General features: G+C 44.9%; 1 long non-coding RNA gene across 1 annotated transcript; it reads left to right on the top strand.

Annotated features, from left to right (window-relative positions):
* Nucleotides 1-20,508: 20,508 nt before the first annotated feature.
* LOC143813594 (uncharacterized) lies at nt 20,509-53,870 on the top strand. Its single transcript, XR_013223613.1, has 3 exons — nt 20,509-20,820; nt 37,050-37,196; nt 53,416-53,870. It is a non-coding gene; the product is annotated as an uncharacterized LOC143813594 (long non-coding RNA).
* Nucleotides 53,871-72,089: the final 18,219 nt, after the last annotated feature.

The raw sequence follows: 72,089 nt of genomic DNA on the forward strand, positions 1-72,089 counted from the left end.
CTGCGTATGATGCTACTACAATCTTACACATCATAAACATCTTTAAAAACTTACAGGGAGGGTAGCATGATCACCCTGTTAATATGATAATGGAGGAGTATGACACAAAAAAGATGACATCCAGAAGTGTATACCCATGTTTGTGTGATATGGGGTGCAATGGAATGGACCAGAAAAAAACAACAACTGGATTTGAGTTTATGTTCATTTGCTGTCATCTGGTGGTGTAGAGACGTCTGGCCTAATCCAGCCCTTGTTCATTATTGGAAGAGTCAGTCTGTCACCATTTTCAGTTGACAGGCAGATACGACTATTGGTTATAATACCCCCGGCAGCACTAAAAACTCACTCTAACAAAACACTAGCAGCAGGGCAGGTGATGACCTCCAAGTCATAGAGACTTGTCTAGCTTGTATATTCAACAGTTGTAAGGCACAGAGGAATCATGGAAGATGCTCACACGGTTGGCAAGATACTCCTTCAGCATCTTCCAAAATCTTTCCCTCCTTGCCAGACTACCCAGCATATCAAGAGTTGGGCACTGTGAGGGTCTGAGAAAACTGTCCCAGACCTTTGAGATTGTTCCCCTGCCTCTGCTGCATCTGCAATGTGTCTCCCTGGTCTCCACTCCTTGGTTGTCCAAGGATCTGTGACCTCTGCCACCAGCATTGCCGGATTGGAATTTTTAAATAATTTTTCAACTTTTGGTACTGCAACATTTTATTAGACCTCTCCACCACGGGAAGGAGAGATGCAAAGTTCTCTTTGTAGCATTGGTCTAAAAGAGTTACCAACCAGTAATTAGTGTTGGCCAAAATGTGTACAACGCCAGGGTCATGGGAAAAGCAGCAGAACATAAACTCAGCCATGTGTGCCAGACTGCCAACAGCCATGTTGTTCTTCTAGTCCTCTTCCTCATCCTCCTTCTTATCCTCCCTCTCTTCATCGTCTACAAACCGTCCATGCTGAACAAATGGGATGAAGGTCATGTGGGTTCTACCATCTCTAGTGCAGGCAATCAGCTCCTGTTCCTCCTCCTCCTCTTTGTCCTCCTCCTTCTCGTTATCACCCAATCCGTGCTGAGAAGATGAGATGAGGCTTAACATCTGCGTAAAATCACCCATTGCAGTTTCTTGCTCCATCTCAACATGCTTTATTTGCAAAGCCTCCTTTTTAATTGTGAGCAGTAAGCATTTCAGTAGACAGATAAGCGAGATGGTGACGCTGATTATGGCATCATCGCCACTCACCATCTTTGTTGAGTCCTCAAAGTTTTGAAGAACTGCACAGATGTCAAACATTAGTGCCAACTCGTTAGCTCTTATGTGCAGAGACTGAGTGGAAAACGATGTGCATGGTGTAGCTGGTATTCAACTACTACTCTCTGTTGCTCACAAAGTCTTGCCAAAATATGTACTGTTGAGTTTCAACATGTGGTGACATCGCACACCAGTCGGTGAGCTGAAAGTTGCAAACGCTGCTGCAGTTCTGCCAGGGCAGCAGCAGCTGTAGCTGACTTGCAGAAATGAGCACACATGCAGAGTACTTTCACAAGTAGCTCAGGCAGATCTAGGTAGGTTTTAAGAAACCGCTGAACCACTAAGTTGAGCACATGGGCCAGGCATGGTACGAGGTTGCCAAGCTTCAGAGCTGCCACCAGGTTATGGCCATTGTCCCCCCACCATGCCTGGTTGTAGGTTCAGGGGCAAGAGCCACAGATCAGTCTGATAGGCTAAACCTTTATCTAATGCTGGTGTCTCTGGATCCTCTTGCCTTAGCAAAGACGCTAACGCTCTCCCCGTCACAGCCCTGCACGTCCATCTCCTGCTGTCCCTATCATGTCTCGGGCATCTCTGCTCTCTGCCTCCTCTCCCCAGCGGAAATGCTGACATACTCACCGCCACGGTACAATGCTCTGTGCTCGTCTTCCTGCAGCTGCCTGGGATCTAAGCACCGCTTTCAGATCTCCGGGCATTGTGCTTAGGTCACACGCTCAGTCCTGGCATCTTAAATGGACAGTGTGCATCACCCCAAAGTGTCCCTAGTTAACCCCTTAAGCCCCGAGGGTGGTTTGCACGTTAATGACCGGGCCAATTTTTACAATTCTGACCACTGTCCCTTTATGAGGTTATAACTCTGGAATGCTTCAACGGATCTTGTTCATTCTGACATTGTTTTCTCGAGAGTTATTGTACTTCATGTTAGTGGTAAAATTTATTCGATATAACTTGTGTTTATTTGTGAAACAAAATGGAAATTTGGCAAAAATTTTGAAAATTTCACAATTTACCAACTTTTAATTTTTATGCCCTTAAATCACAGAGATATGTCACACAAAATACTTAATAAGTAATATTTCCCACATGTCTACTTTACATCAGCACAATTTTGGAACCAAAATTTTTTTTTGTTAGGGAGTTATAAGGGTTAAAATTTGACCAGCAATTTCTCATTTTTACAACACCATTTTTTTTTAGGGACCACATCTCATTTGAAGTCATTTTGAGGGGTCTATATGATAGAAAATAACCAAGTGTGACACCATTCTAAAAACTGCACCCCTCAAGGTGCTCAAAACCACATTCAAAAGTTTATTAACCCTTCAGGTGTTTCACAGGAATTTTTGGAATGTTTAAATAAAAATAAACATTTAACTTTTTTTCACACAAAATTTAGTTCAGCTCCAATTTGTTTTATTTTACTAAGGGTAACAGGAGAAAATGGACCCCAAAAGATGTTGTACAATTTGTCCTGAGTACGCTGATACCCCATATGTGGGGGTAAACCACTTTTTGGGCACATGACAGAGCTCGGAAGGGAAGGAGCGCCATTTGACTTTTCAATGCAAAATTGACTGGAATTGAGATGGGACGCCATGTTGCGTTTGGAGAGCCCCTGATATGCCTAAACATTGAAACCCCCACAAGTGACACCATTTTGGAAAGTAGACCCCTTAAGGAACTTATCTAGATGTGTGGTGAGCACTTTGACCCAACAAGTGCTTCACAGAAGTTTATAATGCAGAGCCGTAAAAATAAAAAATCATATTTTTTCACAAAAATGATCTTTTCACCCCCAATTTTTTATTTTCCCAAGGGTAAGAGAAGAAATTAGACCACAAAAGTTGTTGCTCAATTTGTCCTAAGTACAACGATACCCCATATGTGGGGGTAAACCACTGTTTGGGCGCATAGCAGAGCTCGGAAGGGAAGGAGCGCCATTTGACTTTTCAATGCAAAATTGACTGGAATTGAGATGGGACGCCATGTTGCGTTTGGAGAGCCCCTGATGTGCCTAAACATTGAAACCCCCCACAAGTGACACCATTTTTGAAAGTAGACCCCTTAAGGAACTTATCTAGATGTGTGGTGAGCACTTTGACCCAACAAGTGCTTCACAGAAGTTTATAATGCAGAGCCGTAAAAATAAAAAATCATATTTTTTCACAAAAATGATCTTTTCGCCCCCAATTTTTTATTTTCCCAAGGGTAAGAAAAGAAATTGCACCCCAAAAATTGTTGTCCAATTTGTCCTGAGTACGCTGATACCCCATATGTGGGGGGAACCACTGTTTGGGCGCATGGCAGAGCTCGGAAGGGAAGGAGCGCCATTTGGAATGCAGACTTAGATGGATTGGTCTGTAGGCGTCACGTTGCATGTGCAGAGCCCCTGATGTACCCAAACAGTACAACCCCCCCACAAGTGACCCCATATTGGAAACTAGACCTCCTGCGGAACTTTTCTAGATGTGTTTTGAGAGCTTTAAACCCCCAAGTGTTTCACTACAGTTTATAACGCAGGGCCGTGAAAATAATTTTTTTTTTTTTTCAGAAAAATGATTTTTTAGCCCCCAGTTTTATATTTTCACAAGGGTAACAGGATAAATTTGACCCCAAAAGTTGTTGTCCAATTTGTCCTGAGTACGCTGATACCCCATATGTGGGGGGGAACCACTGTTTGGGCGCATGGCAGAGCTCGGAAAGGAAGGAGCGCCATTTGGAATGCAGGTTTAGATGGATTGGTCTGCAGGCGTCATGTTGCATTTGCAGAGCCCCTGATGTACCCAAACAGTATAAACCCCCCATAAGTGACCCCATATTGGAAACTAGACCTCCCAAGGAACTTATCTAGATGTGTTGTGAGAACTTTGAACCCCCAAGTGTTTCACTACAGTTTACAACGCAGTGCTGTGAAAATAAAAAATCCTTTTTTTCCCACAAAAATGATTTTTAGCCCCCCAAATTTTTATTTTCCCAGAGATAACAAGAGAACTTGGAACCCAAAAGTTGTTGCCAATTTGTCCCGAGTACGCTGATGCCCCATATGTTGGGGTAAACCCCTGTTTGGGCGCACAGGAGAGCTCGGAAGGGAAGGAGCACTGTTTTACTTTTTCAACGCAGAATTGTCTGGAATTGAGATCGGATGCCATGTCGCGTTTGGAGAGCCCCTGATGTGCCTAAACAGTGGAAACTCCCCAATTCTACCTGAAACTAATCCAAACACACCCCTAGCCCTAATCCTAACTGTAACCCTAACCACACCCCTAACCCTGACACACCCCTAATTCTAATCTCAACCCTAATCCCAACCGTAAATGTAATCCAAACCCTAAGCCTAACTTTAGCCCCAACCCTAACTTTATCCCCAACCCTAACTTTAGCCCCAACCCTATCCCTAACTTTAGCCCCACCCTAACTTTAGCTCCAACCCTAGCCCCAACCCTAACCCTAGCCCTAACCCTAGCCCTAACCCTAGCCTTAACCCTAACCCTAGCCCTAGCCCTAACCCTAGCCCTAACCCTAGCCCTAACCCTAACCCTAGCCCTAACCCTAACCCTAGCCCTAACGGGAAAATGGAAATAAATACATTTTTTTAATTTTATTATTTTTCCCTAACTAAGGGGGTGATGAAGGGGGGTTTGATTTACTTTTGTAGCATTTTTTATATCGGATTTTTATGATTGGCAGCTGTCACACACTAAAAGACGCTTTTTATAGCAAAAAAGTTTTTGCATCTCCATATTTTGAGACCTATAATTTTTCCATATTTTGGTCCACAGAGTCATGTGAGGTCTTGTTTTTTGCGGGACGAGTTGATGTTTTTATTGGTATCATTTTCGGACATGTGACAGTTTTTGATCACATTTTATTCCGATTTTTGTGAGGCAGAATGACCAAAAACCAGCTATTCGTGAATTTCTTTTGGGGGAGGCGTTTATACCGTTCCACGTTTGGTAAAATTGATAAAGCAGTTTTATTCGTCGGGTCAGTACGATTACAGCGATACCTCATTTATATCATTTTTTTTATGTTTTGGCGCTTTTATACGATAAAAACAATTTTATAGAAAAAATAATTATTTTGGCATCGCTTTATTCTGAGGACTATAACTTTTTTACTTTTTGGTTATGATGCTATATTGCGGCTCGTTTTTTGCGGGACAAGATGACGTTTTCAGCGGTACCAAGGTTATTTATATCCATCTTTTTGATCGCGTGTTATTTCACTTTTTGTTCGGCGGTATGATAATAAAGCGTTTTTTGGCTCGTTTTTTTTTTTTTTTTCTTACGGTGTTCACTGAAGGGGTTAACTAGTGGGACAGTTTTATAGGTTGGGTCGTTATGGACACGGCGATACTAAATATGTGTACTTTTATTGTTTTTTTTGTTTTTTTTAGATAAAGAAATGTATTTATGGGAATAATATATATTTTTTCTTCTTTATTTAGGAATTTTTTTTTTATTTTTTTTTTTACACATGTGGAATTATTTTTTTAACTTTTTAACTTTGTCCCGGGGGGGACATCACAGATCGCCGATCTGATAGTGTGCACAGCACTCTATCAGATCGGCGCTCTCAGTCACATCGCTGCAGGCTGCAGCTTTCATCTGCAGCCTGCTCCGGACCCGGAAGTACTCCCTGCAGGACCCGGATGCAGCCCCGCAGCCATTTTGGATCCGGGGCCTGCAGGGAGGAGACGCTCGGTACAAGGTGAGTACGTTCCCTTGTACCGATCGTCTCAGGGAAGCCCGCAGGGAGCCCCCTCCCTTCGCAATGCTTCCCTGTACCTCCGGTACACCGCGATCATGTTTGATCGCGGTGTGCCGGGGGTTAATGTGCCGGGGGCGGTCCATGACCGCCCCTGGCACATAGTGCCGGATGTCAGCTGCGATAGGCAGCTGACACCCGGCCGCGATCGGCCGCGCTCCCCCCGTGAGCGCGGCCGATCGGCTATGACGTACTATCCCGTCACTGGGAATTAAGTCCCAGGTCACCTTGACGGGATAGTACGTCATATGGGAGTAAGGGGTTAATGGCTGGGGAACACTTATTTAATGCACCACCACCCTGTCCTATGGGAGGTGGATGTGCAATGTTGTTAGTTTGTTCCTAACACTCTTGTTAGTTCTCAGATCGCAGTGCTTGAATTCCTGTACACCTGCCTGCATGTCAGCCATGCCCGCCTGCCTGTCCATCAGCCATGCCAGCCCACCTGTCTATCAGTCGTGCCAGCCTGACTCCATCAACCAGTCCAGTCTGCACCTTCCAGTGCCCATCTGTACATCAGCCGGTCTCATCTGCACCTGTGGTTGTCATGTTCCCACAGCTGGGGAACTTCTTTCTGACCACCCCAGCTACCTGTTCCTAGTAGGTCAGTTGCCATTTACCCAAGGTCAGTCCTGGAGTAGTCTCTGGTCCATCTCCTTCATCCTTCCTTGGAACGTGGTATTGTATGCTGCTGTGCATCTGAGGATGAGTCTCCTAATTATGCCCCTCCAGGCCTTCTATGGGCCCCTTGATAGTGATTCTACCACCCTGCCTGCTACTACACTTTCATCAAATTTGCGGCAATGTGTGGTTTGTCACCTAAGCAGATTAGCTTCAGCTTGTTGCCGCTTCGCTGAGGCAGTGCTGCAGTGCTACCAGGCTGCGACTGATGTTGACATTTCTGAGATGGAGGGTGAGGAGGAGGTGCAGGAGCTGCTGTGGAAGGTGGGGGCCTCCCTGGTTGAACCAGAGCTCGCAATCCTCAGTGTCGCAGCATGTGTTCCATTCCCGGGTCCCACTGGATCCCAGCTTACTTAATGTTCACCCAGTGTACCGTTAGGGAAATGTAGCATCCCTGGCCACAAGCACTTGTCCAAGGTGTACGTGGTTAAGTGGCACTTTCCAGTCACAGTGTTGGTCAGGGCATGGCTGATGCTATGGGACAACATGCTTTTGTAAGGCAGGGATGGCACACAAGGAGAAATAGTGGCAGCTGGGGACCAAGTACCAAGGGACAGCCGCTGCCATGAGGTTACAGAAAAGTTCCATTTCCATAAGCCTAAATGGCAACATTTCTAAGGCAAGCTGTTGTGAAATTGGATTCTGGGCTCCCCCGGTGGCCACTTGTGGAATTGAACTTGTGTGCATCATCCCCTCTGTTCACCTGCTCCTATCAGGATGTGGGAGTCGCTATATAACCTTGCTCCTCTGTCAGTTTCTTGCCGGTCAACAATGTAATCAGAAGCCTTCTGTGCTTGTTCCTGCTACTAGACAACTCCCAGCTAAGTTGGACTTTTGTCCTTGTGTGTTTTTGCATTTTGTTCCTGTTCACAGCTGCTGTTTCGTTACTGTGTCTGGAAAGCTCTTGTGATCGGAAATTGCCACTCTGGTGTTATGAGTTAATGCTAGAGTCTTAAAGGAATTTCTGGATGGTGTTTTGATAGGGTTTTCTGCTGACCATGAAAGTGTCCTTTCTGTCTTCCTGCTATCTAGAAAGCGGACCTCGATTTTGCTAAACCTATTTTCATACTACGTTTGTCATTTCATCTAAAATCACCGCCAATATATGTGGGGGCCTCTGTCTGCCTTTTGGGAAAATTTCTCTAGAGGTGAGCCAGGACTGTCTTTTCCTCTGCTAGGATTAGGTAGTTCTCCGGCTGGCGCTGGGCATCTAGGGTTAAAAAACGTAGGCATGCTACCCGGCCACTTCTAGTTGTGCGGCAGGTTTAGTTCATGGTCAGTATAGTTTCCATCTTCCAAGAGCTAGTTCTCATATATGCTGGGCTATGTTCTCTCGCCATTGAGAATCATGACAGTTTGACCGGCCCAAAAAAGGGTTAAATTACTGGCTGAGAAGGAGAAAGTCTGCTACAATTTTTTTTTTTTTTTTTTCCTCTAGTTCTGAGTGTGCTCTTAATTGAATCACTTGCTAGTCTGCCTATACTGCAGCCTTCCTCTCTTTCTCTCCTTCTAATCCTTGAATGGCTCTGTGTTCACCTGTTTCAAATGGATCTTCAGAGTGTAGCTACAGGTTTGAATAATCTCGCCACAAAGGTACAAAATTTGCAAGATTTTGTTGTTCATGCACCTATGTCTGAGCCTAGAATTCCTTTGCCTGAATTCTTCTCGGGGAATAGATCTCACTTTCAAAATTTTAAAAATAATTGCAAATTGTTTTTGTCCCTGAAGTCTCGCTCTGCCGGAGACCCTGCACAGCAGGTCAGGATTGTAATTTCCTTGCTCCGGGGCGACCCTCAAGACTGGGCTTTTGCATTGGCACCAGGGGATCCTGCGTTGCTCAATGTGGATGCGTTTTTTCTGGCCTTGGGGTTGCTTTATGAGGAACCTCATTTAGAGCTTCAGGCGGAAAAGGCCTTGATGTCCTTGTCTCAGGGGCAAGATGAAGCTGAAATATACTGCCAAAAATTCCGCAAATGGTCTGTGCTTACTCAGTGGAATGAGTGCGCCCTGGCGGCGATTTTCAGAGAAGGTCTCTCTGATGCCATTAAGGATGTTATGGTGGGGTTCCCTGTGCCTGCGAGTCTGAATGAGTCCATGACGATGGCTATTCAGATCGATAGGCGTCTGCGGGAGCGCAAACCTGTGCACCATTTGGCGGTGTCTACTGAGAAAACGCCAGAAAATATGCAATGTGATAGAATTCTGTCCAGAAGCGAGCGGCAGAATTTTAGACGAAAAAATGGGTTGTGCTTCTATTGTGGTGATTCAACTCATGTTATATCAGCATGCTTTAAGCGTACTAAGAAGCCTGACAAGTCTGTTTCAATTAGCACTTTACAGTCTAAGTTTATTCTATCTGTGACCCTGATTTGTTCTTTGTCATCTATTACCGCGGACGCCTATGTCGACTCTGGCGCTGCTTTGAGTCTTATGGATTGGTCCTTTGCCAAACGCTGTGGGTATGATTTGGAGCCACTGGAGGCTCCGATACCTCTGAAAGGGATTGACTCCACCCCATTGGCTAGTAATAAACCACAATACTGGACACAAGTGACTATGCGTGTTAATCCGGATCACCAGGAGGTTATTCGCTTTCTGGTGCTGTATAATCTACATGATGTTTTGGTGCTGGGATTGCCATGGCTGCAATCTCATAACCCAGTCCTCGACTGGAGAGCTATGTCTGTGTTAAGCTGGGGATGTAAAGGAACTCATGGGGACGTACCTTTGGTTTCCATTTCATCATCTATTCCCTCTGAGATTCCTGAATTCTTGTCTGACTTTCGTGACGTTTTTGAAGAACCCAAGGTTGGTTCACTACCTCCGCACCGGGAGTGCGATTGTGCCATAGACTTGATTCCGGGTAGTAAATACCCTAAGGGTCGTTTATTTAATCTGTCTGTGCCTGAACACGCTGCTATGCGAGAATATATAAAGGAGTCCTTGGAAAAGGGACATATTCGTCCTTCGTCATCTCCCTTAGGAGCCGGTTTTTTATTTGTGTCTAAGAAAGACGGCTCTTTGAGGCCGTGTATTGATTATCGACTTTTGAATAAAATCACGGTTAAATATCAATATCCGTTACCACTGCTTACTGATTTGTTTGCTCGTATAAAGGGGGCCAAGTGGTTCTCTAAGATTGATCTCCGTGGGGCGTATAATTTGGTGCGAATCAAGCAGGGGGATGAGTGGAAAACCGCATTTAATACGCCCGAGGGCCATTTTGAGTATTTGGTGATGCCTTTTGGTCTTTCAAATGCCCCTTCAGTCTTCCAGTCCTTTATGCATGACATTTTCCGCGATTATTTGGATAAATTTATGATTGTGTATCTGGATGATATTCTGATTTTTTCGGATGACTGGGACTCTCATGTCCAGCAGGTCAGGAGGGTTTTTCAGGTTTTGCGGTCTAATTCCTTGTGTGTGAAGGGTTCTAAGTGTGTTTTTGGGGTTCAAAAGATTTCTTTCTTGGGATACATTTTTTCCCCCTCTTCCATCGAGATGGATCCTGTCAAGGTTCAGGCTATTGGTGATTGGACACAACCCTCTTCTCTTAAGAGTCTTCAGAAATTTTTGGGCTTTGCTAACTTTTATCGTCGATTTATTGCTGGTTTTTCTGATGTTGTAAAACCATTGACTGATTTGACTAAGAAGGGTGCTGATGTTGCTGATTGGTCCCCTGATGCTGTGGAGGCCTTTCGGGAGCTCAAGCGCCGCTTTTCTTCCGCCCCAGTGTTGCGTCAGCCTGATGTTGCTCTTCCTTTTCAGGTTGAGGTCGACGCTTCTGAAATCGGAGCTGGGGCGGTGTTGTCGCAGAGAAGTTCCGACTGCTCCGTGATGAGACCTTGTGCTTTTTTTTCCCGTAAATTTTCGCCCGCCGAGCGGAATTATGATATTGGGAATCGGGAGCTTTTGGCCATGAAGTGGGCTTTTGAGGAGTGGCGTCACTGGCTTGAGGGGGCCAGACATCAGGTGGTGGTATTGACTGACCACAAAAATTTAATTTACCTTGAGTCTGCCAGGCGCCTGAATCCTAGACAGGCGCGCTGGTCGTTGTTTTTCTCTCGGTTTAATTTTGTGGTGTCGTACCTACCGGGTTCTAAGAATGTTAAGGCAAGATTTCTAGGAGTTTTGAGCCTGACTCCCCTGGTAATTCTGAGCCCACAGGTATCCTTAAAGATGGAGTGATATTGTCTGCCGTTTCTCCAGACCTGCGGCGGGCCTTGCAGGAGTTTCAGGCGGATAGACCTGATCGTTGCCCACCTGGTAGACTGTTTGTTCCTGATGATTGGACCAGTAGAGTCATCTCTGAGGTTCATTCTTCTGCGTTGGCAGGTCATCCTGGAATCTTTGGTACCAGGGATTTGGTGGCAAGGTCCTTCTGGTGGCCTTCCCTGTCACGAGATGTGCGAGGCTTTGTGCAGTCTTGTGACGTTTGTGCTCGGGCCAAGCCTTGTTGTTCTCGGGCTAGTGGATTGTTGTTGCCCTTGCCTATCCCGAAGAGGCCTTGGACACACATCTCGATGGATTTTATTTCGGATCTGCCTGTTTCTCAGAAGATGTCTGTCATCTGGGTGGTGTGTGACCGTTTCTCTAAGATGGTCCATCTGGTTCCCTTGCCTAAGTTGCCTTCTTCTTCCGAGTTGGTTCCTCTGTTTTTTCAAAATGTTGTTCGTTTGCATGGTATTCCTGAGAATATCGTTTCTGACAGAGGGACCCAATTCGTGTCTAGATTTTGGCGGGCATTCTGTGCTAGGATGGGCATAGATTTGTCTTTTTCGTCTGCTTTCCATCCTCAGACTAATGGCCAGACCGAGCGGACTAATCAGACCTTGGAGACATATTTGAGGTGTTTTGTGTCTGCGGATCAGGATGATTGGGTTGCTTTTTTGCCTTTGGCGGAGTTCGCCCTCAATAATCGGGCCAGCTCTGCCACCTTGGTGTCCCCGTTTTTCTGTAATTTGGGGTTTCATCCTCGATTTTCCTCCGGTCAAGTGGAATCTTCGGATTGTCCTGGAGTGGATGCTGTGGTGGAGAGGTTGCATCAGATTTGGGGGCAGGTGGTGGACAATTTGAAGTTGTCCCAGGAGAAGACTCAGCTTTTTGCCAACCGCCGTCGTCGTGTTGGTCCTCGGCTTTGTGTTGGGGACTTGGTGTGGTTGTCTTCTCGTTTTGTCCCTATGAGGGTTTCTTCTCCTAAGTTTAAGCCTCGGTTCATCGGCCCGTATAAGATATTGGAGATTCTTAACCCTGTGTCCTTCCGTTTGGACCTCCCTGCATCCTTTTCGATTCATAATGTTTTTCATCGGTCATTGTTGCGCAGGTATGAGGTACCGGTTGTGCCTTCCGTTGAGCCTCCTGCTCCGGTGTTGGTTGAGGGTGAGTTGGAGTACGTTGTGGAAAAGATCTTAGACTCTCGTGTTTCCAGACGGAGACTCCAGTATCTGGTCAAATGGAAGGGATACGGTCAGGAGGATAATTCTTGGGTCACTGCCTCTGATGTTCATGCCTCCGATCTTGTCCGTGCCTTTCATAGGGCTCATCCTGATCGCCCTGGTGGTTCTGGTGAGGGTTCGGTGCCCCCTCCTTGAGGGGGGGGTACTGTTGTGAAATTGGATTCTGGGCTCCCCCGGTGGCCACTTGTGGAATTGAACTTGTGTGCATCATCCCCTCTGTTCACCTGCTCCTATCAGGATGTGGGAGTCGCTATATAACCTTGCTCCTCTGTCAGTTTCTTGCCGGTCAACAATGTAATCAGAAGCCTTCTGTGCTTGTTCCTGCTACTAGACAACTCCCAGCTAAGTTGGACTTTTGTCCTTGTGTGTTTTTGCATTTTGTTCCTGTTCACAGCTGCTGTTTCGTTACTGTGTCTGGAAAGCTCTTGTGATCGGAAATTGCCACTCTGGTGTTATGAGTTAATGCTAGAGTCTTAAAGGAATTTCTGGATGGTGTTTTGATAGGGTTTTCTGCTGACCATGAAAGTGTCCTTTCTGTCTTCCTGCTATCTAGAAAGCGGACCTCGATTTTGCTAAACCTATTTTCATACTACGTTTGTCATTTCATCTAAAATCACCGCCAATATATGTGGGGGCCTCTGTCTGCCTTTTGGGAAAATTTCTCTAGAGGTGAGCCAGGACTGTCTTTTCCTCTGCTAGGATTAGGTAGTTCTCCGGCTGGCGCTGGGCATCTAGGGTTAAAAAACGTAGGCATGCTACCCGGCCACTTCTAGTTGTGCGGCAGGTTTAGTTCATGGTCAGTATAGTTTCCATCTTCCAAGAGCTAGTTCTCATATATGCTGGGCTATGTTCTCTCGCCATTGAGAATCATGACAGCAAGCATTCTGGAAATGTGGCCATTTAGTATTAGTGTCTGTGGGTGGGTGGCTGTGTATTTGCACTTGCATTGCAAGGACAGGGGTAGGGACAACTGAACACTGTGCTGGGACAGGGACATGGATGTGGTTGCAAGTGTGCAATCACAGGCGCAGTGCGGGAGGCATCTTCGCCTACATCATGGACATGGGATTGACATGCATGTAGAACAGAGGAAGAGGCAGTGGTGTTACCCACAGCCATTGTTTCTGGACCCTAGCATTTGGCCCAAGTAGTCGGGTGCTTTGCTTGTGTGTGCCTGACCATGCTGGTGGTGGTCAGACTGGTAATTGTGCTGCCCCTGCTGATGCTGGCATGGTACATGCTGCAAATTTCCTTTTTTAGATTAACTGGACTGTCTTTAAAAAAGGGCCAGACTTGAGAATACCTAAACCTTGGCTTGGCAACTTCACCCTTGTTGGTGCTCTGGGGAACAGTTCCCTGCCTTGTGTATCTGGCCACTGCACTGCCTCTTCCTGCCTGTTTTGGTGCTGAAGATCCCCCCGTGTGCTGCAGTCCTTGCTCCAGGTTGGGTCAGTGACTTCATCATCCACCAACTCATCTTCCACTTCTGCACCCTGGATGTCCTTCTGACTTGCTGGCGTGACACCACCACTTGCTGGTAATTGAGTCTCATCGTCATCCAGCTCTTGCAACAGCAATTGCATTTTCCCACCATAGCTTTCTTGTTAGCGTAGCTGCTGAAATATTTGAGCATCACTCCATGCAATTTCCTTATGTCCCGATTGAAACGGGAAGGATGATAGGCCAAAATCTATAAATGGAATTGTGAACAGCTTTTCGGAGTGTCCAAGTGTGGGATTAGTGATGAGCGAATATACTCGTTACTCGAAATTTCCCGAGCATGCTCGGGTGTCCTCAGAGTATTTTTTAGTGCTCGGAGATTTAGTTTTCTTCGCTGCAGCTGGATGATTTCCAGCTACTAGCCTGCTTGATTACATGTGGTGATTCCCTAGCAACCAGGCAACCCCCACATGTAGTTAGCCTGGCTAATAGCTGTAAAACAGTCAGCTGAGGCGATGAAAACTAAATCTCTGAGCACTAAAAAATACTCAGAGGACACCTGAGTGTGCTCAGGAAATCTCAAGTAACGAGTATATTCGCTCATCACTATGTGGGATTACTTGTCTCTGGGCACTCAGCATGATAGGAGGAAGGAGAATCAGGGTGAGGATTATGTGGTCCAGAATCATGGCTACTGAGACTGGACCGTGTGTTAGACAGAGTGGTGCTGGCAAAATAAATAGAAGCATATCTGCTATCCATCCAACAATCTTTTAACACTGATCAGGTTTCAAGAGTGGTGTTCGGCTCCCCCCTACAAAGTGGGACAGAAAGCTAGATCGACATGATGTGTGTGTTTGTTGTGCTCACATGGCAGACACAGTTTCATTTTGCCCACATCCTCGGCCTCTAAGCTCACCATCAGCAACTTCCCCATCCCTTACCATGACCCTTGCCTATTTTAAATTATGTATAATGTATGCCAGTTGACAAAACATTGCAGACAGTATTACAATACCAGCAAAATTTGCCCACTACAGATGGACGTATAAGACTGCAGTGTCAATATAGCAATTCGGTTATTTTTAACAAACAATTTTTTGGGGGGTTTCAGGCCCAACTTTGGCAGGATAAGTGCCTTAAAAAATGACACTGCTGAAAAAATGCAGAATTACAATGCCTGAAAAATGTGACCACTTCAGATGGATGTATAAGACTGCAGCATCAATATATAAATGTTATTTGTAACTAGAGAATTTTTTGTGGGGGGTTTGAGACCCAACTATAGCATGATAAATGCAGTATAAAATGTTACTGCAGAAAAAAAATTGCAGGTCTAAAATGCCAGCAAAATGTAACCACTTTAGATGAACGTATAAGACTGCAGTATCAATATAGCAATGCTATTTGTAAAAGATTTTTTTGGGGGTTAAGACCCAACTCTAGCATGATAAATGCCATGTAAAATGATATTGCTGGAAAAAATTGCAGTATTACAATTTCAGCAAAATGTGCCCTCTTCCGATGGACGTATAAGACCGCAGTATCAATATAGCAATACAATTTTTATAACAAACTTTTTTTTGGGGGGAGGTTGAGTTTTGAGGCTCAATGTAGCACAATAAATGCTGTATAAAATTTTACAGCTAAAAAAATGCTGAATTACAATGCCTTGCAAATTTGCACACCTTAGATGGATGTATAAGACTGCACTATAAATATAGCACTTGAAATTTTTTAACAAAACATTTCTTTTTGGGGGGGTTGAGGCCCAATTGTAGCACAAAAATGCTGCATAAAATTTAGCTGCTCAAAAAAATTGCAATATTACAATACCAGCAAAATATTCCCAATTCAGATGGACATACAGGTATGTAACTGTAGTATAAATATAGCAAAGGAATTCATTTAGCAAATTATTTTTTGGGGGGGCTGAGGCCCAATTGTTGCAAGATAAATGCCGTATAAAATTTAACAGCTCAAAAAAAAAAATTCAATGTTACAATGCCAGACACATTTGCACACCTCAGATGGACATATAAGACTGCAGTATCAATATAACAATGCTATTGAGATCCAACCCAGTCTGGCTGTATGCTTTTGATTCACAACTGCCACAGTTCAAATGGTGTATAATATTTGCCTACTCAGAACAATTGGCAGGATTAGGAGCAAAAACAATATTATTAGCCCTGAGAATGGGTTTCGGTATGAGTTGCAGCCTGCAGCATAAAGGATATGCTATTCACCCTATTCTATCCTACACTATCCCTTCATCACAATCTCTCCCTAAGTGCTGCTAACAGGAGTATTACTATTGATTATCATTAGCCCTAAGAAGGGCTGTTGTTGTAATTCACATAACACAGTAACATAGTTATTAAGGTTGAAGGAAGACTTTAAGTCTATCTAGTTCAACCCAGAGCCTAACCTAACATGCCCTAACATGTTGATCCAGAGGAAGGCAAAAAAACCCATGTGGCAAAGAGTAAGCTCCACATTGGGGAAAAAATTCCTTCCCGACTCCACATACGGTAATCAGACTAGTTCCTAGTTCCCTGGATAAACACCCTAACAAGGAATCTAGTATATATACCCTGTAACATTATACTTTTCAAGAAAGGCATCCAGTCCCCTCTTAAATTTAAGTAATAAATCACTCATTACAACATCATACGGCAGAGAGTTCCATAGTCTCACTGCTCTTACAGTAAAGAATCCACATCTGTTATTATGCTTAAACCTTCTTTCCTCTAGACGTAGAGGATGCCCCCTTGTCCCTGTCTCAGGTCTATATTCAAAAAGATCATCAGAAAGGTCTTTATACTGTCCCCTCATATATTTATACATTAAAATAAGATCACCCCTTAGCCCTTAGCCTTCATTTTGCCAAACTAAATAACCCCAAGTGTAATAATCTATCTTGGTATTGCAGACCCCAGAGTCCCCTAATAACCTTGGTCGCTCTTCTCTGCACCCGCTCTAGTTCAGCTATGTCTTTCTTATACACCGGAGACCAGAACTGTGCACAGTATTCTAAGTGTGGTCAAACTAGTGACTTGTATAGAAGTAAAATTATGTTCTCCTCATGAGCATATATGCCTCTTTTAATGCATCCCATTATTGTATTTGCCTTTGAAGCAGCTGCCTGACACTGGCCACTAAATGTGAGTTTGTCATCCACCCATACTCCCAGGTCTTTTTCATTGACGGTTTTGCCCAGAGTTTTAGAATTAAGCACATAGTTACATTATACATCTTATTACTTCTACCCAAGTGCATGACCTTGCATTTATCCCCATTAAAGCTCATTTGCCATTTATCAGCCCAAGATTCTAGTTTACATAAATCATCCTGTAATATAAAATTGTCCTCCTTCGTATTGATTACCCTGCAGAGTTTAGTGTCATCTGCAAATATTGAAATTCTGCTCTGTATGCCCCCTACAAGGTCATTAATAAATATGTTAAAAAGAAGAGGGCCCAATACTGACCCCTGTGGTACCCCACTGCTAACCGCGACCCAATCCCAGTGTGCTCCATTAATATCCACCCTTTGTTTCCTATCCCTGAGCTAGCTCTTAACCCACTTACACATATTTTCCCCTATCCCCATTATTCTCATTTTATGTATCAACCTTTTGTGTGGCACCGTATCAAAAGCTTTTGAAAAGTCCATATACACTACATCCACTGGGTTCCCTTGGTCCAGTCCGGAACTTACATCTTCATAGAAATTGATCAAATTAGTCTGACATGAACGGTCCCTAGTAAACCCGTGCTGATACTGGGTCATGAGGTTATTCCTCTACAGATACTCCAGCATAGCATCCCTTAGAATGCCCTCCAGGATTTTACCCACAGTAGAGGTTAAGCTTACTGGCCTATAATTTCCGTGTTCAGTTTTTTGTCCCCTTTTTGTGGTACAGACCCTGTTATTATGGAGTCTTTAAAGATTAAAAATAATGGTCTATCAATGACTGTACTTAATTCCTGCAGTACTCGGGGGTGCATCCCATCTGGGCCCGGAGATTTGTCAATTTTTGTGATTTTTAGACGCCGCCGTACTTCCTGCTGGGTTAAGCAGGTAACACTTAATGGGGAATTTTTGTTATCACTGATCATATTGTCAGCCGTGGAATTTTCTTGTGTAAATACTGATGAAAAAAAGTCTTTTAGCATATTGGCTTTTTCCTCTTCCTCATCCACCATTTCACCCAGACTATTTTTAAGGGGGCCAACACTATCATTTTTTAATAATAATAAGAAAACAGCCGCACAACTCAAACCTTCCATGGAATAAAAAAACCTTTTGTCCTTTATTTCATTTGCACAAAGTGGACAAGCAAGGGAGGGACGTTAGCAGAACACACAGAAAAAGAGGACTACGGCCGTTTTGCATCTTACATGCTTCAACGGGTCCTATGTTAGTTGGTGAACTAGTTAGGAAAGGTAATTGTCTCTCATAGTTGTCAAAAACCGATTACCTTTGCTGGAACTGCAGCCTTCTGTTCCCCAATCTATTTCAGGGTAGTTGAAGTCCCCCATAATAATGACTTCTCCTTGAGTCGCAGCTTCATCTATTTGCTTTATGAGGATTTTCTCTGTTGCTTCCCTTATTTTTGGAGACTTATAACAAACCCCTATCAGTAATTTATTATTTTTTTCCCTCCCCTTATCTCCACCCACAGGGACTCTACATTTTCATTAGATTCACCTATATTATCACACAGGATGGGTTTTAAGGATGATTTTACATATAGACACACTCCTCCCCCTCGCCTATCCATTCGGTCATTTCTGAACAGGCTATAGCCCTGCAAGTTAACAGCCCAGTCATGGCTCTCATCCAGCCACGTCTCAGATATCCCCACCATGTCATCATTATGCTCCAACAACATTAATTCTAATTCGTCCATTTTGTTGGCGAGACTTCTGGCATTAGTATACATGCACTTTATGTATCTCTCTACACCTCTATTCTTTCTTAAATTATTAATTGTTCTAACCCGACCCCCAATGCCACCGCCACCCCCAACTTCCTTATTTGAGCTCAGCTCTCTATCTGCACTATCTTCCCCTCCTATAAAATGAATACCCTCCCCCCCAATCCCTAGTTTAAACACTCCTCCAACCTTCTAGCCATTTTTTCCCCCAGCACATCTGCACCTTCTCCATTGAGGTGCAGCCCATCCCTAGCGTAGAACCTATAGCCAACTGAGAAGTTGGCCCAGTTCTGCAGAAACCCAAACCCCTCCTTCCTACACCAATTCTTGAGCCACTTATTAACCTCCCTAATCTCCTGTTGCCTATCTGGCGTGGCACCTGGTACAGGCAGTATTTCGGAAAATACCACATTGGAGGTCCTTGCTTTCAGCTTGCAGCCTAATTCTCTGAAATCGTTTTTAAGGACCTTCCACCTACCTCTAACTTTGTCATTTGTGCCAATGTGCACCATGACCACCCAGTAATCTGTCCACCCAATCAGCCATGTGTCAGACTCGAGTGCCAGGTAGGCAGCACACCGTGTCTTTGTGACAGATTGCCCTATCTGTTCCCCTAATAATTGAGTCGCCCACTACCAGCACCTGTCTGGCCTGCCCTGCTCTCCTCTTTTACTGAAAAAATCAAGTGGACTTTCTGATATAAAAATCCGGATAAAAAATTTGCTGCATTTGGGGTCCACGAGAATTTCAACAAATTATGGTGTCTGCAGTGGATTTACCGCTTTGTAAATAATGAAATGTCATAAAATCTCACTCACTGGTACTGGTACTGTAACACACAGCAGATTTTCAGCTTGGAAAACAAAAAAATCTGTTGGGCATCTAATCCCTACACTGAGTGCTTAAAGAAATGTGAACTTATTTTGCTTTGTGGTTTTTCACAGTGATAGAGCAAAGTGGGGGAATCGCAAAGGAGAATAAACCTGACATCAGGATTGTATAGTGCTAACTAATGGTATGTGTGTACAGTTCCTTTAATCTTTACTTTTCTTGCAGAATTTTCATTTTCCTGTTTAGTCACTGCACTTATCTCTCCTGCCTTGCTCCCCATTCTACCCCCTTCAGTCTCTGACAGGTCATTCTTGCTTCAGTGACCTGTCAACCCTAACCAAAAATTCATGCAAGTGCAGCCATTTCAGGAAGTTGTCTCTCAGAAGGGGAGGCGCATGCACAGATCTATAATCTGGCTCTCACAACGTCAACAGGACCTTACTGCACTTGCATCATCCCAGACACCAATGACTTTTGCACAAAATCTTGGATAAGGGAAGCAGGTTACTGTAAAAAGAGTGATCTGTTTGTCAGAGACCAGAGGCAGATGTAGAGCTGTGTGAAGTTGGCACCCCATGTTCTCAAAAGATGAATAAAAATACACCATTGGTTTGTGCTGCGTTTGTGCTGGTTTGTGCCGCAAAAACGAACGTTTGCGCCGCTTTGGTTCCCGAGATATTGCACGTTATATTTTTATGAAGCTCCGCCCACTTTCCACCCCATGTTCTTAAATTTTAAAAATGAATACACCATTCGTTTGTGCTGCATTTGTGCTGGTTTGTGCTGCAAAAATAAACATTTGCACCGCTTTGGTTTCCGAGATATTGCGCGCTCAATTTGCGGAAACTCCACCCACTTTCCACCCCATGTTCTTAAATTTTAAAAATGAATACACCATTCGTTTGTGCTGGTTTGTGCCGCAAAAATCAATGTTTGTGTTGCTTTGGTTCCCGAGACATTGAGTGCTAGCTTTGCTAATGCCCCATTTTAGTTGCATCAAAAAACATAGTGGTCATCAGAGAAGTTAATTTAGCATTAAGGGATTACAGTAGCATACATGGTTTATTATGACATACACAGGGTTAATACTTCATACACCGTGACTGGTCAGTGATGGGAAGAGGTTATACCTGGCAGAGGAGGTAATGTCTGTATGTACATCTCTGCTACCTGAGTTGTAACTCCGCCTCCAGCGATGTCATAGTGATGTCATAAGCCAGGGGTCGGCATTCTGTGGGGGCTAATGTCTGTTTACATTTCATTATGCAGAGTCGAGGTTATTGCCTGAGCAGCATTAGTTGACACTCTCACCTATTGAGTGGGGATAGTTTCGGCTTCCACCATATTCGTGACACCAGACCATTCACCCTGGAGGGAACCGCAGACTAGTAAAGAGTTTGCACCATCACTGAGGAACAAGGTCAGGTTACTCCTGGATTTATAACCTCTACAGCTAAGCACGAGTGCCATTGGTTGTAGTCATTCATTTATTTTCACCCCAGTAGTAAGGCAGGGCGTGTTAATGGGTGGAGCCAATGGGCGGGGTCAAGGGGGCAGCAAAATTAGCTTTCACCTAGGGTGGCAAAAACCCTTGCACCAGCCCTGAAGCCCATTATACCTAGCAAACATTGTTTAGCCAAATTACGTTGCACTATAAAAAGAATTCCAGGGAAAAAAAAAAAGTGATTACTTTTGACGTTGGCCAGTTTATGTAAAGTGACTGTCATCTTCTATGAAAATCTTTGCATAAATATGCAATGACCGTAGACATCACCACTTTGTGTGTGATGGATTTGGATTGCAGTGTGAATATGGCTGGGTTAACATTACATTTGGGCATACTGGGCATACGCTCCATTCATTTCTATGATCTGGCTGGGGTCCGCAAGTGACTCTAGTTGGCTAATTTTTGCTCCATATGCGGTTTTCTTGCTGGACTCAAAACCGTGGTAGACCATGATTTTGTGTCTGGCTCAAAACAAAAGTATTGTTATTTTAATATAGCTGTCCAACTAAACAGGACCTTCAGAGCTTAATAAATCTTTGCAAATCAAACACAGATAAGAATGGAATTACCAATAACAGATGAAACTTTGTAGACAGCAGAACTGTTTAAAGAACCATGAAACGGTTTAATCATAATGGGAAATCCACATTAACAAAATGTTAACAGAATAAAAAAATATTGGTAAGGCATATTTTAGGTTATTTTAAACATACACTTTAAGCACCAAAACAACCTTAGAGGAAAGCATTACTAACACTTTGTTTGGTGCCAAGATACTTTTAAACTTTCCACAACAATCTTGCAGCCTGTGACATGCCACGGGACTCATGATTTATTATTATTATTATTATTATTATTATTTATTGTTATAGCGCCATTTATTCCATGGCGCTTTACAAGTGAGGAGGGGTATACATAATAAAAACAAGTACAATAATCTTGAACAATACAAGTCATAACTGGTACAGGAGGAGTGAGGACCCTGCCCGCGAGGGATCACAATCTACAAGGGATGGGTGAGAATACAGTAGGTGAGGATAGAGCTGATCGTGCAGCGGTTGGTTGATCGGTGGTTACTGCAGGTTGTAGGCTTGTCGGAAGAGGTGGGTCTTCAGATTCTTTTGGAAGGTTTCGATGGTGGGCGAGACTCTGATGTGTTGTGGTAAAGGGTTCCAGAGTAGGGGTGATACGCGAGAGAAATCTTGTATACGATTGTGGGAAGAGGAGATAAGAGGGGAGTAGAGAAGGAGATCTTGTGAGGATCGGAGGTTGCGTGTAGGAAAGTACCGGGAGATGAGGTCACAGATGTAAGGAGGAGACAGGTTGTGGATTGCTTTGTACGTCATGGTTAGGGTTTTGTACTGGAGTCTCTGGGCAATGGGGAGCCAGTGAAGGGATTGACAGAGGGGAGAGGCCGGAGAATAGCGGGGGGACAGGTGGATTAGTCGGGCAGCAGAGTTTAGAATAGATTGGAGGGGTGCGAGAGTGTTTGAGGGGAGGTGTTGTGAATTTACCTTTTTGGCTCCCTCTAGTGGTTACTAGTGATTTGACTCTGGGAATGTCTGCCATCCCTTGTATGCTCACCTGAGTCGTTAGGTCAGGGGTGTTGCTATATAAGCTCCCTGGACCTTCAGTTCAATGCCTGGCAACGTTGTAATCAGAGCTAATCTGTTGTGCTCTTGTCTACTGATCCTGGTTCCTGCTAGATTAGGCTAAGTCTGCTTTCTTGCTTTTTGCTATTTGTTTTTGTTTGCATTTTTGTCCAGCTTGTACATAATCTGTATCCTAACCTTGCTGGAAGCTCTAGGGAGGCTGGAGTTCTCCCCCCGGGCCGTTAGACGGTTCGGGGGTTCTTGAATTTCCAGTGTGGATTTTTGATAGGGTTTTTGTTGACCATATAAGTTATCTTACTACATTCTGCTATTAGTAAGTGGGCCTCTCTTTGCTAAACCTAGTTCATCTCTGTGTTTGTCATTTCCTCTTACCTCACCGTTATTATTTGTGGGGGGCTTGTATCCAACTTTTGGGGTCTATTCTCTGGAGGCAAGAGAGGTCTTTGTTTTCCTCTTCTAGGGGTAGTTAGTCCTCCGGCTGGCGCGAGACATCTAGCGACCAACGTAGGCATGTTCCCCGGCTACTTCTAGTGTTGGCGTTAGGAGTAGATATATGGTCAACCCAGTTACCACTGCCCTATGAGCTGGATTTTTGTACTTCGCAGACTTACTTGTTCCTCTGAGACCCTCGCCATTGGGGTCATAACAGGGAGGCCACAGAGCAGGAGGTTGCAGTAGTCAAGACGAGAGATGATGAGGGCATGGACTAGGGTTTTTGCAGATTCTTGGTTGAGGAATGAACGGATTCGTGCAATATTTTTGAGTTGAAGTCGGCAGGAAGTGGAAAGGGCTTGGATATGTGGTTTGAAGGAGAGATCAGCGTCAAGGATAACCCCGAGGCAGCGAGCTTGTGGGACTGGGGAGAGTGGGCAGCCATTTACTGTAATGGATAGGTTCGTTGGGGGGGTCACGTGAGATGGGGGAAAGTGTTATGACCCCAATGGCGAGGGTCTCAGAGATATCAGCAAGTCTGCAAAGTACAAAAATCCAGCTCATAGGGCAGTGGTAACTGGGTTGACCATATATCTACTCCTAACGCCAACCCTAGAAGTAGCCGGGGAACATGCCTACGTTGGTCGCTAGATGTCTCGCGCCAGCCGGAGAGCTAACTACCCCTAGAAGAGGAAAACAAAGACCTCTCTTGCCTCCAGAGAAAGGACCCCAAAAGTAGGATACAAGCCCCCCACAAATAATAACGGTGAGGTAAGAGGAAATGACAAACACAGAGATGAACTAGGTTTAGCACAGAGAGGCCCACTTACTAATAGCAGAATATAGTAAGATAACTTATATGGTCAACAAAAACCCTATCAAAAATCCACGCTGGAGATTCAAGAACCCCCGAACCGTCTAACGGCCCGGGGGGAGAACACCAGCCGCCCTAGAGCTTCCAGCAAGGTCAGGATACAGATATACAAGCTGGACAAAAAATGCAAACAATAACGAATTGCAAAAAGCAAAAAAACAGACTTAGCTTAATCAAGCAGGAACCAGGATCAGTAGACAAGAGCACTAAGGATTAGCTCTGATATCAACGTTGCCAGGCATTGAACTGAAGGTCCAGGGAGCTTATATAGCAACACCCCTGACCTAACGACCCAGGTGAGCATAAAAGGAATGACTGACAAACCCAGAGTCAAATCACTAGTAGCCACTAGAGGGAGCCAAAAAGTAAATTCACAACAGTACCCCCCCCTTAGTGAGGGGTCACCGAACCCTCACCAAGACCACAGGGGGATCAGGATGAGCGGCGTGAAAGGCACGAACTAAATCGGCCGCATGCACATCAGAGGCGACCACCCAGGAATTATCCTCCTGACCATAGCCCTTCCACTTGACCAGGTACTGAAGCCTCCGCCTGGAGAGACGAGAATCTAAGATCTTCTCCACCACGTACTCCAACTCGCCCTCAACCAACACCGGAGCAGGAGGCTCAGCAGAAGGAACCACAGGCACAACGTAACGCCGCAACAAGGACCTATGAAATACGTTGTGAATGGCAAACGACACCGGAAGATCCAGGCAAAAGGATACAGGATTAAGGATCTCCAATATCTTGTAAGGACCAATGAATCGAGGCTTAAATTTGGGAGAGGAGACCTTCATAGGAACAAATCGAGAAGACAGCCATACCAAATCCCCAACACGAAGTCGGGGACCCACACCGCGGCGGCGGTTGGCAAAACGCTGAGCCTTCTCCTGTGACAACTTCAAGTTGTCCACCACATGATTCCAGATCCGCTGCAACCTATCCACCACAGAATCCACCCCAGGACAGTCAGAAGGCTCCACATGTCCCGAGGAAAAACGAGGGTGGAAACCAGAGTTGCAGAAAAATGGCGAAACCAAGGTGGCAGAACTAGCCCGATTATTAAGGGCAAATTCAGCCAACGGCAAGAAGGTCACCCAATCATCCTGATCAGAAGAGACAAAACACCTCAAATACGCCTCCAGAGTCTGATTAGTTCGTTCCGTTTGTCCGTTAGTCTGTGGATGAAAAGCGGACGAAAACGACAAATCTATGCCCATCCTACCACAAAAGGATCGCCAGAACCTGGAAACAAACTGGGATCCTCTGTCCGACACAATATTCTCAGGAATGCCGTGCAAACGAACCACGTTCTGGAAGAACACAGGAACCAGATCAGAAGAGGAAGGCAGTTTGGGCAAAGGAACCAGATGGACCATCTTGGAGAAACGATCACATATCACCCAGATGACAGACATGCCCTGAGACACCGGAAGATCTGAAATGAAATCCATAGAGATGTGTGTCCAAGGTCTCTTCGGGACAGGCAAGGGCAAGAGCAACCCGCTGGCACGAGAACAGCAAGGCTTAGCTCGAGCACAAGTACCACAGGACTGCACAAATGACCGCACATCTCTTGACAAGGAAGGCCACCAAAAGGACCTGGCCACCAGATCTCTGGTGCCAAAAATTCCCGGGTGCCCTGCCAACACTGAGGAATGAACCTCGGAAATGACTCTGCTGGTCCATTTAGCAGGCACAAACAATCTGTCAGGTGGACAAGAGTCAGGCCTACCAGCCTGAAATCTCTGCAACACACGTCGCAGATCTGGAGAAATAGCTGACAGGATAACTCCTTCCTTAAGAATACCCACAGGTTCAGCGACTCCAGGAGCATCAGGCACAAAGCTCCTAGACAGAGCATCGGCCTTCACATTCTTAGAACCTGGTAAATACGAAACCACAAAGTCAAAACGGGAGAAAAACAATGACCAGCGGGCCTGTCTAGGATTCAGGCGTTTAGCAGACTCGAGGTACATCAGATTTTTGTGATCAGTCAAGACCACCACACGATGCTTAGCACCCTCGAGCCAATGACGCCACTCCTCAAATGCCCACTTCATGGCCAACAACTCCCGATTGCCCACATCATAATTTCGCTCTGCCGGCGAAAACTTCCTAGAGAAAAAGGCACAAGGTCTCATAGTAGAGCAACCAGGGCCTCTCTGCGACAAAACGGCCCCTGCCCCAATCTCCGAAGCATCCACTTCAACCTGAAAGGGAAGTGAGACATCAGGCTGGCACAAAACAGGCGCTGAAGTAAACCGGCGCTTCAACTCCTGGAAAGCCTCCACGGCAGCAGGAGCCCAGTTAGCCACATCAGAGCCTTTCTTGGTCATATCCGTCAACGGTTTAACAACGCTAGAAAAATTAGCGATAAAACGACGGTAGAAGTTAGCAAAACCCAAGAACTTCTGAAGACTCTTAACTGACGAGGGTTGAGTCCAATCATGAATAGCTCGAACCTTGACTGGGTCCATCTCCACAGCAGAAGGGGAAAAAATGAACCCAAAAAAGGGAACCTTCTGTACACCAAAGAGACACTTTGAGCCTTTAACAAACAAAGAATTTTCACGCAAAATCTTGAAAACCATCCTGACCTGTTCCACATGCGAGTCCCAATCATCAGAAAAAAACAGAATATCATCCAGATAAACGATCAAAAATTTATCCAGATACTTCCGGAAAATGTCATGCATAAAGGACTGAAAAACTGAAGGTGCATTAGAGAGCCCAAATGGCATCACCAAGTACTCAAAATGACCTTCGGGCGTATTGAATGCGGTTTTCCATTCATCTCCTTGCTTAATGCGCACAAGGTTGTACGCACCACGAAGGTCTATCTTGGTGAACCACTTGGCACCTTTAATCCGGGCAAACAAGTCTGACAACAACGGCAAAGGATACTGAAATTTGACAGTGATCTTATTCAAAAGCCGATAGTCAATACAAGGCCTCAAAGATCCGTCCTTTTTAGCCACAAAAAAGAATCCTGCACCAAGAGGGGAAGAAGAAGGACGGATATGCCCCTTCTCCAGAGACTCCTTGATATATGAACGCATCGCGGTATGTTCAGGTACCGACAGATTAAACAGTCTTCCCTTAGGAAACTTACTGCCTGGAATCAAATCTATTGCACAGTCACATTCCCTATGAGGAGGCAATGCACTTGACCTAGACTCGCTGAAGACATCCTGATAATCAGACAAATACGCCGGAACTTCCGAAGGCGTAGAAGTAGCAATAGACACGGGCAGGGAATCTCCATGAATTCCATGACAGCCCCAACTTGACACTGACATTGCCTTCCAGTCCAAGACTGGATTATGGGTCTGTAACCATGGCAACCCCAAAACAACCAAATCATGCATCTTATGCAGAACAAGAAAACGTATCACCTCCCGATGTTCAGGAGTCATGCACATGGTATCCTGTGTCCAAAACTGCGGCTTATTTTCTGCCAATGGCGTAGCGTCAATACCCCTAAGAGGGATAGGATTTTCTAATGGCTCAAGAACAAAACCGCAACGCTTGGCAAATGACAGATCCATAAGACTCAGGGCAGCACCTGAATCTACAAACGCCACGACAGGATACGATGACAGTGAGCAAATCAAAGTTACAGATAGAATGAACTTAGGTTGCAAATTACCAATAGCGACAGGACTAACAACCTTAGTAAGACGCTTAGAGCATGCTGAGATAACATGTGCAGAATCACCACAGTAGTAACACAAGCCATTCTGGCGTCTATGAATTTTCCGCTCATTTCTAGTCAGGATTCTATCACATTGCATTAAATCAGGTGCCTGTTCAGATAACACCATGAGGGAATTTGCGGTTTTGCGCTCCCGCAACCGCCGGTCAATTTGAATCGCCAGGGCCATGGAATCATTCAGACCTGTGGGAATGGGAAAACCCACCATCACATTCTTAATGGCTTCAGAAAGGCCATTTCTAAAATTTGCAGCCAATGCACACTCGTTCCACTGGGTCAGCACGGACCATTTCCGAAATTTTTGGCAATACACCTCAGCCTCGTCCTGGCCCTGAGACATAGCCAGCAAGGCTTTTTCTGCCTGAATCTCAAGATTGGGTTCCTCATAAAGCAAACCGAGCGCCAGAAAAAACGCATCAATATCAGCCAATGCCGGATCTCCTGGCGCCAGCGAGAAAGCCCAATCCTGAGGGTCGCCCCGTAAAAAAGAAATAACAATTTTCACTTGCTGAGCGGAGTCTCCAGAGGAACGGGGTCTCAGGGACAAAAACAATTTACAATTATTCCTGAAATTTCTAAACTTAAATCGATCTCCGGAAAACAGTTCAGGAATCGGTATCTTAGGTTCTGACATAGGATTTCTGGTAACATAATCTTGTATGCCCTGCACACGAGCAGCAAGCTGGTCCACACTTGTAATCAAGGTCTGGACATTCATGTCTGCAGCAATCACAAGCCACTCAAAGGTAAAGGGGAAAAGAAAAAAAAAAAAAATGAGAGAGAGAAAAAAAAAACTCAGAACTTTCTTTCTTATAATCCCACTTCTGCAATGCATTTAACATTTAATACTGGCCTGGCAAACTGTTATGACCCCAATGGCGAGGGTCTCAGAGATATCAGCAAGTCTGCAAAGTACAAAAATCCAGCTCATAGGGCAGTGGTAACTGGGTTGACCATATATCTACTCCTAACGCCAACCCTAGAAGTAGCCGGGGAACATGCCTACGTTGGTCGCTAGATGTCTCGCGCCAGCCGGAGAGCTAACTACCCCTAGAAGAGGAAAACAAAGACCTCTCTTGCCTCCAGAGAAAGGACCCCAAAAGTAGGATACAAGCCCCCCACAAATAATAACGGTGAGGTAAGAGGAAATGACAAACACAGAGATGAACTAGGTTTAGCACAGAGAGGCCCACTTACTAATAGCAGAATATAGTAAGATAACTTATATGGTCAACAAAAACCCTATCAAAAATCCACGCTGGAGATTCAAGAACCCCCGAACCGTCTAACGGCCCGGGGGGAGAACACCAGCCGCCCTAGAGCTTCCAGCAAGGTCAGGATACAGATAATATACAAGCTGGACAAAAAATGCAAACAATAACGAATTGCAAAAAGCAAAAAAACAGACTTAGCTTAATCAAGCAGGAACCAGGATCAGTAGACAAGAGCACTAAAGATTAGCTCTGATATCAACGTTGCCAGGCATTGAACTGAAGGTCCAGGGAGCTTATATAGCAACACCCCTGACCTAACGACCCAGGTGAGCATAAAAGGAATGACTGACAAACCCAGAGTCAAATCACTAGTAGCCACTAGAGGGAGCCAAAAAGTAAATTCACAACAGGAAAGATGATGAATTCTGTTTTGTCCATGTTAAGTTTCAGAAATTTAGCGGAGAAGAAGGATGAAATAGTGGACAGACATTGAGGGATTCTGGTTAGTAGGGAGGTGATATCTGGTCCAGAGATGTAGATCTGTGTGTCATCAGCATAGAGGTGATACTGAAAGCCATGAGATTCTATGAGCTGTCCCAGGCCAAAGGTGTAAATGGAGAAGAGCAGGGGCCCAAGGACTGAAACTTGTGGGACTCCGACAGAGAGGGGGCGAGGTGAGGAGGTGGTGTGTGAGTGGGAGACGCTGAATGTCCGGTCTGTTAGGTATGATGAGATCCAGGATAGGGCCAAGTCTGTGATGCCAAGGGATGAGAGGGTCTGTAATAATAGGGAATGGTCCACTGTGTCAAAGGCAGCCGACAGGTCGAGGAGGAGGAGAACAGAGTAGTGTCGCTTGCTCTTGGCGGTTAAAAGGTCAGTGGTGACCTTAGTTAGGGCAGTTTCAGTGGAATGGTGTGACCGGAAGCCAGATTGTAAGCGGTCAAAGAGGGAGCAAGAAGAGAGATGGGAGGACAGTTCAAGGTAGATGTGTTGTTCCAGTAGTTTTGAGGCATAGGGGAGAAGTGATATAGGGCGATAGCTAGATACAGAGGATGGGTCAAGAGAGGGCTTTTTGAGGATAGGTGTGATGGAGGCATGTTTAAAGCTTGAGGGGAAAACACCATTTGTTAGTGATAGGTTGAAGAGATGGGTTAGGGTTGGGATGAAGATTGTGGTGAGGTTTGGGATGAGGTGGGTTGGGAGCGGGTCAAGTGCACAGGTGGTGAGATGCGATCTTGAGAGTAGAGTGGCGAGTTGATCTTCTGTAATGGTGGAGTAGTTGGTTTTGGAGGTGGAGGGTAGGGAAGTTGGGAGGAAGGGCTCTGGGGCTTGTTGACCAAAACTGTCTCTGATGTTATCAATCTTCTGCTTGAAGAATGAGGCAAAGTCTTCAGCAGAGATAAGTGAGGAGGGAGGAGGTGCTGGGGGACGGAGGAGAGAATTGAAGGTGTTGAATAACTGTTTAGGGTTGTGAGACAGGGAGGATATGAGAGATGAGAAGTAGGTTTGTTTAGCTGTGGCGAGTGCGGTCTTGAAAGTAGTGAGGGACTGTTTGAATGCGATTAAGTGGTCGTTGGAGTGGGATCTTTTCCATCTGCGCTCAGCAGCCCTGGAAGCTTGCCTCAGTTCTTTGGTCAGGCTGGTGTGTGTTATGGTTCTCAATGGCAAGAGAACATAGCCCAGCAAACATACGAACTAGCTCTTGGAAGGATGGAAACTAAACTGACCATGAACTAAACCTGCCGCACAACTAACAGTAGCCGGGTAGCGTAGCCTGCGTGTTATCCCTAGACGCCCAGCGCCGGCCGGAGGACTAACTAATCCTGGCAGAGGAAAATATAGTCCTGGCTCACCTCTAGAGAAATTTCCCCGAAAGGCAGACAGAGGCCCCCACAAATATTGGCGGTGATTTTAGATGAAATGACAAACGTAGTATGAAAATAGGTTTAGCAAAATTGAGGTCCGCTTACTAGATAGCAGGAAGACAGAAAGGGCACTTTCATGGTCAGCTGAAAACCCTATCAAATACCATCCTGAAATTACTTTAAGACTCTAGTATTAACTCATAACATCAGAGTGGCAATTTCAGATCACAAGAGCTTTCCAGACACAGAAACGAAACTACAGCTGTGAACTGGAACAAAATGCAAAAACAAACAAGGACTAAGTCCAACTTAGCTGGGAGTTGTCTAGCAGCAGGAACATGCACAGAAAGGCTTCTGATTACAATGTTGACCGGCATGGAAGTGACAGAGGAGCAAGGTTAAATAGCGACTCCCACATCCTGATGGAAACAGGTGAACAGAGAGGATGATGCACACCAGTTCAATTCCACCAGTGGCCACCGGGGGAGCCCAAAATCCAATTTCACAACAGTACCCCCCCCACAAGGAGGGGGCACCGAACCCTCACCAGAACCACCAGGGCGATCAGGATGAGCCCTATGAAAGGCACGGACCAAATCGGAGGCATGAACATCAGAGGCAGTCACCCAAGAATTATCCTCCTGACCGTATCCCTTCCATTTGACGAGATACTGGAGTTTCCGTCTGGAAACACGGGAGTCCAAGATTTTTTCCACAACATACTCCAACTCGCCCTCAACCAACACCGGAGCAGGAGGCTCAACGGAAGGCACAACCGGTACCTCATACCTGCGCAATAATGACCGATGAAAAACATTATGAATAGAAAAAGATGCAGGGAGGTCCAAACGGAAGGACACAGGGTTAAGAATCTCCAATATCTTGTACGGGCCGATGAACCGAGGCTTAAACTTGGGAGAAGAAACCCTCATAGGGACAAAACGGGAAGACAACCACACCAAGTCCCCAACACAAAGCCGAGGACCAACCCGACGCCGGCGGTTGGCAAAAAGCTGAGTCTTCTCCTGGGACAACTTCAAATTGTCCACTACCTGCCCCCAAATCTGATGCAACCTCTCCACCACAGCATCCACTCCAGGACAATCCGAAGATTCCACCTGACCAGAAGAAAATCGAGGATGAAACCCCGAATTACAGAAAAAGGGAGACACCAAGGTGGCAGAACTGGCCCGATTATTGAGGGCAAACTCCGCTAAAGGCAAAAAAGCAACCCAATCATCCTGATCTGCAGACACAAAACACCTCAAATATGTCTCCAAGGTCTGATTCGTCCGCTCGGTCTGGCCATTAGTCTGAGGATGGAAAGCAGACGAGAAAGACAAATCTATGCCCATCCTAGCACAGAATGCTCGCCAAAATCTAGACACGAATTGGGTACCTCTGTCAGAAACGATATTCTCCGGAATACCATGCAAACGGACCACATTTTGAAAAAACAGAGGAACCAACTCGGAAGAAGAAGGCAACTTAGGCAGGGGAACCAAATGGACCATCTTAGAGAAACGATCACACACCACCCAGATGACAGACATCTTCTGAGAAACAGGAAGATCCAAAATAAAATCCATCGAGATGTGCGTCCAGGGCCTCTTCGGGATAGGCAAGGGCAACAACAATCCACTAGCCCGAGAACAACAAGGCTTGGCCCGAGCACAAACGTCACAAGACTGCACGAAGCCTCGCACATCTCGAGACAGGGAAGGCCACCAGAAGGACCTTGCCACCAAATCCCTGGTACCAAAGATTCCAGGATGACCTGCCAACGCAGAAGAATGAACCTCAGAAATGACTTTACTGGTCCAATCATCAGGAACAAACAGTCTACCAGGTGGGCAACGATCAGGTCTATCCGCCTGAAACTCCTGCAAGGCCCGCCGCAGGTCTGGAGAAACGGCAGACAATATCACTCCATCCTTAAGGATACCTGTAGGTTCAGAATTACCAGGGGAGTCAGGCTCAAAACTCCTAGAAAGGGCATCCGCCTTAACATTCTTAGAACCCGGCAGGTAGGACACCACAAAATTAAACCGAGAGAAAAACAACGACCAGCGCGCCTGTCTAGGATTCAGGCGTCTGGCGGACTCAAGATAAATTAGATTTTTGTGGTCAGTCAATACCACCACCTGATGTCTAGCCCCCTCAAGCCAATGACGCCACTCCTCAAAAGCCCACTTCATGGCCAAAAGCTCCCGATTCCCAACATCATAATTCCGCTCGGCGGGCGAAAATTTACGCGAGAAAAAAGCACAAGGTCTCATCACGGAGCAATCGGAACTTCTCTGCGACAAAACCGCCCCAGCTCCGATTTCAGAAGCGTTGACCTCAACCTGAAAAGGAAGAGCAACATCAGGCTGACGCAACACAGGGGCGGAAGAAAAGCGGCGCTTAAGCTCCCGAAAGGCCTCCACAGCAGCAGGGGACCAATCAGCAACATCAGCACCCTTCTTAGTCAAATCAGTCAATGGTTTAACAACATCAGAAAAACCAGCAATAAATCGACGATAAAAGTTAGCAAAGCCCAAAAATTTCTGAAGACTCTTAAGAGAAGAGGGTTGCGTCCAATCACAAATAGCCTGAACCTTGACAGGATCCATCTCGATGGAAGAGGGGGAAAAAATATATCCCAAAAAGGAAATCTTCTGAACCCCAAAAACGCACTTAGAACCCTTCACACACAAGGAATTAGACCGCAAAACCTGAAAAACCCTCCTGACCTGCTGGACATGAGAGTCCCAGTCATCCGAAAAAATCAAAATATCATCCAGATACACAATCATAAATTTATCCAAATAATCACGGAAAATGTCATGCATAAAGGACTGAAAGACTGAAGGGGCATTTGAAAGACCAAAAGGCATCACCAAATACTCAAAGTGGCCCTCGGGCGTATTAAATGCGGTTTTCCACTCATCCCCCTGCTTAATTCTCACCAAATTATACGCCCCACGAAGATCTATCTTAGAGAACCACTTGGCCCCCTTTATGCGAGCAAACAAATCAGTCAGCAGTGGCAACGGATATTGATATTTAACCGTGATTTTATTCAAAAGCCGATAATCAATGCACGGCCTCAAAGAGCCATCTTTCTTAGCCACAAAGAAAAAACCGGCTCCTAAGGGAGATGACGAAGGACGAATATGTCCCTTTTCCAAGGAATCCTTTATATATTCTCGCATTGCAGCATGTTCAGGCACAGACAGATTAAATAAACGACCCTTAGGGTATTTACTACCCGGAATCAAATCTATGGCACAATCGCACTCCCGATGCGGAGGTAATGAACCAAGCTTAGGTTCTTCAAAAACGTCACGATATTCAGTCAAGAATTCAGGAATCTCAGAGGGAATAGATGATGAAATGGAAACCACAGGTACGTCCCCATGCGTCCCCTTACATCCCCAGCTTAACACAGACATAGCTTTCCAGTCAAGGACTGGGTTATGAGATTGCAGCCATGGCAATCCAAGCACCAACACATCATGTAGGTTATACAGCACAAGAAAGCGAATAATCTCCTGGTGATCCGGATTAATCCGCATAGTTACTTGTGTCCAGTATTGTGGTTTATTGCTAGCCAATGGGGTGGAGTCAATCCCCTTCAGGGGTATAGGAGTTTCAAGAGGCTCCAAATCATACCCACAGCGTTTGGCAAAGGACCAATCCATAAGACTCAAAGCGGCGCCAGAGTCGACATAGGCATCCGCGGTAATAGATGATAAAGAACAAATCAGGGTCACAGATAGAATAAACTTAGACTGTAAAGTGCCAATTGGAACAGACTTATCAAGCTTCTTAGTACGCTTAGAGCATGCTGATATAACATGAGTTGAATCACCGCAATAGAAGCACAACCCATTTTTTCGTCTAAAATTCTGCCGTTCACTTCTGGACAGAATTCTATCACATTGCATATTCTCTGGCGTCTTCTCAGTAGACACCGCCAAATGGTGCACAGGTTTGCGCTCCCGCAGACGCCTATCGATCTGGATAGCCATTGTCATGGACTCATTCAGACCCGCAGGCACAGGGAACCCCACCATAACATCCTTAATGGCATCAGAGAGACCCTCTCTGAAATTCGCCGCCAGGGCGCACTCATTCCACTGAGTAAGCACAGCCCATTTACGGAATTTCTGGCAGTATATTTCAGCTTCGTCTTGCCCCTGAGATAGGGACATCAAGGCCTTTTCCGCCTGAAGTTCTAACTGAGGTTCCTCATAAAGCAACCCCAAGGCCAGAAAAAACGCATCCACATTGAGCAACGCAGGATCCCCTGGAGCCAATGCAAAAGCCCAATCCTGAGGGTCGCCCCGGAGCAAAGAAATCACAATCCTGACCTGCTGAGCAGGATCTCCAGCAGAGCGAGATTTCAGGGACAAAAACAGCTTGCAATTATTTTTGAAATTTTGAAAGCAAGATCTATTCCCCGAGAAAAATTCAGGCAAAGGAATTCTAGGTTCAGATATAGGAACATGAACAACAAAATCTTGTAAGTTTTGAACTTTCGTGGTGAGATTATTCAAACCTGCAGCTAAACTCTGAATATCCATTTTAAACAGGTGAACACAGAGCCATTCCAGGATTAGAAGGAGAGAGAGAGAGAGAGGCTGCAATATAGGCAGACTTGCAAGAGATTCAATTACAAGCACACTCAGAACTGAGAAAAAAAAAAAAAAAAATCTTCAGCAGACTTCTCTTTTCTCTCCTTTCTCTGTCAATTAATTTAACCCTTTGAGGCCGGTCAAACTGTTATGGTTCTCAATGGCAAGAGAACATAGCCCAGCAAACATACGAACTAGCTCTTGGAAGGATGGAAACTAAACTGACCATGAACTAAACCTGCCGCACAACTAACAGTAGCCGGGTAGCGTAGCCTGCGTGTTATCCCTAGACGCCCAGCGCCGGCCAGAGGACTAACTAATCCTGGTAGAGGAAAATATAGTCCTGGCTCACCTCTAGAGAAATTTCCCCGAAAGGCAGACAGAGGCCCCCACAAATATTGGCGGTGATTTTAGATGAAATGACAAACGTAGTATGAAAATAGGTTTAGCAAAATTGAGGTCCGCTTACTAGATAGCAGGAAGACAGAAAGGGCACTTTCATGGTCAGCTGAAAACCCTATCAAATACCATCCTGAAATTACTTTAAGACTCTAGTATTAACTCATAACATCAGAGTGGCAATTTCAGATCACAAGAGCTTTCCAGACACAGAAACGAAACTACAGCTGTGAACTGGAACAAAATGCAAAAACAAACAAGGACTAAGTCCAACTTAGCTGGGAGTTGTCTAGCAGCAGGAACATGCACAGAAAGGCTTCTGATTACAATGTTGACCGGCATGGAAGTGACAGAGGAGCAAGGTTAAATAGCGACTCCCACATCCTGATGGAAACAGGTGAACAGAGAGGATGATGCACACCAGTTCAATTCCACCAGTGGCCACCGGGGGAGCCCAAAATCCAATTTCACAACAGGTGTGCCAGGGCTGTCTGTTGATTTTGCGAGCTTTGGTATGTGTAAGTGGGGCAGCAGATTCCAAAGCTACAGCTATTGTGGTGTTATATAGAGCGGCAGCGTCATCCGCATTGTGTATGGAACTTATGTCTGTGAGAGGGAGGAGGGATTCAGAGAATGAATGTAGGTCAAGATGTTTAAGATTTCTGCGAGGGTGTGAAAGTTTGTGGGGTGGGGACTCTAGACATGGAGTGGAGAGAGATGAGAATGTGAGAAGGTTGTGGTCAGAGAGAGGAAGAGGCGAGTTAGAGAGGTTAGATAGGGAGCAGAGGCGGGTGAAGATGAGGTCCAGTGTGTGACCATCTTTGTGAGTGGCTGCAGAAGACCATTGAGTGAGGCCGAAGGAGGAAGAGAGAGATAGAAGTTTAGTGGCAGCTGAGAGGGAAGTGTCAATGGGTATGTTGAAATCGCCCATGATGATAGTGGGGATGTCCGCAGAAAGGAAATGAAGTAGCCAGGTGGTGAAGTGGTCAAAGAAGGTGGTGGCTGGCCCTGGGGGGTGGTAAATGACAGCCAGTTGGAGGTTGGAGGGGGAGTAGATGCGCACAGAGTGCACCTCAAAGGAAGGGAGGGTAACAGAGGGTGGCAGTGGGATTGGGGTGAAGGAGCAGTTATCTGACAGGAGAAAACCAACTCCTCCACCATGATGAGACAGATTCTCCACATATTCACTCCTCCTTTGTAAATATTACAACATGGGGTTGTATCTTGGTCTTTGCAGAGGCTGTTGTAATAAAGTCACACAGGTCATCATATTTCACCCAGGCATTACATTTTCTTCTACAATAGGCAATATAATGACCAAGAGACATATTGCCAGTTCCTGGAAAGAAGGCAACAACCCCTCGTAGCACAAATGAATGACTGTCCAGATGTATGTTCACAGGTATTTCGGACAGTGTATACTGTGTTTCTGCACTTATTTCAATACAAAGTACTTGTCCAGTGGTGCAGCTGTGCGTGACCGAACCACTGCAAAGGAATTTCAATGAAGATGCATCCTGAATTTTCAAGCCATCTGGACACTCTTGAGGTGACTTTAATCGCTTTAGACATTTTGAAACATTTAGGTGTAGCCCATCTTCCAATGCTAGCTGAAGTTTACTAAGTCCATTAGTTTCTAAAATATGTATATTGATTGGCAGAAGAGGGATTGCTCTTGAATTAGCTATATTTCTATTGCAGTACACAGAAGAACACTGTGTTTTAATTATTACTAGTGTTGAGCGATACCGTCCGATACTTGAAAGTATCGGTATCGGAAAGTATCGGCCGATACCGGCAAAGTATCGGATCTAATCCGATACCGATACCCAATACCAATACAAGTCAATGGGACTCATGTATCGGACGGTATTCCTGATGGTTCCCAGGGTCTGAAGGAGAGGAAACTCTCCTTCAGGCCCTGGGAACCATATTAATGTGTAAAATAAAGAATTAAAATAAAAAATATTGCTATACTCACCTCTCCGACGCAGCCTGCACCTTACCGAGGGAACCGGCAGCGTTGTTAGCTTAAAATTCGCGCTTTAACTTCCTTACGTGAAGTCCCGGCTTGTGATTGGTCGCGCGCCGCCCATGTGGCCGCGACGCAACCAATCACAGCAAGCCGTGACGTAATTTCAGGTCCTTCAGGATTTTAAAATTACGTTCCGGCGTTGTGATTGGGCGCGTCGCGGTCACATGGGCGATGCGACCAATCACAAGCCGTGACGTCACGGGAGGCAGGAGACGCGCGCATTTTAAAATGCGCGCGTGTCCAGCCTCCCGTGACGTCACGGCTTGTGATTGGTCGCGTCGCCCATGTGGCCGCGACGCAACCAATCACAGCAAGCCGTGATGTAATTTCAGGTCCTTCAGGATTTTAAAATTACGTTCCGGCATTGTGATTGGTCGCGTCGCGGTCACATGGGCGACGCGACCAATCACAAGCCGTGACGTCACGGGAGGCTGGACACACGCGCATTTTAAAATGCGCGCGTCTCCTGCCTCCCGTGACGTCACGGCTTGTGATTGGTCGCGTCGCCCATGTGACCGCGACGCGACCAATCACAACGCCGGAACGTAATTTTAAAATACTGAAGGACCTAAAATTACGTCACGGCTTGCTGTGATTGGTTGCGTCGCGGCCACATGGGCGGCACGCGACCAATCAGAAGCCGTGACGTCACGGAAGGAAGGAAAAGCGCGCATTTTAAGCAAAGAACGCTGCCGGTTCCCTCGGTAAGGTGCAGGCTGCGTCGGAGAGGTGAGTATAGCAATATTTTTTATTTTAATTCTTTCTTTTACACATTAATGTTGTTTCGATACCGATACCCGATACCACAAAAGTATCGGATCTCGGTATCGGAATTCCGATACCCGCAAGTAGGGTTGAGCGAAACGGGTCGATCATTTTCAAAAGTCGCCGACTTTTGGCTAAGTCGGCGTCTCATGAAACCCGATCCGACCCCTGTGCTTGTCGGCCATGCGGTACGCGACTTTCGCGCCAAAGTCGCGTTTCAATGACGCGAAAAGCGCCATTTCTCAGCCAATGAAGGTGAACGCAGAGTGTGGGCAGCGTGATGACATAGATCCTGGTCCCCACCATCTTAGAGAAGGGCATTGCAGTGATTGGCTTGCTGTCTGCGGCGTCACAGGGGCTATAAAGGGGCGTTCCCGCCGACCGCCATCTTACTGCTGCTGATCTGAGCTTAGGGAGAGGTTGCTGCCGCTTCGTCAGAAGCAGGGAGAGCGTTAGGCAGGGTCCACTAACCACCAAACCGCTTGTGCTGTAGCGATTTCCACTGTCCAACACCACCTTCGGTGTGCAGGAACAGTGGAAGCTATTTTTTTTTTTTTTTCCTCAGCGCTGTAGCTCATTGGGCTGCCCTAGAAGGCTCCGTGATAGCTGTATTGCTGTGTGTACGCCACTGTGGAAACCAACTGCTTTTTTCAAAGCACATATCCTCTTGTTCCTTTCTGCACAGCTATCTTTTTTGTTTGTCCACACTTTTTATTTAATTTGTGCATCAGTCCACTCCTATTGCTGCCTGCCATACCTGGCTTAGATTACTGCAGGGAGATAGTAATTGTAGGACAGTCCCTGTTTTTTTTTTTTTTTTGTGGGAGATTAAGATTGGCATTTCTGCTACAGTGCCATCCCTGTGTGTGCCATCTCTCACTGAGTGGGCCATAGAAAGCCTATTTATTTTTTCCGTGATTTGTGTTCTAAATTCTACCTCAACACAAAAACACTACATCAATCAGTGGTAGAAAAATATTGGCCTCAGTCAGGGCTTGTGTGCCACTGCTGTGTGTGCTATCTCTTATTCAGTGGGCTATAGAAAGCCTATTTATTTATTTATTTTTTTTCTTATTATTTGGTTTCTAAAGTCTCCCTGAAAAAAAAATAAATAAATAAATAAACAGTGGGAGAGTAATATTGCCCTTTCAGCTTGTGTGCCAGTCTTGACTCCTGGGTGTGCCACCTCTCTCTCTAATTGTGGGCCATAGAAAGCCTTTTTTTTTTTTTTTTTTTTTTAAATATTATTGGGTTTCTAAAGTCTCCCTTAAAAAACAAAAAATACATAAAAAAACAGTGGGAGAGTAATATTGCCCTTTCAGCTTGTGTGCCAGTCTTGACTCCTGGGTGTGCCACCTCTCTCTCTCATTCAGTGGGCCATAGAAAGGCTATTTATTTTTTTGGTTTTTTTTAATATTATTTGGTTTCTAAAGTCTCCCTTAAAAAACAAAAAATACATAAAAAAACAGTGGGAGAGTAATATTGCCCTTTCAGCTTGTGCGCCAGTCTTGACTCCTGGGTGTGCCACCTCTCTCTCTCTAATTGTGGGCCATAGAAAGCCTTTTTTTTTTGTTTTGTTTTTTAATATTATTTGGTTTCTAAAGTCTCCCTGAGAAAAAAAAAAAAATAAATTAGGTGGGAGATTAATATTGACATTAGTGCTTGAGTGACAGTCCTGCGTGTGTGTCATCTCTGTGATTTTGTGCCACAGAAAACAGAGTGTGTAACATTGGGCCTGATTTTCCTTGTGGTCTCACCAACCTGTTAAGGGATATTGAAATCATACTGAAGTTATAGCTCACCGTGTAAGTTGTTTGACAGCAACAAATAAAGTTACTTTGGTTAAGATTTTAAAACAATGAGGAAGTCTGGTGCAAGAGGTCGTCGTGGGCGTTCATTGTCAGCTGGTAATGATGGTAGTGGTAGTGGAGCATCAGGTGGTCGTGGGGATAAAAATATTCCACCTAAGTCTGGAGCTGTGGAGCCAGTTTCGTCGTCAGGCTACACAAGGCCTCGAACGCTCTCTTTTCTGGGAGTAGGAAAACCGCTTTTAAAGGCGGAGCAGCAACAGCAAGTTTTGGCTTACATTGCAGACTCAGCCTCTAGCTCTTTTGCCTCCTCTTCCGAAACTGGTAAATGTAAAAGCAGCGCGTCGCTTGTGGATGTTCACGGTCAGGGACAAGTCGCTTCCTTGTCCTCCTCAGCAAAAACTACAACAAGAGAGAAGGATGCAGCAGGCGACACAACGGGTCACTCCATGGAGCTCTTTACACATACCGTCCCTGGCTTAGAAAGTGAAACATTTAACAGGCCATGCCCATTACAAGTATATTCTGACATGGAGTGCACTGATGCACAGCCACAGCCAGAGTACTATGCTGCTCCTTTGACTCAGACCACCACATTGCCCTCTCAGGGTACAGATCCACAATCAGACCCTGATGAGACTATGTTGCCCCGCCACGAACGCTATACCACCGACCGACACAGTGACACAGACGAAGTTGCACACGAGCTCGAAGAGGAGGTAATAGATGACCCAGTTATTGACCCCGATTGGCAGCCATTGGGGGAACAGGGTGCAGGCGGCAGTAGTTCAGAAGCGGAGGTGGAGGAGGGGCCGCAGCAGGCATCAACATCGCAACAGGTTCCATCTGCCGGGCCCGTATCTGGCCCAAAACGCGTGTCAAAGCCAAAACCTGTTGGAGGACAGCGTGGCCATCCGGTTAAAGCTCAGTCTGCAATCCCTGAAAAGGGATCCGAGTCTAGGAAGAGTGCAGTCTGGCATTTTTTTAAACAACATCCAACTGATCAGCGCAAAGTCATCTGTCAAAAATGTTCAACTAGCTTAAGCAGAGGTCAGAATCTGAAAAGTCTAAATACTAGTTGCATGCATAGACACTTAACCACCATGCATTTTCAAGCCTGGACTAACTACCAAACGTCCCTTAAGGTTGTAGCACCCTCGGCCAATGAAGCTAGTCAGCAACGCAACATCCCTTCCGTCACTGTAAGGCCACCATTTTCCGCACCACCGGCAGTATCTGTGCAGGTTTCTTTGCCAGCCAAAAGCAGTCAGGGTCAGGGAACCACCAGTTTTGTAGGAGGAAATATTGCATCTAGGGCACCGGCGGAAACAATACTGTCTCCAACCGTCTCTCAGTCTGCCATGTACACCGGCACACCCGAAAGTTCCACGATCTCCAGCTCTCCAGTCCAGCTCACCCTACATGAGACTCTGGTTAGAAAAAGGAAGTACTTATCCTCGCATCCGCGTACACAGGGTTTTAACGCCCACATAGCTAGACTAATCTCGTTAGAGATGATGCCCTACCGGTTAGTTGAAAGCGAAGCTTTCAAAGCCCTGATGGAGTACGCTGAACCACGATACGAGCTACCCAGTCGACACTTTTTTTCCAGAAAAGCCATCCCAGCCCTGCACCAGCATGTTAAACAGCGCATCGTCCATGCACTCAGGCAATCTGTGAGTACAAAGGTGCACCTGACTACAGATGCATGGACCAGTAGGCATGGCCAGGGACGTTATGTGTCCATCACGGCACACTGGGTGAATGTGGTGGATGCAGGGTCCACAGGCGACATCAATTTAGGGACAGTTGTGCCTAGCCCACGGTCTAGGAAACAGTTGGCTGTAGGCGTTCGCACCCCCTCCTCCTCCTCCTCCTCGTCCTCCTGCAGAAGCTACAGCTCTTCCACAGAACGCAGTCTGCCAACCACTCCATCGGCAGATGACACTGTTGCACACCAGTTGTCCCATTATGGGCCAGCTACTGCCAAGCGTCAGCAGGCTGTATTGGCTATGAAGTGTTTGGGCGACAACAGACACACCGCGGAAGTTCTGTCCGAGTTCTTGCAACAAGAAACGCAGTCGTGGCTGGGCACAGTAGATCTTGAGGCAGGCAAGGTAGTGAGTGATAACGGAAGGAATTTCATGGCTGCCATCTCCCTTTCCCAACTGAAACACATTCCTTGCCTGGCTCACACCTTAAACCTGGTGGTGCAGTGCTTATTGAAAACTTATCCTGGGTTCTCCGACCTGCTCCTCAAAGTGCGTGCACTTTGCTCACATATCCGACGTTCGCCTGTACACGCCAGCCGTATGCAGACCTATCAGCGGTCTTTGAACCTTCCCCAGCATCGCCTCATCATAGACGTTGCAACAAGGTGGAACTCAACACTGCACATGCTTCAGAGACTGTGCGAACAGAGGCGTGCTGTTATTTATTTGTGGGAGGATACACGGGCAGGCAGTAGGATGGCAGACATGGAGTTGTCAGGTGTGCAGTGGTCTAAGATACAAGACATGTGTCAAGTCCTTCAGTGTTTTGAGGAATGCACACGGCTGGTTAGTGCAGACAACGCCGTAATAAGCATGAGCATCCCCCTAATGCGTCTGCTGATGCAAAGTTTGACGCACATAAAGGAGCAGGCGTCTGCACCAGAGGAAGAGGAAAGCCTTGATGACAGTCAGCCATTGTCTGGTCAGGGCAGTGTACAGGACGAGGTAGCGGGCGAAGAGGAGGTGGAGGACGAGGAGGATGATGGGGATGAGTATATTTTTAATGCCGAACCTTTCCCGGGGGCACAGGAAATTGGTTGCGTGTCACGGCCGGGTTCTGGTTTTTTGAGGGACACAAGTGACGTAGATTTGCCTGCAACTGCCCCTCAACCAATCACAACCGGAGATTTGACAACTGGAACTTTGGCCCACATGGCGGATTATGCCTTACGTATCCTAAAAAGGGACACACGCATTACGAAAATGATGAACGATGACGATTACTGGTTGGCCTGCCTCCTTGATCCACGCTATAAAGGCAAATTGCAAAATATTATGCCACATGAGAACTTGGAACTAATATTAGCAACCAAACAATCAACTCTTGTTGACCGTTTGCTTCAGGCATTCCCAGCACACAGCGCACGTGATCGTTCTCACACGAGCTCCAGGGGGCAGCAGACTAGGAGTGTTAGGGGTGCACACATCAGAAGTGGCGTTGGACAGAGGGGTTTTCTGACCAGGTTGTGGAGTGATTTTGCTATGACCGCAGACAGGACAGGTACTGCTGCATCAATTGAAAGTGACAGGAGACAACATTTGTCCAGTATGGTTACTAACTATTTTTCATCCCTTATCGATGTTCTCCCTCAACCGTCATTCCCATTTGATTACTGGGCCTCCAAATTAGACACCTGGCCAGAATTGGCAGAATATGCATTGCAGGAGCTTGCTTGCCCGGCAGCAAGTGTCCTATCAGAAAGAGTATTCAGTGCTGCAGGTTCAATATTAACCGAAAAAAGGACTCGTCTGGCTACCCAAAATGTTAACGATCTAACATTCATTAAAATGAACCACAACTGGATTTCGAAATCTTTTGCCCCACCTTGCCCGGCCGACACCTAGCTTTCCTATGAAAAGCTCTTGCCTGTGAATTACTTTTCTAATGTCTAATTTGCTGCAGCTGATTGTACAGCATACGACATGTTTACACCTCCCTAAATGGCAAAACTCCCCACACGGGGCCGTGGTATCGCGACTTGGCGCAAGCACCCGTGAGACTGCTGTTTGTCTGAAGAGGTGGGTGTGCTCGCTTTTGGTTGACGGCATTGCTACTGGGTCCCTCATAGTACAATGTAGTGTCTCTGGCGGTGGCGGTGCGCACCCAACGTCAGACACACCGTTGTAACATGAGGGGCCCTGGGGCGGTCCCGCCGGCCTCAAGAGAGTTCCCCCCTACCCCAGCTCAAAATGTGCTCTACCACGTGCAAAATTATGTCGCACAGCTCCACCAATCTTTAGTCTATTCGCTGACATCATTCAATGTCTGGCACTGACAATACAAATTTGTAGACATCTATGATGCAACTTAAAGTAGTCTGTGTCTGTGTCCTATATTGGCACCATTAAATAGTTACTGCCAAATTACTATGTCAGAAACTCAGTAGATGAGCCCACCCCTGTACCTAAGTATGCCACCTTTTTTTTTGTTTTGGTTGTTTTGCGAGACATTAACATCTATTTATATTTTGGGAGTACTGGGACAGACACTCCTTGCACTACTCCTCCACTCACCACCAAGCTGCCTGTGTATCCATGTAACCGCTGTAAAGCTGCCATGAGCCTATTGTTTGTTATTTTAGGCCTTTGATAGCCTGTCTGCGGTCCCTACTTTAAATACTCCTCCACTCATCACCAGCTGCCTGCCCGTGTATCCATGTAACCGCTGTAAAACTGCCATGAGCCTATTGTTTGTTATTTTAGGCCTTTGATAGCCTGTCTTCGGTCCCTACTTTAAATACTCCTCCACTCATCACCAGCTGCCTGCCCGTGTATCCATGTAACCGCTGTAAAACTGCCATGAGCCTATTGTTTGTTATTTTAGGCCTTTGATAGCCTGTCTGCGGTCCCTACTTTAAATACTCCTCCACTCACCACCAAGCTGCCTGTGTATCCATGTAACCGCTGTAAAACTGCCATGAGCCTATTGTTTGTTATTTTAGGCCTTCGAAGCCTGTCTGCGGTCCCTCCTTCCACTAGGCCTCCACTGACCAGACCACTGCTGCCCGTGTACCCCTGGAACCAATTTTAAAGTGCCTACAGCCAGCCCATTTTATTGTGTTAGGCCTTCGAAGCCTGTCTGCGGTCCCTCCTTCCACTAGGCCTCCACTGACCAGACCACTGCTGCCCGTGTACCCCTGGAACCAATTTTAAAGTGCCTACAGCCAGCCCATTTTATTGTGTTAGGCCTTCGAAGCCTGTCTGCGGTCCCTCCTTCCACTAGGCCTCCACTGACCAGACCACTGCTGCCCGTGTACCCCTGGAACCAATTTTAAAGTGCCTACAGCCAGCCCATTTTATTGTGTTAGGCCTTCGAAGCCTGTCTGCGGTCCCTCCTTCCACTAGGCCTCCACTGACCAGACCACTGCTGCCCGTGTACCCCTGGAACCAATTTTAAAGTGCCTACAGCCAGCCCATTTTATTGTGTTAGGCCTTCGAAGCCTGTCTGCGGTCCCTCCTTCCACTAGGCCTCCACTGACCAGACCACTGCTGCCCGTGTACCCCTGGAACCAATTTTAAAGTGCCTACAGCCAGCCCATTTTATTGTGTTAGGCCTTCGAAGCCTGTCTGCGGTCCCTCCTTCCACTAGGCCTCCACTGACCAGACCACTGCTGCCCGTGTACCCCTGGAACCAATTTTAAAGTGCCTACAGCCAGCCCATTTTATTGTGTTAGGCCTTCGAAGCCTGTCTGCGGTCCCTCCTTCCACTAGGCCTCCACTGACCAGACCACTGCTGCCCGTGTACCCCTGGAACCAATTTTAAAGTGCCTACAGCCAGCCCATTTTATTGTGTTAGGCCTTCGAAGCCTGTCTGCGGTCCCTCCTTCCACTAGGCCTCCACTGACCAGACCACTGCTGCCCGTGTACCCCTGGAACCAATTTTAAAGTGCCTACAGCCAGCCCATTTTATTGTGTTAGGCCTTCGAAGCCTGTCTACGGTCCCTCCTTCCAATAGGCCTACACTGACAAAGGTACACCTGACAACAGACACATGGACCTGTAGGCATGGCCACGGAAGGTTACGTGTCCTTTGTGGCTCAATGGGTTAATGTATTGGATGCATGGTCCACACAGGGGACAGCCTGCTAAGTCTGTATGCAGTCCCTAATTCAAGTTGTCCTCAACTGAATAAAGCTGAGCTTCTACCTTCTGGCTCTCATTAAGTGTTTTTTAAAAAACAAAATGGTGGTTAGGGCCTACTAACGGCTTCTGCCCCTCCCTGGTGTTGCCCTCAACTGAATAAAGCTGAGCTTCTACCTTCCGGCTCTGATTAACTGCTGTTTTTAAACACATTGCTGGTTCCGGCCTACTAACGGTGTCTGCCCCTGCCTGGTGTTGCCCTCAACTGAATAAAGCTGAGCTTCAACCTTCTGGCTCTCATTAAGTGTTTTTTAAAAAACAAAATGGTGGTTCCGGCCTACTAACGGTGTCTGCCCCTGCCTGGTGTTGCCCTCAACTGAATAAAGCTGAGCTTCAACCTTCTGGCTCTCATTAAGTGTTTTTTAAAAAACAAAATGGTGGTTAGGGCCTACTAATGGCTTCTGCCCCTCCCTGGTGTTGCCCTCAACTGAATAAAGCTGAGCTTCTACCTTCCGGCTCTGATTAACTGCTGTTTTTAAACACATTGCTGGTTCCGGCCTACTAACGGCTTCTGCCCCTCCCTGGTGTTGCCCTCAACTGAATAAAGCTGAGCTTCTACCTTCCGGCTCTGATTAACTGCTGTTTTTAAACACATTGCTGGTTCCGGCCTACTAACGGCTTCTGCCCCTCCCTGGTGTTGCCCTCAACTGAATAAAGCTGAGCTTCTACCTTCCGGCTCTGATTAACTGCTGTTTTTAAACACATTGCTGGTTCCGGCCTACTAACGGTGTCTGCCCCTGCCTGGTGTTGCCCTCAACTGAATAAAGCTGAGCTTCAACCTTCTGGCTCTCATTAAGTGTTTTTTAAAAAACAAAATGGTGCTTCCGGCCTACTAACGGTGTCTGCCCCTGCCTGGTGTTGCCCTCAACTGAATAAAGCTGAGCTTCAACCTTCTGGCTCTCATTAAGTGTTTTTTAAAAAACAAAATGGTGGTTAGGGCCTACTAACGGCTTCTGCCCCTCCCTGGTGTTGCCCTCAACTGAATAAAGCTGAGCTTCTACCTTCCGGCTCTGATTAACTGCTGTTTTTAAACACATTGCTGGTTCCGGCCTACTAACGGCTTCTGCCCCTCCCTGGTGTTGCCCTCAACTGAATAAAGCTGAGCTTCTACCTTCCGGCTCTGATTAACTGCTGTTTTTAAACACATTGCTGGTTCCGGCCTACTAACGGTGTCTGCCCCTGCCTGGTGTTGCCCTCAACTGAATAAAGCTGAGCTTCAACCTTCTGGCTCTCATTAAGTGTTTTTTAAAAAACAAAATGGTGCTTCCGGCCTACTAACGGTGTCTGCCCCTGCCTGGTGTTGCCCTCAACTGAATAAAGCTGAGCTTCAACCTTCTGGCTCTCATTAAGTGTTTTTTAAAAAACAAAATGGTGGTTAGGGCCTACTAACGGCTTCTGCCCCTCCCTGGTGTTGCCCTCAACTGAATAAAGCTGAGCTTCTACCTTCCGGCTCTGATTAACTGCTGTTTTTAAACACATTGCTGGTTCCGGCCTACTAACGGCTTCTGCCCCTCCCTGGTGTTGCCCTCAACTGAATAAAGCTGAGCTTCTACCTTCCGGCTCTGATTAACTGCTGTTTTTAAACACATTGCTGGTTCCGGCCTACTAACGGTGTCTGCCCCTGCCTGGTGTTGCCCTCAACTGAATAAAGCTGAGCTTCTACCTTCCGGCTCTGATTAACTGCTGTTTTTAAACACATTGCTGGTTCCGGCCTACTAACGGTGTCTGCCCCTGCCTGGTGTTGCCCTCAACTGAATAAAGCTGAGCTTCAACCTTCTGGCTCTCATTAAGTGTTTTTTAAAAAACAAAATGGTGCTTCCGGCCTACTAACGGTGTCTGCCCCTGCCTGGTGTTGCCCTCAACTGAATAAAGCTGAGCTTCAACCTTCTGGCTCTCATTAAGTGTTTTTTAAAAAACAAAATGGTGGTTAGGGCCTACTAACGGCTTCTGCCCCTCCCTGGTGTTGCCCTCAACTGAATAAAGCTGAGCTTCTACCTTCCGGCTCTGATTAACTGCTGTTTTTAAACACATTGCTGGTTCCGGCCTACTAATGGCTTCTGCCCCTCCCTGGTGTTGCCCTCAACTGAATAAAGCTGAGCTTCTACCTTCCGGCTCTGATTAACTGCTGTTTTTAAACACATTGCTGGTTCCGGCCTACTAACGGTGTCTGCCCCTGCCTGGTGTTGCCCTCAACTGAATAAAGCTGAGCTTCAACCTTCTGGCTCTCATTAAGTGTTTTTTAAAAAACAAAATGGTGGTTCCGGCCTACTAACGGTGTCTGCCCCTGCCTGGTGTTGCCCTCAACTGAATAAAGCTGAGCTTCAACCTTCTGGCTCTCATTAAGTGTTTTTTAAAAAACAAAATGGTGGTTAGGGCCTACTAACGGCTTCTGCCCCTCCCTGGTGTTGCCCTCAACTGAATAAAGCTGAGCTTCTACCTTCCGGCTCTGATTAACTGCTGTTCTTAAACACATTGCTGGTTCCGGCCTACTAACGGTGTCTGCCCCTGCCTGGTGTTGCCCTCAACTGAATAAAGCTGAGCTTCAACCTTCTGGCTCTCATTAAGTGTTTTTTAAAAAACAAAATGGTGGTTCCGGCCTACTAACGGTGTCTGCCCCTGCCTGGTGTTGCCCTCAACTGAATAAAGCTGAGCTTCAACCTTCTGGCTCTCATTAAGTGTTTTTTAAAAAACAAAATGGTGGTTAGGGCCTACTAACGGCTTCTGCCCCTCCCTGGTGTTGCCCTCAACTGAATAAAGCTGAGCTTCTACCTTCCGGCTCTGATTAACTGCTGTTTTTAAACACATTGCTGGTTCCGGCCTACTAATGGTGTCTGCCCCTGCCTGGTGTTGCCCTCAACTGAATAAAGCTGAGCTTCAACCTTCTGGCTCTCATTAAGCGTTTTTTAAAAAACAAAATGGTGGTTAGGGCCTACTAACGTCTTCTGCCCCTCCCTGGTGTTGCCCTCAACTGAATAAAGCTGAGCTTCTACCTTCCGGCTCTGATTAACTGCTGTTTTTAAACACATTGCTGGTTCCGGCCTACTAACGGTGTCTGCCCCTGCCTGGTGTTGCCCTCAACTGAATAAAGCTGAGCTTCAACCTTCTGGCTCTCATTAAGTGTTTTTTAAAAAACAAAATGGTGGTTCCGGCCTACTAACGGTGTCTGCCCCTGCCTGGTGTTGCCCTCAACTGAATAAAGCTGAGCTTCAACCTTCTGGCTCTCATTAAGTGTTTTTTAAAAAACAAAATGGTGCTTCCGGCCTACTAACGGTGTCTGTCCCTGCCTGGTGTTGCCCTCAACTGAATAAAGCTGAGCTTCAACCTTCTGGCTCTCATTAAGTGTTTTTTAAAAAACAAAATGGTGGTTAGGGCCTACTAACGGCTTTTGCCCCTCCCTGGTGTTGCCCTCCACTGAATAAAGCTGAGCTTCTACCTTCCGGCTCTGATTAACTGCTGTTTTTAAACACATTGCTGGTTCCGGCCTACTAACGGTGTCTGCCCCTGCCTGGTGTTGCCCTCAACTGAATAAAGCTGAGCTTCAACCTTCTGGCTCTCATTAAGTGTTTTTTAAAAAACAAAATGGTGGTTCCGGCCTACTAACGGTGTCTGCCCCTGCCTGGTGTTGCCCTCAACTGAATAAAGCTGAGCTTCAACCTTCTGGCTCTCATTAAGTGTTTTTTAAAAAACAAAATGGTGGTTAGGGCCTACTAACGGCTTCTGCCCCTCCCTGGTGTTGCCCTCAACTGAATAAAGCTGAGCTTCTACCTTCCGGCTCTGATTAACTGCTGTTTTTAAACACATTGCTGGTTCCGGCCTACTAACGGTGTCTGCCCCTACCTGGTGTTGCCCTCAACTGAATAAAGCTGAGCTTCAACCTTCTGGCTCTCATTAAGTGTTTTTTAAAAAACAAAATGGTGGTTAGGGCCTACTAACGGCTTCTGCCCCTCCCTGGTGTTGCCCTCAACTGAATAAAGCTGAGCTTCTACCTTCCGGCTCTGATTAACTGCTGTTTTTAAACACATTGCTGGTTCCGGCCTACTAACGGTGTCTGCCCCTGCCTGGTGTTGCCCTCAACTGAATAAAGCTGAGCTTCAACCTTCTGGCTCTCATTAAGTGTTTTTTAAAAAACAAAATGGTGGTTCCGGCCTACTATCGGTGTCTGCCCCTGCCTGGTGTTGCCCTCAACTGAATAAAGCTGAGCTTCAACCTTCTGGCTCTCATTAAGTGTTTTTTAAAAAACAAAATGGTGGTTAGGGCCTACTAACGGCTTCTGCCCCTCCCTGGTGTTGCCCTCAACTGAATAAAGCTGAGCTTCTACCTTCCGGCTCTGATTAACTGCTATTTTTAAACACATTGCTGGTTCCGGCCTACTAACGGTGTCTGCCCCTGCCTGGTGTTGCCCTCAACTGAATAAAGCTGAGCTTCAACCTTCTGGCTCTCATTAAGTGTTTTTTAAAAAACAAAATGGTGGTTCCGGCCTACTAACGGTGTCTGCCCCTGCCTGGTGTTGCCCTCAACTGAATAAAGCTGAGCTTCAACCTTCTGGCTCTCATTAAGTGTTTTTTAAAAAACAAAATGGTGCTTCCGGCCTACTAACGGTGTCTGCCCCTGCCTGGTGTTGCCCTCAACTGAATAAAGCTGAGCTTCAACCTTCTGGCTCTCATTAAGTGTTTTTTAAAAAACAAAATGGTGGTTAGGGCCTACTAACGGCTTCTGCCCCTCCCTGGTGTTGCCCTCAACTGAATAAAGCTGAGCTTCTACCTTCCGGCTCTGATTAACTGCTGTTTTTAAACACATTGCTGGTTCCGGCCTACTAACGGTGTCTGCCCCTGCCTGGTGTTGCCCTCAACTGAATAAAGCTGAGCTTCAACCTTCTGGCTCTCATTAAGTGTTTTTTAAAAAACAAAATGGTGGTTCCGGCCTACTAACGGTGTCTGCCCCTGCCTGGTGTTGCCCTCAACTGAATAAAGCTGAGCTTCAACCTTCTGGCTCTCATTAAGTGTTTTTTAAAAAACAAAATGGTGCTTCCGGCCTACTAACGGTGTCTGCCCCTGCCTGGTGTTGCCCTCAACTGAATAAAGCTGAGCTTCTACCTTCCGGCTCTGATTAACTGCTGTTTTTAAACACATTGCTGGTTCCGGCCTACTAACGGTGTCTGCCCCTGCCTGGTGTTGCCCTCAACTGAATAAAGCTGAGCTTCAACCTTCTGGCTCTCATTAAGTGTTTTTTAAAAAACAAAATGGTGTTTAGGGCCTACTAACGGTGTCTGCCCCTCCCTGGTGTTGTCCTCAACTGAACAAAGCTGAGCTTCCACATTCTGGCTTTCGGCCTATACTATCAGATATTAAACTGCATTTGGCCTACTAGTGTGGTTAGGCCCTTGAAACAGTGTCTGCTGCTCTTGGGTTTGCTACTCCACTGAACAAAGCAATGCCGCCTGTTTAGTCCTGTTACCAATTTTGATCTGCATTTAGCCTACTTTATTCTTTGGCCCTATATCTGTTTCCTCATCATCCTGCCCATTGCCCAGCCACTGCTAGATGAGTCTGCTGGTACATTGACCTAGACCACTACATTCCCCTTGTACTCTACACAGCCAGAATCTGACCCTGCTGAAAGTAAGGTTCCCCTTCCCGCATATTATACCACCTTACACAGGGACAAAGAGGAAGGTGCAGATGAAAGTGCAGGTTCCTTCATCAGGTGGGGGGGCATACTCGTTGGCGACGTCACTGGCACAGGGCCACTCAGAGTACGCAAAAGTGTCGCTGCTGGTGGGAGGCTCACCCGCCATGCAAACACACCGCCGTACTTTGAGGGGCCCTGTGCCAGTGCCAATGCGAACGAGTGGGCCCCCCCTGCTTGCTCAGGATCACAGCACTTGCAACGTTGAAATACTTACCTCTCCCTGCTCCACCGCCATGACGTAGTCCATGTTTCCTGGGCCCACTAAAACCTTGAACCAGCCCTACCCCCACAACTTTTGCCAAATGACCCCCAATTTCCAGTGCCCAACTATTATTATAAAGTTAATTAAGATTGACAAGCTTCAGAAAACAAGAATGGATGTTTTTGGCAGTAAAATGTGCACTGTAGGTGTTTTCCTGGCCTCCACTCACTGCCGGCTATGCTTCCCCATTGACTTGCATTGGGTTTCGTGTTTCGGTCGATCCCCGACTTTTAGCGATAATCGGCCGACTTCACTCGACTCGACTCTGGACTAAATCGGGTTTCACAAAACCAGACTCGATCTTAAAAAAATGAAAGTCGCTCAACCCTACCCGCAAGTATCGGCCGATACCCGATACTTGCAGTATCGGAATGCTCAACACTAATTATTACACTTGGTACCTGTCTCATTGTCATTGAGATTATGTGTGCAACATTACATTCAGCATTGACCTGCCTCACACCTGACTTCAGCTGAACATATTCAAATATTCCAGACAGTATTTTAGCCCTCATTGTATAAACCTCCTTTCCAACTCCCTTTGTCACAATTGTCTGCACCAATTCAAAAATTTCAACGGTGTTCTCTTTGTTGACATAATTGCAAAATAATCCACTGTCCCAGAATGCACAACAAAGACACTGGCAAAATGAATCAAATGCACAGGTATTAATGATACTTATAAGCTTTTTGTTTACTTGTATTGGTTTTTTAGCTAGATGGTTACCATTTTTCAAAATGCTCACCTTTTTTTTTCGGTTAAATTTTGTGTCCATGTGCAGCAACTCGGAACATGGGGTTAGGTAGGACAATCTCTTTTTTGGAGGAATACTGAGACCTTTCCAATTTTCAACAGGCTGCTCCTGCAAGCTATTTTCATCACCCAATTTTATGTGAACTTGTGAATCCTCCTCACAGTTGCTGTTTTTTTGCCCATTCTCTTGGCTCATATTTTCACTGCTTTCGGTTTTCTTTATGAGAACTGAGGAAAGTCTCATTTTGCCTTCCATAAATTCAAGGTGACGAATTACAAATCGGTCGGTTCTAATAGGGAGACATTCATGTTTAAAGAGTCAATTTTTTATGTTCTTAAATTCAGCCTCAACATTTGCAGAACTTGCTGTCATGTTCACACTTTTAAAGTGTGGAACCATTATGGCTGTCCAAAGTGGAAGGTAACATGCCATTCTTAAAAGATTTGGAACAAGTTCTGGAAGGAAATGTAAATTGTCTCCGTCACCATGATTTGCTGCAAGCATCTTACTCCTTTCACAAATTTCTGTAGCCCATATTTTCAGGTCTGTTTGGCATGGTTGAATTGGCTCATCCTCTTGTTCTTTCATCTCTACTCCATAGTCATCTTCAGTGACAGTGGGTAAAACACGTCCCTCTGCAATCCGTCTCTTCAGTTGAACTTTGCTAGTCTCTGATAAAACTGGTGTGCCTCTGTCATCATTCCCTTCTGATTCACTAAAAGCAACAACTGAAATTGAATAAATGAGTTCTCTCGCATCATCAAGTGATGTAGACTGTAGAAGTTGTGCCATTGCTCTGAGATAGAATTCCCTTACTCTGTTTCCAGCTTGCCTCAGACATTCCCATCGGCTAATAAGCTTGATACAGTGCGCAACATCAATTCTAATAAAGCATGGTGGTAGTTTTGATGCAACATTCCTGGTCAACACTCCAAAACACTGATTTATATATGTCTTCAAGTCGGGGTAAGGAGTGAAAGCCTTAACTAGAGCTCCAAGCAAAGCGAGGGAGAAATCACAAACTGCTTCCTTTGGAACAGTAGCACCTGCTTGTTTCCATTCTGTCAGCCATTGTGCTATAGAATTTATAGTATGGCTCTCAGAAAGCATCTGCACTACTGGGATATGATCTCCACTCGAACACAAAACCCCTTGGTACAAAAAGATGTGTCCAGAAATGCCAACAGGTCTTTTTAGTTTTCTCACTACTGAACCTGTTGCATCAAAACTTACATAGGAACCCAAGTTCTTTGACTTTATTTGGTACACTTGCATCTGAGACGGGGTCCAGTAATGGCAAAAAAATTTATCTAGACCAATGTTGTGTATGCTTCCAGTCTGAGGAACACTGTATTTCAGGAGATGTAATGAAAGAATTGGGTCCTTGTGCATTAACTCTCTTTCGCCAATCTCTTGCTTGGCTTTTCTTAACGTTGCTAGATTTGGTAGATGGCTAGGCTCAGGGTCACCAACATCCATAACTTTATAAGCCTCAGCTGCTCGCCATACATGTGCTTGTTTTCGTCCTTCCCAGAGTTCTTTTGACAACCTTTTTCTTAAATCTCCTGATAATTTACGTTTTGATTTTCCTGTGTGGAGACTGTCATCAATATTGCAGATCATACACTTAAGCACTACTGGCTTAGCAATCTCTGGTATTTCTTCAACTTTTATGGATAGTTGTGCATCACACTCTGTGCAGCACCCTGTTATATCTATGTAGTTAGATACAACATTTGGATAAACCTTTGCCCTCCTGAATTTAAGTGTGCACGATGACTTGATATTTTTCCAGATCTCCTCATTCAATATGTGAGTCCATGTACCAGGTTTTAAGATTGTGTATTCTCTTTTATCAGCATACATAGATTTGTCATTGTAAATTACTTTTTCAGGCCAAATTTTGATCCAGCTCGGAAAAGAAAGACTGAACTCAAACTGAATGTCATAGCACTGAACTGATGAATGACTCTCTGTTCCTTCTGAGCTCTCACTGTTGGAAGGTTGTTTTGGGATATTTGTAACATCTTTGTACAGACCAAGGGCTTCCCATACATTGTGCCGATTTGTCTTTACAAACGTGTAAAGGTTTTTTGCTGAAATTTTGTTATTTAATTTTTGACACAAGTCTACCCATACTTTTTCTGAGGGGAATGCTATTGCCTGTCCTGTAATAATTTTTTCATGTGAAGAACAGATGACATTTATAATGTCATCATAGTCACAGGCTGGCTTCCTGGGCATCTGATCAAAACAAAAAATGTTTTTTTTTAGTTTTACATGCAGTGTATTATATGGAAAATAATTGATTACATAATTTTTAATAGTTAAGATACAGTGGTCCCTCAACATACAATGGTAATTAGTTCCAGGTGAATCATCATATGTTAAAACCATACTGGAGCAGCAGGTGATGCTGCATTCAACAGAGTCCTTCATATGTTGAAATGATCGTATGTTGGGGCCATTGTATGTGTTGAGGGATCACTGTACTGAGATGAAATAATCCTATTCTTAGCACGCTCACTTCTCTCTACTTTTACAGATGAAAAGTGTGTTGTGTATCTCTGCCTCTCCCATAGTAATAAATGGTGGGGGCGTGCCTGCCACAGCAAAGCCCTGTGGTTGGCAGTCACTCTGCACAGGGCGGTGATTGCTCCATGCAGGGGAGCACTGAGGGCCACTGCAGGAGATTGCAGGGGGTCCCAGTGGTAAGTACCAACCCCCCCCCCCCCCGGGGGGTGGGATAGGGGAGAAGTTTTGCAGCAGAGTACTCTTTTAATGGGTTAAAGCATTACTGTAATTACAAACAACTTGATGTGTTGGAGAACTACAACCCCCAGCATACCCGGACAGCCTTTGACTGTCCGGTCATGCTGGGAGTTGTAGTTTTGCAACACCTGCAGGCACCCTGCTTGGGAAACACTGTTGTAGATAGATAAAAGTACAACTCCATGATTGAACTAAAGTTTCTTTGCTCAGGTAATAGCTTTGCAGAAATCTACCAAGACAGTTTAGCACATTTTCAGTTCAAATAAGTAAGTACACTTGATTTACCCTGGGAGTCTCTCAGCTAGTAGTCAGATTGTTAGGCATATATTTGCTTAGGCCTTTCACCAAGTTACAGTGTGTGGGGGAGGGGCATCACAAGCAGGAAATCTAAATGAAGTATGGGGTCTAGTAAGGAACAATTTATACATTTTTTTTATTATAAAATTGCTATGGCTAGCCGGTGTTTTTCATTTCTTTTTATCTCCCTTTATCCATATATCAGTTACAGTGATTTGAGGCACAAACTCAGTGCGAGATTTCAAAAACCAAAGCAGCACAAACCAGCACAAATCCAGCACCAATGAATGGTGTATTCATTTTTGCAGCACAAACCAGCACAAACGCAGCACAAACGAATGGTGTATTCATTTTTAAAATATAAGAACATGGGGTGGAAAGTGGGTGGAGTTTCCGCAAATTGAGCGCGCAATATCTCGGAAACCAAAGCGGTGCAAACGTTTATTTATGCAGCACAAACCAGCAAAAACGCAGCACAAACGAATGGTGTATTTATTTTTAAAATTTAAGAACATGGGGTGGAAAGTGGGCGGAGATCCATAAAAATATAACGCGCAATATCTCGGGAACCAAAGCGGCGCAAACGTTCATTTTTGCAGCACAAACCAGCACAAACGCAGCACAAACGAATGGTGTATTCATTTTTAAAATATAAGAACATGGGGTGGAAAGTGGGTGGAGTTTCAGCAAATTGAGCGCGCAATATCTCGGAAACCAAAGCGGTGCAAACGTTTATTTTTGCAGCACAAACCAGCACAAACGCAGCACAAACGAATGGTGTATTCATTTTTAAAATTTAAGAACATGGGGTGGAAAGTGGGCGGAGCTTCATAAAAATATAACGCGCAATATCTCGGGAAAAAAGTGGCGCAAACGTTCATTTTTGCGGCACAAACCAGCACAAACGCAGCACAAACGAATGGTGTATTTTTATTCATCTTTTGAGAACATGGGGTGCCAACTTCACACAGCTCAGATGTAGGGCTGGGAATAGGGGGAAAAGCAGGAGAGCTGTAAGTGCTGTGTCCCACCTAGCTGCAGTTGCATTTCACTGGCAGAAAATTTAACCCCTTCACCCCCAAGGGTGGTTTGCACGTTAATGACCGGGCCAATTTTTACAATTCTGACCACTGTCCCTTTATGAGGTTATAACTCTGGAACGCTTCAACGGATCCCAGTGATTCTGACATTGTTTTCTCGTGACATATTGTACTTCATGATAGTGGTAAAAATTTTGTGATAGTACCTGCGTTTATTTGTGAAAAAAACAGAAATTTGGCGAAAATTTTGAAAATTTCGCAATTTTCCAACTTTGAATTTTTATGCAATTAAATCACAGAGATATGTCACACAAAATACTTAATAAGTAACATTTCCCACATGTCTACTTTACAGCAGCACAATTTTGGAACCAACATTTTTTTTTGTTAGGGAGTTATAAGGGTTAAAAATTGACCAGCAATTTCTCATTTTTACAACACCATTTTTTTTTAGGGACCACATCTCATTTGAAGTCATTTTGAGTGGTCTATATAATAGAAAATACCCAAGTGTGACACCATTCTAAAAACTGCACCCCTCAATGTGCTCAAAACCATATTCAAGAAGTTTATTAACCCTTCTGGTGCTTCACAGGAATTTTTGGAATGTTTAAAAAAAAATAAACATTTAACTTTTTTTCACAAAAAATTTACTTCAGCTCCAATTTGTTTTATTTTACCAAGGGTAACAGGAGAAAATGGACCCCAAAAGTTGTTGTACAATTTGTCCTGAGTACGCCGATACCCCACATGTGGGGGTAAACCACTGTTTGGGCGCATGGCAGAGCTCGGGAGGGAAGGAGCGCCATTTCACTTTTCAATGCAAAATTGACTGGAATTGAGATGGGACGCCATGTTGCGTTTGGGGAGCCCCTGATGTGCCTAAACATTGAAACCCCCCACAAGTGACACCATTTTGGAAAGTAGACCCCCTAAGGAACTTATCTAGAGGTGTGGTGAGCACTTTGATCCACCAAGTGCTTCACAGAAGTTTATAATGCAGAACCGTAAAAATAAAAAATCATATTTTTTCACAAAATTATCTTTTCACCCCCAATTTTTTATTTTCCCAAGGGTAAGAGAAGAAATTGGACCACAAAAGTTGTTGTACAATTTGTCCTGAGTACGCTGATACCCCATATGTGGGGGTAAACCACTGTTTGGGCGCATGGGAAACCTCGGAAGGGAAGGAGCGCCGTTTGACTTTTCAATGCAAAATTGACAGGAATTGAGATGGGACGCCATGTTGCGTTTGGAGAGCCACTGATGTGCCTAAACATTGAAACCCCCCACAAGTGACAGCATTTTGGAAAGTAGACCCCCTAAGGAACTTATCTAGATGTGTTTTGAGCGCTTTGACCCACCAAGGGCTTCACAGAAGTTTATAATGCAGAGCCGTAAAAATAAAACAAAATTTTTTTCCCACAAAAATTATTTTTTTAGCCCCCAGTTTTGTATTTTCCCGAGGGTAGCAGGAGAAATTGGACCCCAAAATTTGTTGTCCAAGTTGTCCTGAGTGCGATGATGCACCATATGTGGGGAGAACTACTGTTTGGGCGCATGGGAGGGCTCGGAAAGGAAGGAGCGTCATTTGGAATGCAGACTTAGATGGAATGGTCTGCAGGTGTCACATTGCGTTTGCAGAGCCCCTAATGTACCTAAACAGTAGAAACCCCCCACAAGTGACACCATTTTGGAAAGTAGACCCCCTAAGGAACTTATCTAGATGTGTGGTGAGCGCTTTGACACACCAAGGGCTTCACAGAAGTTTATAATGCAGAGCCGTAAAAATAAAACAAAAATTTTTTCCCACAAAAATTATTTTTTAGCCCCTAGTTTTGTATTTTCCCGAGGGTAACAGGAGAAATTGGACCCCAAAAGTTGTTGTCCAATTTGTCCTGAGTGCGCTGATACCCCATATGTGGGGGGGAACCACCGTTTGGACGCATGGAAGGGCTCGGAAGGGAAGGAGCGCCATTTGGAATGCAGACTTAGATGGAATGGTCTGCAGGCGTCACATTGCGTTTGCAGAGCCCCTAATGTACCTAAACAGTAGAAACCCCCCACAAGTGACACCATGTTGGAAAGAAGACCCCCTAAGGAACTTATCTAGATGTGTGGTGAGCGCTTTGACCCACCAAGGGCTTCACAGAAGTTTATAATGCAGAGCCGTAAAAATAAAACAAAAATTTTTTCCCACAAAAATTATATTTAAGCCCCCAGTTTTGTATTTTCCCGAGGGTAACAGGAGAAATTGGACCCCAAAAGTTTTTGTCCAATTTGTCCTGAGTGCGCTGATACCCCATATGTGGGGGGGAACCACCGTTTGGACGCATGGAAGGGCTCGGAAGGGAAGGAGCGCCATTTGGAATGCAGACTTAGATGGAATGGTCTGCAGGCGTCACATTGCGTTTGCAGAGCCCCTAATGTACCTAAACAGTAGAAGCCCCGCACAAGTGACCCCATTTTGGAAACTAGACCCCCCAAGGAACTTATCTAGATGTGTTGTAAGAACTTTGAACCCCCAAGTGTTTCACTACAGTTTATAACGCAGAGCCGTGAAAATAAAAAATCTTTTTTTTTCCCACAAAAATTATTTTTTAGCCCCCAGTTTTTTATTTTCCCAGGGGTAACAGGAGAAATTGGACCCCAAAGGTTGTTGTAATATTTGTCCTGAGTACGCTGATACCCCATATGTTGGGGTAAACCCCTGTTTGGGCACACGGGAGAGCTCGGAAAGGAAGGAGCACTGTTTTACTTTTTCAACGCAGAATTGGCTGGAATTGAGATCGGACACCATGTCGCGTTTAGAGAGCCCCTGATGTGCCGAAACAGTGGAAAACCCCCAATTATAACTGAAACCCTAATCCAAACACACCCCTAACCCTAATCCCAACAGTAACCCTAACCACACCTCTAACCCTGACACACCCCTAACCCTAATCCCAACCCTATTCCCAACCGTAAATGTAATCTAAACCCTAACCGTAAGTTTAGCCCCAACCCTAACCCTAACTTTAGCCCCAACCCTAACTGTAGCCTTAACCCTAGCCCCAACCCTAACCCTAACCCTAACCCTAACCCTAGCCCTAATGGGAAAATGGAAATAAATACATTTTTTTTATTTTTCCCTAACTAAGCGGGTAATGAAGGGGGGTTTGATTTACTTTTATAGCAGGTTTTTTAGCGGATTTTTATGATTGGCAGCCGTCACACACTGAAAGACGCTTTTTATTGCAAAAAATATTTTTTGCGTTACCACATTTTGAGAGCTATAAATTTTCCATATTGTGGTCCACAGAGTCATGTGAGGTCTTGTTTTTTGCGGGACGAGTTGACGTTTTTATTGGTAACATTTTTGGGCACGTCACATTTTTTGATCGCCTTTTATTCCGATTTTTGTGAGGCAGAATGACCAAAAACCAGCTATTCATGAATTTCTTTTGGGGGAGGCGTTTATACCGTTCCGCGTTTGGTAAAATTCATAAAGCAGTTTTATTCTTCGGGTCAGTACGATTACAGCGATACCTCATTTATATTATTTTTTTATGATTTGGCGCTTTTATACGATAAAAACTTTTATGGAAAAAATAATTATTTTTGCATCGCTTTATTCTCAGGACTATAACTTTTTTATTTTTTTGCTGATCATGCTGTATGGCAGCTCGTTATTTGTGGGACAAGATGACACTTTCAGCGGTACCATGGTTATTTATATCTGTCTTTTTGATCGCGTGTTATTCCACTTTTTGTTCGGCGGTATGATAATAAAGCGTTGTTTTTTGCCTCGTTTTTTTTTTTTTTTTCTTACGGTGTTTACTGAAGGGGTTAACTAGTGGGCCAGTTTTATAGGTCGGGTCGTTACGGACGCGGCGATACTAAATATGTGTACTTTTATTGTTTTTTTATTATTATTTAGATAAAGAAATGTATTTATGGGAATAATATTTTTTTTTTTTCATTATTTTGGAATATTTTTTTTTATTTTTTTTTACACATTTGGAAATTTTTTTTTTAACTTTTTTACTTTGCCCCAGGGGGGGACAATACAGATCGGTGATCTGCCAGTTTGCATAGCACTCTGACAGATCACCGATCTGAGAGAAGTGCAGGCTGCTTCACAGTGCCTGCTCTGAGCAGGCTTCTGTGAAGCCACCTCCCTCCCTGCAGGACCCGGATCCGCGGCCATCTTGGATCCGGGTCTGGAGCAGGCAGGGAGGGAGGTAAGACCCTTGCAGCAACGCGATCACATCGCGTTGCTGCGGGGGGCTCAGGGAAGCCCGCAGGGAGCCCCCTCCCTGCGCGATGCTTCCCTGCACCGCCGGCACATCGCGATCATGTTTGATCGCGGTGTGCCGGGGGTTAATGTGCCGGGAGCGGTCCGTGACCGCTCCTGGCACATAGTGCCGGATGTCAGCTGCGATAGGCAGCTGACACCCGGCCGCGATCGGCCGCGCTCCCCCCGTGAGCGCGGCCGATCGTGCTGGACGTAATATTCCGTCCTTGGGAATTAGGGCCCACCCCACATGGACGGAATATTACGTCCAATGGCAGAAAGGGGTTTAATACTGGATTTCTCTAAGGCCACATTCACACATTCCGTATTGTTTACTATTTTACATCAGTATTTGTAAGCCAAAACCAGGAGTGAGTGATAAATACAGAAGTCACGACGTGCCTCTATTACACTTTTCATCTGATTACAAATACTGATGTAAAATACTGACCAAATACTGAACATGTGAACGTTGGTGGCCTTAAACAGAAAAATGAAATTCTACAAGCAAAGTAAGGATTTACTGAACATAAAGGGTCTGTATTTAAATTCATGCCATTAGTTAGGCTTCAATCAGATTCAGATGTTATTTTGAACAGACTTTGATCAGCGTTTTTTAAACAGAGTATGGTCTGAGTGGCATCCATTTTTCTCTCACGTGGAGAAAATAAAAAATGTCTCCACCTTCTCCTTTATGACAGTCCATGAAAATCAGACTGCTCTTGGGTAGCATCCAAGTGTGGTCTGATTTTTTTTTCACGGTCCCATAAAATTGCATTGCTGATTTTTGATCCGACCCTCGAATAAAAATCGGACATGTATCTGCCATATTCCGCAGACTGGTCAGTCCACGAAAAATCACAGACATGTGAATGGCCCTATAGACTATCATAGGTAGAAAATACTATCAGGTATTATCCGTAAAAACTCCGGAAAGCACTTGTAGACTAAAATCGGAATTCTGAATTAGGCTTTAGGGGTATAATCCTGATGACAAGTTCTCTTTAAAGAGTGGCAACAAGTAAAATTACTGCAAAGATTGATAGAGAAAACCAGCGCACATTAGAAGATCATACATTCTTGTCCGCTAACATTGCTTCCATTTACTTGCTACAAGGCTCAGCAGACGTGTCCAACAGTCATTTTAAATGGCAGAGATGAGACCTATCCTTCTCGTTGTCAGTGGAGAAACCTTAACCTCATTCATGGCAAACTGCTAAATGAACTTTAGTGTTCTTGCTCAAATAAATAAGAAGAAATGAATGAGTGTGACTGTTTGTTTGCTTTGCATTCTATTTATGTGACCAATGCTCTTAAGATGTCGATGCTATATAAACAACTCTAGGCAGTGCTGCAAGAAAATTGGAAGCTGAGGAAGGGGGATTAATTCACTGAAACCCACCCCCATGCCATCAAAGTCAGGGAACTAAAACTCATTTTCAACCTCTCCAGAGAAAGGCTTCTTTAATCTGTTACCATGGTAACAGTGGATTTTTCAGCATCTCATCTGCGATGTGTTTGTGCTTGCACATACTGAGGGACATGTTTTCCACTGATCTATTTACAGAAATGGACCTTACAACTGCACCTTCATGTTTTTCCGGCTCCATTATTACTCTCCTGCACTAGATTTTTTTCTTTTTTTCTTTTTGTTACTTGGGTTCAAGTAAATGTGATGTGTCCTGTTGCGGTGAACCACAAAGGCAACTTCTTTCTTGCGTTCTGTCAATGCATACAGAATGAATGATTGCACAATTCCAGCTGTAATGTGTAATTTAGAGAGTAGAAAATAATTCATATCTTTCCTATGCAAAGCTGGGAAAACAGATAGAAGTTGCCTTTTAATGAAAACTTTATCCTCTTTCTTAGGCCGTGGTCATACTTGCGAGAAACCTGTATGAGTCTCGCACCTCAATACCCGACACTGCCACCGGCACCTGGACCGGAGCGTTCAGCTGCATAGAAATACACGCAGCCACACAGTTCGGTCCCGAGTGCCGGTGGCAGTGCCGGGCATTGACGTGCGAAACTCATGCGAGTTTCTCGCAAGTGAGATCCCGGCCCTACAGGCAAAATTTTCCTTGTGATCCTGAAACTGTATGAAGACTGGTGCACATCACAAGAAGGTAGAAAAATCATAGTGTACGTGTCATTACTCTGTTGGGTGTCTCGGGATCAGGGTCTCTTTCCATATCCCTAACACTGGAGGCGCCCTAACTCACCCTGTTCCCCGGATTACTTCTGATGGTGAAGACACCGGGGCCAAGTACCTTGCCTTAGCTCCTGAGAATCCGATTTATTTACCCTTCCCTCACCCAGGCAAGAGGGGAGTAGTATTGTACCATAATACACCCACCAGGCTAACAAGGTAATATAACAGGAATAAAGGAAAATGCCAATCATACAAATATACTCAAACAAACAACAGAGGTAAACACCGGGGAGTGGAGGATGGGATAAAAACAAAGTAGGATAAGGAGGGGAATTAGCACACATCCAGACCTAGCAACAGTGTCAGATAAATCCACCAAATGCCTTTTCAAACAACAACCACAAAAGACCATCTCCTGACCATGCAGCATAAGCTCTTGAGCAATGAGTGCTTGCCAGGGCCCAGATTAGACAGGAGATGGGAGTGGCTAACAATGAACAACTGAGAGCCTTAATGCAGGAAAGCTTCCAGGAGTTCTCAACTGAGTAAATTAACCCCTGCACTGCTAAAAGAAACATGCACCAGTGCAGGAGTAGGAGATATCAGATGCTGCGGTCTTCAGGCACCTCTCTGTTGCAGTAAACTCATGACAGTACCCCAACAAGTGACCAGAACCTCAGAACTGGGTTTATAAGGGTGTGCCAAGTAAAAAGACCAAATCAACCTGGCCACATGGACATCAAATGCTGGTACCACATCCTCTCTTTAGGACTGTATCCCTTCCAGTGTACCAGATACTAAAGCGGCAGATGAACTAAGCGAGAATCAACAATCTTTGCAATTTGAAATTCCTAATTTCCTTCCACATTGATGGAGATGAAAACACATTTTGAACCCTAAGGCTGTGTGCACACGTTGCTGATTTTTCGTGTTTTTTTCGCGTTTTTTCGAGATAAAAACGCTATAAAACCACAAAAAAAGCATACATTATGCATCCCATCATTTAGAATGAATTCCGCAATTTTTGTGCACATGATGTGTTTTTTTCCGTGAAAAAAATGCATCGCGGTAAAAAACGCAACATGTTCATTAATTTTGCGTTTTTTTTGCGGATTTCCCACTATAAAATGCATTGGGAAATGTCTGGAAAAAAACGCACCAAAAACGTGGCAAAAACGTGTCAAAAGCGCAGCAAAAAGGTATGCAGATTTCTTGCAGTTGTCCTTGAGGACAACCACACAAAGTCACCAACACACAGGTCCGGACCCACCAAATGTCTCCGATTAGCCAAACTCTTGAATTTGGACCCCATCTTCTATAAATGATCAAGAACTCCTTGCCACACTGACGTAATTGATTATGAAAACCATTCTTCAGGTATTCTGGAAGAACGGTTCCTATTAAATGAGCTGAACTGAGGATGAAACCCATATGCACCAAAGAACAGGGACTTACCAGTAGACTCATGACAACGATTATTTACCGCATATTCAGCTAGAAATAATTAGGTAACCCAATTCTCCTGATTCTCAGACAAAAAACACCTAAGATAGGTCTCAATATTCTAGGTAACCCGTCCAGTTTACCCATTAGACTGCGAGTGATATGCTAAAAAGAACAACAGATAGATTCCCAAATGAGTGCAAAACGCCCTCCAAATTTTTGAAATAAACTGCACCCCCGATCAGAAAAAAATATTGGTAGGGATCCCGTGTAAATTTACAATCTCTCTGATAAAAATTTGCACCAAGGTCTTGGCATTACGTAAAGCTGGTAGCGCAATGAAATGTGACATTTTGCTGAATCTGTCCACCACGACCAAAATTACAGTATTACCTGCTGACACGGGTAGATCAGTAATAAAATCAGCCAATAAGTGAGTCCAAGGTCTGCTGGGAATTGCCAATGGTTGGAAAGACCCAGACACAGGAGAGTTTGAAAGGTTTTAGAATACGCACAGACACTGCAGAAAGCTATATACTCCCAAACATCCTGATGTACTCCTGACCACCAAAAACGCTGTGTAAGAAGATTGGTGGTAGTTTTATTCCTGGCAAGTCTAGCCAAGACCGAATCATGATGTTCCCTAAGAACTCCCAGATGGAGATTCACAGGTGCAAACAGTTTACCTAACGGAAAGGCAGCAGGGGTATCCCCCTGAGCCTCAACAATCTGTTTTTCAAGGTATGAGCATATAGACGCAATAACCCCCCATTTTTGTAGTTTGGAAACTGGTTCACAATTGTCTCCACTCCCAGGAAAACAATGAGATAAAGCATCCATCTTAATGTTCTTGTTCCCCTGCCTATATGTAAGAAAAAAGTGAAACCTGGTTAAGAACAATGCCCATCTTGTCTCTCAAGGTGTTAGACATTTTGAAGACTCAACATATACCAGATTCATATGATCTGTGATTACCATAACCAGATGAACTGCCCCTTCAGAAAATGATGCCACTCTTCAAAGGCCCCCTTGATTGCCAAGAATTATCTGTTACACATGACAGTTTTTTAGAAAAATATGCACATGGACGTCATTTGCCAGGAGTGGCATCCTACAACAATATAACCCTCACCCCACTTCAGATATGTCAACTTCTACAATAAATGGCTCAGTGACGTCAGGCTATATGAGAATCGGCGCAGATGCAAAACACTTCTTCAAGGTGCCAAATACCGCCCTGACCAGACTGGACAATTTGGAAAAGTCTGTCCCTTTCTTGGTCATATCCGTCAGAGGTTTGGCCACTACCAAAACGTTTTTGATGAATTTTCCATAGTAGCTTGCGAAACCCAAAAACCTTTGTAACCCAATCCAGTACTGCCCAGACTTTCGCCAGATCCATGCGAAAACCGGTGGATGATAAAATATATCTTAGAAAAGGGATCTCCTCAACCAAGAACATATATTACTACAGTTTGACAAATGATTTATATTTTCTCTGAATATCTGTAAGACCTGCCTGACAGGTACCTGATGTGACTCAAGCTCAAGTAAATAAATTAATGTGTCATCAAGAGAGACCCCATAATGACCAGGGGTATTTCAGTTTTTGAGTTTTTGTTTTTTGCTCCCCTCTTTCCCAGAGCTACATCTTTTTATTTTTCGGTTAAAATGGCCATGTGAGGGTTTGTTCTTTGTGGGACAAGCTGTACTTTTGAACGACACCATTGGTTTTAACATATCATGTACTGGATAACACATACAAAATTCCAAGTGCGGCGAAATTGCAAAAAAAATTGCAATCCCACAGTTGTTTTTTTAATTTTTAACAATGTTCACTAAATGCTAAAACTGACCTGCCCTTATGATTCTCCACTTCATTACAAGTTCATAGACATCAAACATGTCTAGGTTCTTTTTTACTTAACCCCTTCATGACCCAGCCTATTTTGACCTTAATGACCTGGCCGTTTTTTGCAATTCTGACCAGTGTCCCTTTATGAGGTAATAACTCAGGAATGCTTCAACGGATCCTAGCAGTTCTGAGATTGTTTTTTCGTGACATATTGGGCTTCATGTTAGTGGTAAATTTAGGTTGATAATTTTTGCGTTTATTTGTGAAAAAAAATGGAAATTTGGCAAAAATTTTGAAAATTTCGCAATTTTCAAATTTTGAATTTTTATTCTGTTAAACGAGAGAGTTATGTCACACAAAATAGTTAATAAATAACATTACCCACATGTCTACTTTACATCAGCATCATTTTGGAAACAAATTTTTTTTTGCTAGGAAGTTATAAGGGTTAAAATTTGACCAGCGATTTCTCATTTTTACAACAAAATTTACAAAACCATTTTTTTAGGAACCACCTCACATTTGAAGTCAGTTTGAGGGATCTATATGGCTGAAAATACCCAAAAGTGACACCATTCTAAAAACTGCACCCCTCAAGGTGCTCAAAACCACATTCAAAAAGTTTATTAACCCTTCAGGTGCTTCACAGCAGCAGAAGCAACATGGAAGGAAAAAATGAACATTTAACTTTTTAGTCACAAAAATGATCTTTTAGCAACAATTTTTTTATTTTCCCAAACTGGACCCCAAAAGTTATTGTACAATTTGTCCTGAGTACGCCCATACCCCATATACACCCATCCTGGCTCCCCATATGTATGCATCCTGGACCCCCCATAAATATGCATCCTGGCCCCCCATATATATGCATCATGGTCCCTTGTCCTGTCGCCCATATATATGCATCTTGGTTCTACAATATGTCCATCCTGGCTCCACCATATATATTCATCTTTGTCCTGCCCCCTCATATATCCCTCCTGGCCCCCCATATATATCCATTCTGGCCCCCCATATATATGCATCCTGTTCTCTTGTCTTGCCCCCACCCTTAAATCCACCCCGGGCCTATGGATCCTGGGCACCCATATACTGTATATGCATCCTGGCTCTACCAAATATCCATCCTGGCTTCCCATTTATATGCATATTGGCTCCCCCATATATCTGCATCCTGGCCCCCCATATATCTACATCCTGGCCCCCCATATATATGGATCCTGGTCCTTTGTCCTGCTCCCCATATATATCCTGGTATTCCCATATGTATTCATCCTGGCCCCTCGCATGTATCCATCCTAGTCCTTTGTCCTGCCGCCCCCTTATATCCATCCTGGTCCTTTTTTTTGCCCCCCATATATTAATCCTGCCACCCCTTAATATCCATCCTGGTCCTTATTTCCTGCCCCCATATATCCATCCTGCTACCCTCCTTATATCCATCCTGGTGTTTTATTCCTGCTTCCCCCCCCCCCATATATCCATCCTGGTCCTTTTTTCCTGCTCCCATATATCCATCCTGCCATCCACTTATAACAGAATAAAGGTATCACCGCAGTGTTTCAAGGTAACGTTTCGACCCACAGGGTCTTTCTCAAACCTTACTTTAAATAGTAGATACCGAGCAGAGGGCACATATCCCTGGAGAGGTGCAGGAGTCCCGTTAGGGGCTGTAGCTAGAGAGTGACTGGCGTCTGCGGTGGTGGTGGACACCACCACCGCAGACGCCAGTCACTCTCTAGCTACAGCCCCTAACGGGACTCCTGCACCTCTCCAGGGATATGTGCCCTCTGCTCGGTATCTACTATTTAAAGTAAGGTTTGAGAAAGACCCTGTGGGTCGAAACGTTACCTTGAAACACTGCGGTGATACCTTTATTTTGGTGTTTGTTCACAATAAAGAAACCACGTTTTTTGACTAACAAAATTCAGAAGAACTCTCCTTATTGAGTGCGACTGTTGTTACATAGGACTATATTCTGGAGTATCCCTCCATGTTCAGTCTGCACCAACACTAGCGAGAGTGCACGTCTTGTCCTGTACTACGGTCCACTTATAACAATCATGGTCCTTTTTTCCTGAAAACCCCCCCCCCCATATATTCATCCTGATGACCCCCTTATATCCATTCTGGTCCTTTTTTCCTGCCCCCATATATCCATCCTGCCGCCCCCCTTATATCCATGCTGGTTATTTTTTCCTGATCCCCCCATTTATCCATCCTGGCCCCTTATCCTTGCCTCATGGAGAGACAGAGAGACACAGACAGACAGAGTGACATAGACAGACAGAGAGACACAGATATTCAGAGAGACAGAAGTTTCCTCTTACCTTCCTGCGCTCCCGTGGCTCCGCCTCCATTTCCTTCCTGAAAATCCCCGGCACCTGCGCTGTAAGTTTTTTTGGGGGCATGTGCAGTTTGCACTGCCCTTCAAACTTACAGCACAAGCGCCGGGGACATTCATGAAGGAAATGGAGGCGACGCCCGGTGCACGGAGGCCCTGAGTGACGGCTGGGAGGTGTTTATGTCAGGGGGGAAAATACATGCCCCCCTGACAAATTCAGGTATGAGGGGCACATTAGAAAAGCAATTATTTCAGCGTTTGCAGGGACTTGAACTAAAAGAGCCACCTTGACAGAATGCAGCATCAGTGCTGCACAAGGTGGCTCTTTTAGTTAGAAACGCCTGGGGGGTGACAGGTTCCCTTTAAGGACATGTTACAGCCAAGATCCTTACATGTTTAGAGGAGATTTTCCACCAACTCTTCATACAGTTGTTATTGGCTTTTGAGATTCCCCAAAAAAATTAGTTACCACCCATGTGAATGCTGCCCATGCAGCCTTTTCCTTGCCCTGCAACAAACTCCTCATTTTGAAGAATTTTACAAATCTGAGGTCCAATAAAGACACCTTCCTTTATCTTTGCTTCACTCAACCTTGGAAATGTATCACTGAGATTCTTGAGTGCTTTTGCATTTTTATCCATTGCCTTTACCAAGTTCTTCATTGCCCCTAACTAGATATGCAATGATGATAACAAAATCTTACGTGGGTCAACAAGTGCTGGATGCAGGACATTTTTACTCTCTGGCTGAAGTGAATGTTGGAGAGGCCAGTCAATTTTATTGTAGTGACATTCTCTATCCCACTCACACAGAAAGCAGGAATATTTTTGTATCCACCCTGGAGACCAAGTAAGAGGGCAACCACCTTTAAGTACTCACAGAGAGGTCATAGTTCAGGCACCTCAACAGCTGTTTCATCTTGTCATAGGTTTCTTCATTTGGACTGCACAACCAACTGGAATTAAAGGTAGCACATTGCCATTATGCAGCAAGATGGCTTTTAGGCTTGCTTTTGACTAATCACTGAAGAACCTCTATTCCTCTGGATTATGACTTATCTTCTCTTTCCAAAAGTACAAAAAGCACTATTTTCTTTGTATCATTGAATTTACTCTCAAGTTAGGTTCACAAGGGTCAAAACGAGCACTGAAATAAAAAGGGTGTCACTTAACAGAACAACAGAGTGTTGCTCCAATTTTGCTCATTGGAGTGGGAGCTGATAGATGTACCTTCCTCCTTGATGGCCTCGAAGCAAATGAACTGGGTCATCTTCATGAGACAAACTCTTTAACCCTTTCATACTGGGGAACCTAATGCAGTGTGATGGCTAAAGCAATATTATATATAATAAACTGGCTCACTATCAAATCGTTGCCTGAAAACACTTTTAAAGGTTAATAAGCATGGTAAAAATGATTTCAGCAACCGCTTTGTATTAATATTGCTGCATAGGCCATTCAGACATATACTGCAGAGGAGGGACATCAGCCCCAGCACCGTACATTACATCCAGCCTAATGACTCTGGAACAATTACATTTAATATTCCCTTTGAATCTGATTTTTTATAAATCAATTAATTCTTAATTCGCAATTTACCCTCTTCTGGGCCATTAATTCTTTTCCTCATTAGACTTTTTAATCATTCCTCTAACAAATGTCGACATTTTTTCCCTAGCCTAACATTGTTTTTGCTTTCCCTTCTGTCTTCATGTGAAGAACCATCAGATCTTCAACTTGTAAGGACTAAAACTATGTAGAACATAGGTAGTACACGCAACTTGGCTTACCACTCTTTACATGGCCCTTAGGCCCTATATCCTTTTGCTTGCTAACAATATAGTCCTCCATGATAGGTAATGTTACACACATTGTGGATTCTAAATGACAATGGTTTTGGAACAAGCACAGAGTGTGCCGCTTCATTCCAAGGACCTGATAGCATGCAGGTGGTCAGCATTTATGGCATAAACGCACTATGAGCGTGAAATATCAATCTATCAAAGTTGATTAAACACTGTTTGGTCCTCCATGGAGGAACATATCTTACATACTGAGAATTTATAGCATCTATTCACAAAAAGTTCACATCATTCCATTTTCATAATGAGCACTTTACTGAATCATATAGCGATTAACAACCAATAAAAGCAGAAAATACACAATTGCACAAATAGACAGCAACACTCTATAAAGCGGAAGGTTATGGAGGACATAAATATAAGATATATGTGAAAAAATAGCAAAATAATACTAGAACTATATAGATTAATCACAGAGATAAGTACAAATACAATTACATGATAGCAGCCAATTAAACTCAAGTAATATGAAACAAGAAAGGGACAATTAGTTTCAGCAAACGTAAAGCTAATCGCACACTGCCATCATCCAGCAGTAACTGCGCTATTAGTTATTAGTAATGTAAAACAAGAGACTGAGCCCCACAGTTGTGTGTGTGAGACACCCAGCGAGCTTTACGATTGACACTTCCTTATTCCCTTGAGAAAGCGTTCGGCGAAACGTGCAACACTGTGGCAGTCAATATCTTATTTCATATTACTCGTGTCTATTTGGCTGTAATCATGACATTGTACCAGTACTTATATCTGTGATTAATCTTAATAATGCTAGTATTATTTTTGCCAATTTACACACATTTTGTGCATTATTTGTATACATAACCTTCCCCTCTATCCAGGGCTAATCTGACTAGACGCTTCGAAGCGGTCTTTATAATCTTAATATATATATATATATATATATATATATATATATATATATATATATAATATAACGCTGGGAGCATCACTCTGTCCGAAGCCTTTATAGACTGCGCAAGCGCAAGCGCCGGCGCAGTCTGGACCCCACAGAGCGACGCTCCCAGGAGATCGCGGTATGCGTAAGTGCTGAACGCACACCGCGATCTCCAACACAGAAACAGGGATGAGCCAGGAGGCGGAGGGTGAGTATACTTACCTGTCCCGTTCCACCGACGCCATTCCGGGCCATGAATATCCCCCTGCTCCCGGAATCGGC

The sequence above is a fragment of the Ranitomeya variabilis genome, chromosome 1, assembly GCF_051348905.1.
Source record: "Ranitomeya variabilis isolate aRanVar5 chromosome 1, aRanVar5.hap1, whole genome shotgun sequence".
NCBI lineage: Eukaryota > Metazoa > Chordata > Amphibia > Anura > Dendrobatidae > Ranitomeya > Ranitomeya variabilis.